General features: G+C 38.8%; 1 protein-coding gene across 2 annotated transcripts; it reads right to left on the bottom strand.

Moving 5' to 3' along the window:
• Positions 1 to 17,655: 17,655 nt before the first annotated feature.
• On the bottom strand, positions 17,656 to 51,997 carry LOC131228170 (uncharacterized). 2 transcript variants are annotated; one of them, XM_058224014.1, is made up of 14 exons: positions 51,427 to 51,997; positions 38,340 to 38,430; positions 38,130 to 38,214; positions 37,830 to 37,914; positions 31,230 to 31,299; positions 30,390 to 30,459; positions 27,703 to 27,748; positions 27,358 to 27,607; positions 27,043 to 27,248; positions 26,526 to 26,600; positions 24,461 to 24,530; positions 19,796 to 19,876; positions 18,381 to 18,460; positions 17,656 to 17,971 (listed from the first exon to the last, which is right to left on the bottom strand). In XM_058224014.1, exons 1-14 carry the CDS (start codon positions 51,558 to 51,560, stop codon positions 17,893 to 17,895), a joined length of 1,422 nt encoding a protein of 473 aa, XP_058079997.1. In that variant the 5' UTR covers positions 51,561 to 51,997; the 3' UTR covers positions 17,656 to 17,892. The 2 variants fall into 2 exon arrangements, with proteins under 2 accessions (XP_058079997.1, XP_058079998.1); XM_058224015.1 differs by having other exon boundaries at positions 37,830 to 37,927; positions 51,427 to 51,483.
• Positions 51,998 to 72,089: the final 20,092 nt, after the last annotated feature.

The following is a 72,089-nucleotide window of genomic DNA, read 5'->3' on the forward strand; positions in this document are numbered from 1 at the left end:
AGAATTTACAAGGACAAGAAGAAAGCATTTCATGACCAACACATTTTGCAAAAATCATTCACGCCTGATCAGAAGGTCCTTTTGTACAATTCTCAATTACATCTCTTTCCGGGTAAGCTTCGATCTCGTTGGACTGGCCCTTACATTATTGTTACTGTTTTTCCTCATGGGGCCGTTGAGATAAGAGATCCCGACAATGGCAAGGAGTTTAAAGTCAATGGCCATCGATTGAAACCATTTGTCGAGAAATTTGATTTAGAGGACATGCCCATGCCCCTGACTACTCCTGTTTACCAGGATCGATCTCCTAGTCTGATGGAGGTATAGGTAGGTTTATCGCTTTCATAGGACTAGGGGAGTTGCTTTATTTGTCTGGCTGAAGACGGTAAACTTAGCGCTCCTGGGAGGCAACCCAGCTCTTCATTTCATTTCTATCATTAGTCAGTTCAATGTTTGTGGGTAACATTGCTGCAAACCCTCACGAGACTACAACTCGTCCACTAGGGGCAACCTAGGGGTTTAAAGGCTTGTTGCATACGCTAAATGCAATCGAGAGCACCTACGAAAGTGGTATAGGTAGGATTTTATTTTTGTTATTTTTGTATTGCCTTCTCTCTCGTGCTGACCGACGCCCATGCTGCGATATCTTTGGAAAGCCTCTTGATTCTTTCATCCAGGTACTATCTTTCCATCACTCCTCTTATATTTTCGTTGTCCCATGTGCATTGCATGCTTATTTCTTTTACATTGAGGACAATGTAGATTTTAGGTTGGGGGTGGGAGATTAGGTTTCCTAATCTGTGTTTTCTTGGTCTTGAGCGAAAATTTTAAATTTTTAAATTTTTTTTTTTGGAATTTCGTATGAATTCAAAGTGATTTTGATGGCCATCTGGGACACTTGGAATTACAAAATACATGATGTTGGTAATTTATGACTCTTGGATTCAGAGTTTGAACTATCAATCCATGATTAGAAGTTTTAAACATTGATTGAATCATAATTTTACATGTCACATCTCGCTTACACATTAAGGTTTCGTTCGATATTGAAGGATTAATTTGGTGATCACTAAGCTTGAAAGGAACCAACCTGAGAATTGAAAGGATTGAGTGAATGGTTTTCACCATAGGTTTGCTCCCTACAGGTGAAGGTTTGATTCCCCAAGGTTGACATTTAGAAACTTTTTTGGCGACTGGTCTTTATCATAGGTTTGCTCCCTATAGGTGTAGATTCGATTCTCCTCCTTGGATTTTCTTTAAAAAAAAAAAAAGAAAAAAAAAAGTTGACATAGTGTGAAAATCATCAAAAGCTGGAAGAATGAATCAAGTTTTGGTTTAGGTGTTGGTTATCATAAATTCTATTGTGGTTACCAATGATATCCTGAAATAAAGAAGTGAATTTTAATAGTGTTAAGCTAAGATTACACTATACACTCATGGAACTCAATATTTAGAATCGTTCTAATTAATGGATTAATATTTGAGCTTGATTTCAGGATAAAGTAATGCCAACATTCATGAATCTGCGAATTCTCATATCTGGATTATTCTGCAAAAATCACTCGAGTTTACGGAAATTGTTCTGTAATTCTCAACTTACTTTTCGCATATTTTGCTCGGGATTAGCAAAATGCTGGTTGGGGGTTGTATTGAGGGTCAAATATTGCATATCGGACCCAGTTATTACCTGGATTTATGAACATGGTACCGTTGAATAGCCCATTTTAATCATGTTTGTGTTACAAGGTGGAATTGCGAGCTGAGACTGGATCAGGATGCTAAAAGCACGGATTTAATGTTTAGAATGCACCAAGGCAAGGGACGAACTCCAGGGGACCAAGATCGATGGAATTACACGCCAGGGATCCGCGAAAATTGAGAAACTGAAGCTCAAGCGGCTTGAAAGTCAGCCAGAATGCAAGATCACTGGGTTTTCATCATCTGTTTGGCTCGAAACTTTATACATGGCTCGAGGACCAAAAACTAACCGTACACGTCAAATTTCAGCCATTGGATCCTCGTGAAAGTAGCTGAACTAACAGATCAATCCATAAAACCTTGATTTGGGGCCCACCCGCTGTCCAGATACGCTTTAACTTCGGCCCCCACGGCTCAAATGAAATGGGAAACAAGATGGATGGTGTGGATTTCTCATAATCATCATACAGTATACATAGTATACTTTTTGCACTAAGACGTGCATGGCAACACAGGGACGTCTCCTCTTCAAAAACAGAACTCTGTTTCTGGTATGAAACAGAGACTGCGAATGATCTCAGTGGGCCATCATCATGGACAAAAAGATCAATCCGAGCCGTCAATCATGCATAGGGGCGCGATATGGTCAGAACCATGTTGATATTATATACCCATGCACCCATACATGCTGGTTTCAACAGTCACAAACGGACAGCCCTGCACTGATTGCAGCGTGATTACTACCTTTGGCCGCATCCATAACATTCCAAAGCCGGACACATCCAGCTGAAATTTCGAGGAGAATCTGGTGAACGGAATGGATTCATCTGGAAATTCCGATAATGGGCCCCACCAAGCTTCAGCGCAGCAAGGCGTGCATATTCACGAGCGTCCGGACGCTGCCCGGTTTCTCCGGTCGTAACGTGATCAAGATCACATTCTGATGCATGATCCGGACCGTCCAAACTTTCGCAATATGAAAATCTGGACGATCCTTTGTCTCAGATTCAGAAAACGCAATACGGTTATGCGTTTTTCCTGCGCAGAACAGAGGTACGCAGTCGGATGTTTTCTTTGGCAAACTGTCCTACATAAATAAGGTCGGTGAACGACCTAGCCACGGACGGCTGCTGCTGTTATAAAAGGAAAAGAGAAGGAGGAGCCGTGGTTGGAAAAGGGAGGTGAGCTCGGCTTGGTTGGAACGAGAAGACAGGAGGTAGAGGCTAGGCTTGAACGTGGAGACAGGGAGGAGAACGGAAAGTTTTCTTCTTTTCTATTTCCTTGGCTATTGTTTTTCCTTGCTTTCTTTTCCTTATGACTCTTAACGTCATTAGCCTAATCATGGTTGGCTAAACCTCTTAGCTAGGGCTAAGAGGTGAAGCCTGTAGCGAGATGGGAGATACTATTTCATGCTTTTAAATTTCTGAACTGAATTTGATTTTAGTTGATTATGGAAGGAATGTTTTTAGTCTTTAATGGTCTGTTGTGACTGAAATTACAATGGATCTGCAATGGCCTTGAATATCTCCTTTTTCCTTTTGATGTATATGACGTCAGGAAGCCCTGTTGTTCACCATCGTCTCCTGGGCATGGTAGGATGATGGTACCCTTTCTAACTTGCATGCACTGTGATTGGTTGGTAATTAGTTTAATCCTGTTGCTTGCTTTGTCTCCTGGGCATGGTTAGATGATGAAATCCATTCTAATTCATATACCTTTCATCTTGTGAAGACTAGATCAAGTAGGTTCAGTTTGATTTCCGTGATTCTTAATGCAGGCAAAAGATCTCCCTGATCCCTACAAGTGGATCCTCTGAATCCCTAGTTTCCTTCCTCTGAATTCCTTAAAGTTTTACATTAATCTCTCACCATTATTCATCAATTTATATTTGATTTAGATTGCATCTTAGGCTAGTTCTATTTCTACCTAGTTTCAGGAAACGTACAAGTTTCAGTCCCTGTGGATTCGACCTCGGTCTTACCGAGTTTATTACTACATCACAACCCAATACTTGGGGAGTGAACATGATCCTAGTTCGGTTAAAACATTGTGTGTGACACAATTGTAGAGCATCACCCCTTACACGATTTTAGATGCATCATAACTTAGTGAGGTACACTAGTACTCCCAATCAGACTATCTAACCCTTAGGATAATCCAAACCATTGGTTAATAAGGCTCACCTTATAGGATTCTTACATTCTCTCACTTGTGCCACATTGATCAATGCCAATTATTAATATTTAAAAATATGTTTTAATTTTAAAGAAACATCCAAAGGGTTAACTAATATAATTATTGGATAATACACAAGCAACGCTATTACAATTTGGTCCATCAAGACCACTAGTATCGGATCGCGATGGCTATCACAACATTTAATTTAAGAAAAATAAGACTAGGCGCAGTCACAAATACTAACAATCTTAATGACATAAATCAGAAATAAGGAAGTGTGGTATAAGGATTACACACGTATGTGATGATATGTGCCTATCCCTAAGAGGTCCTAGAGCTTTCAAATGCTTCTAATGAGACACGTCTTTAGTACTACTTACTCATAACAAATTACATATATTTAGAGAGAAGAAGAAATTAACCTTATATTAGAATCATCAAAACTTTATCAAATAGGATCTCTTCAATGTATATAGAAATAAAAAATGCTCAACTCTCACTAACAGAATGCATCTATGAGATCAATGATTCCCATGAATGTTACACGCTCCTGAAATGGCATGATAAGAAGCCCTTTAATGAGCAGATCTACAATTATCTACTTAGTGTCAATGAACTCCACGGACACGAGACGATTCTAAACTATTTCCTTCACAATAAGATACTTGATGCCGATATGCCTCGACCTTGATGAATGTTTGTTGTTACTAGAAAAGGAAATCACAGTTGAATTATCACAAAAGATTCTCAATGGTTTCGAGATATGATCCAGTACCTATAAACTTGAGAAAAAATGTTGTAACGACAATACCTGATTAGATGCCTCATGACAAGCAAAAAACTCAACTTCCATGATGGATGAGATTGTGGTTGACCGTTTCATACTTTTCTAAGACACGGTCCCACCAACCATCATGAAGATGTAACCGGAGGTGGACTTCTTTATATCAACACATCCAACATAATCTGCGTCTGAGTATCCAACTAACTCTAAATGATCAAATCTTCTGTATGTGAGTCTGAAGTCTTTGTTCTTTTCAGGTAGCCCAGCCAACACCCTCTTTACAGCTATCCAATGCTGCATTCCTGAATTAGATAAATACATGCCCAACATTCCAACTATAAAGGCAATATCTGATCACATGTAGACTTAAGCATACATGATACTCCCTACTACTAACGAGTATAGAAAATTCTTCATTCCATTTTTCTCCAAATCATTCTTAGGACACTATAACTAGCCAAATTTATCATACTTTACAATGGGTGACAGTCCAGGAGCATAATCTTGCATGCAATACTTTTCAAGTACCCTATCAATATAAGCCCTCTGTGACAGGCAAAGCAGTCTGGATGATCTATCACTGCGTATCTCAATGCTGATGACATAAGAGGCGTCACCAAGGTTCTTCATCTTAAACCTTTAAGATAGAAAATTCTTGGTATCGCTCAATATTCTAATGTCATTGCTGGCCAACAAAATGTTATCAACATACAAAAACTAATATGAAAAACTTACTCCCATGATTTTAACATAGATGCATTCATTTGCGGTGTTTTTTTTACAAAACCATATGAGAAAATCACTTCACAAAACTTCAGGAACCACTGTCGTGATGCCTGTTTCAACTCATAGATGGATTTCTTTAATTTACAAACCATACATTCTGAGTCATCGGCTACAAAACCTTTAGGTTGCAACATATATACGTTCTCGTTTACATCTCTATTGAGAAACGCGGTCTTTACATCCATCTTATCCAAATCCATATAAGCCGCAAGAGCTATTATGATCCTAAATGAGTCTTGCTTATACACTGATGAGAAAATCTCCTTAAAATAAATGCCTTCATGTTGGTTAAAACTTTTGGTAACAAGTCTAGATTTATATATTTCAACATTACCGTTGAAGTTTCATTTGGTTTTAAATTCCATTTACAACTAATCATCTTTATTCCCTGGGGTAACTCAACAAGATTCTATAATTTATTGTCCCTCATATATTTCAACCCATTATGGCATCAACAAGAAGGATCAACACTCTGTTTAACTTGTGTAAAGAATTCATGATCTTTTTCCACCCTTATGTCAAACTCGTGCTCCTACAGATATACAATGTAGCCGTCTCGATTCACATGCCTCATTTCTCCTTCAGATCTTCTCAATGGCTCACCCTCTGAAGTGTGATTTTGATTTCTTTCATCAGTGGGTTGTATAAAAGATTCACCGTAGTGATCTACAGTGACTATAGGCTCAACTGCAAGATTCATACCAACAAGGTACGGAATGACAGCGACGGAAGACACAGTCCTTTCTTCCTCAAATACAAAATCCATAATGTACGTGCTCCCACTATTTTCAGTGTCTTCAATGAATCCGGCATTCACAGTCTCAATAATCATGATGGAGTGGAAATGATAGTAGAATCGATAACCTTTTAACATTTCTAAGTATCCTATAAATAAACAACTTATGGTTCTGAGATCGAGCTTTCTTTCATGCATGTTATAAACTTTAATCTCAGCAAGACATCCCCAAATATGTAGATATTGGAGATTTAGCTCTCTCATTCTATAACTCAAAAGGGGTTTTACTTATAGCCTTCTTTGTCATGCCCCAAACTCGGAAACCAGGCTCACAAAATTTTCGATCACTAAATCTGGTGCTGACAGCCTTCGTAGTACCCCATTCTCAGCTTTCAATACTCATATGCCAAATTTTCGATCTTGGGATCCTATAAGGAGGATTTTCAACATGAATTTCTTTGTAGATAAGCATAACCACAAGTTTTCCCAAATCACAAATGCAACATCATCATCACATATCCACTAAAATCAAAAACTTGAGTACAATACATGAAGGGAAAATACAAGATAAATGTCAAAAGCTCCAGAAGCTCTGCCGCACACTCCTGCCTCAGCTCGGCTACGTCATATCGTCACCTGCACGCATCTATCATGCATAAGCTTATAGAAAGCTTAGAGGGTTGTGTACGTGTGTGCGCAAGATAAGTGTCAAGCACACAAATATCAGCGTAAGTGGAATACTGGCAAGGCTATAAGTCATTCAATATTAGAGTACGCAATACAGATCATAGTGAGCCAAATATCAGATATCAAGGATACAATACAATATGTGATTCTGAAGAGCCGCAAAATACCATTAGCCTCATCTAGGCCATATAAATGCAGAAACATAACAACTCAAATGTCATATGCCGCGGATATAATGCAATATGTAGATCCTGGCGATTTTATAATACCATCAACCTTATTCAGGCTATGCAAAACAGAAGCATAGTAAACCAAATGCTATATGCTGAGGATGTAATGCAATATGTGGTATCGCAGGATATGGGGTCCATCACAAGGGACTTCTATCTAAACCAATCTCATACCTAAATTTGGATAGCCAAACTTAATGTGGTAAACTCCTGATCTCAGGTTGGTAGCGTGCCCCAACCGAAATCCTGGTCATTACGAGAATACACATAACAAATTAGTTACGCACCACAAGCCCGAGTAGATAGTAAATGAATGAATAGGTAAAATGCTAAATATGCAACTCCTACTCAATAAGTCCACATATCACTACCATACATCTCTAGGATTATCACCGGGGTCTAGTACACTACGCCAGATTGCCGCCCCATCAAACGCACAACTAGGTAAGTGGAAGAGACCTCACTATCCGCCTACCAATAATGGTCCAACTCGTCAATAGCAGACCCATTTATGAGCTGGTCATACTCGGCCTAACATTGCCTACTCCTTCAGGCGAGTAAGGCTACACCCCCTCCCAACTGACCACTACAGAGTGGGAGATATAGCTTACTGGTATATGGCCCTCATGCACTCATATATATCCACTCAGTCTAGACGTTGAGGCGTCCTCTGGTACTAAGAGGGTTTAGGGAATTTCACTCAAGGACATCTATAACACCTAATGTAGAACCAAATACTTCCACTGTCCCATCTGGCCATCCACAAGATGCATGTGGAGGCCACGGCCTTGATGTTGCTAGGGCGTATGGTGGTCATATTACAAAATGTGAGATGGATAAGTCATACCATCCAGTCATGCATCAAACCTGCACATACCGCATGCTCATGAGGGGCAACTTTGTCTTTCAAGGAGTCTCATAAACAATCAGCCCAATGGCACATGCTATGCTTGATCACTCCTCATAACAAGCATGCGGATGATGCGTATGGGCATGTATAATGAAGTATACCAAGCATGACTATAATCATATACATTATAATGGGTCGGTATAAGACAGCCCATGGCCTATATAGGTCAATGGGTGGTGTGCAATAATCACCTAAAAATGGTGGGCCTCACACATATAATGAGCCTCACACATATAATGGTCCTCATACATATGATGGTCCTCTTACATCACAATTAGGTCTCATACAATCATAATGAGCTTTATAGAATCGCAATGGGCCTCATATAATCACAATAGGCCTCATGTAATCACAATGTGCCTCGTACCATTACAATAGATCTCATACAATCACAATTAACCTTACAATAACCTTATATAATCCTAATGGTGTACTAACATATACTCAGTGCGTATACTAACATAGTCGTAATCAATAATCGACCTATATATGGCGGGGTCCATAGAAGGACAGCAGATTTAATCCACATCATGAGGATCGGTCCTCAACAGTGGATATACCAAATCTAATACCATAGATTCTTCTACCTATGGCCAGAGGTGATGATGCATCCTCCTCATAACAAGGATGGGTCTAGACGGCCTACTCATAGGCCTAAGAGTGGGCTTCTAGGTTTAGGTACTTCTACTAGCATCAATGGGGACCCAAAGTATTGGGATAGCCCAATAAGGTGAAATAGATTATACTAATAATAATAGGGGCCCATCAATCTAAGTTAGCCCATTAAGGGGAAATGAGAATGAGCCTAATACAATCATAATAGGCCTCATACCATCTCAATGGCCTGCATCATGATGTTATACTAGCACGTATTCATAGTCAACATCGATACTCGGCCTATACACAAAGCGGAGTCCATAAATGGACAGCAGATCCATAACATGAGGGTCAATCCCCAACTGTGGATAAGTCAAATCTGGTAGCACGGATCATTCCGTCTATGATGATGATAAACTCTCCTCATATCAAGGTTGGGCCTAGGTGGCCTACCTATGATCTTAAGGATCCGAAATAGGCTTCATTCACCATACTATTATATGGCCCGCTAAATGCCTTAGGGGGCCCAAATAAGTCCTAGATGGACTCCGAGATTAAAAACAACCTTACTAGTAACCAATGAGGGCCCAACATTTTGGGTTATCCCAATACGAATAAATGGACCATGCAAACATCAATGGGGCCCAATGATTTGGGTTGACCCACTTAGAAAATGATGAGAATGGGCCTAACAAGGCCTAAGGGAAGGTCACAATGAGGACATTTAACTATCATTGCCCATCAATGTGGACATCTAACCAACATTGTTCCCAAGGAGTGACCCATATAGAGCCAAACATATACTGGGCCCATGGCCTCACACAAAGGCCTAATATACATCACAATGGGCCTCACTCAAGGGCCACATATACATCACATCGGGTCTCGCCATATGGGTCTCATATACATCACATTGGGCCTCATTATATGGGCCTCATATACATCACATTGGGCCTTATTATATGGGCCTCATATACATCACATCGGGCCTCACACGGGCCACATACATCACATCGGGCCTCACCAAATGGGCCACAAATGCAACACATCGGGCCTCATCATTTGGGCCTCATACATCACATCAGGCCTCACCAAATGGGCCTCAAATACAACACATCGGGCCTCATCATATGGGCCTCAAATACAGCACATCGGGACTCATCATATGGATAGCTAGGATCAAAACTATATCACGTGGGGGCCACGTGAATGGACGGTGTGAATATACAACACATCACAAGGTGGGCCCCACCCATCCAGAAATCAGATGGTGGTGTGGCTGGATATAAAACACATATGTTACGAGGGGTCCACATGTTCCAAGGATGGACAGTGTGGATAAAATAGATCCATCTGTGGGTCCCACAGATGGACAGCTGGATGAAACATACATCAAGGTGGGCCCCACCTATCTCAGCCTATGGACGATGTGGATATACAATATATAAATCAAAGGTGGGCCACATCGTCCAGCAATCTGGATGCTGAGGATAAGGCCCATACATCATGTTCGACCCCTCACAAGACCGTCCAGATGGACGGTGTGTATACAGAATACATGCATCAAGGTGGGTCTCATCCCACACATGCAGCACGTGTGGAATGGGCCCACATGCCTGCTTAACGGATGGACGGTATGGACATAACACATACGTCGTGATGGGGCCACAGAACTTGCTGATGATAATGCAGTAGCAGCAGCATGTTGCATGGGACCCACCGTCCTTGTTTGGACGGTGTGGATCCAGCACATCATCAAGGTGGGTCCACACATGTGGCCCACCTCAGCTTTGAATAAGCTGATATTTGTGATTTCTCTTTGTCCAGGCTTGCTGGATGGTGCCAGCAGTGCTGAACCATCCGGCCAGCTGCTGGACGCTAGCAAGGTGGGCCCCACGGGTGGCTGGCACGGATATAGAATACACACATCATGCGAGGTCCACTAGGGTGGGCCACATGGCCTAGGAATCGGGTCGATATTTGAGTTTTATCTTCATCTAAATGGGCCCGGAAATGGACAGCAATGTGGCCCCAAAAAACTCTGAACGTCCAAAAAATATGGACGGTGCGGATGTCCCATACATGCAATATTAGGTGGGCTACACACACATCACCATAAAAAGAAAAGAGAGAGAGAGAGAGAGAGAGAGGTAAAGACAGTGTGTGTGAGGGAGGAGCTCCGCCACTATGAGCTCCTCTCGGTTTACAACACATACACCAAAATGGGTCCCACCACAAGTGGGCCCTCAAATAAAATCAACGGTGGAAATCCTAAGATCACGCACCGATTGCACTCCTTTTTGGCTCCTTGGAATCCCTAACACATTAGCTTCTTCTTTAATGGAAGATGATGAAAGTTGAAGAGTTGAGATGAGAGATTTGGGGGTAGGAAGTGGGCCACACTTGGCAAATTTTGAAACTTTCCTAGCTTGGACGGTTGCTCTCGTTGGGTTGTTTGGAAAAATGGTAGAGAGAATGAGAGAGGAGAGGGTGTTGTAAGAGGATGTGACATGGAGGGTATGGGCTTTATTGACTTATGGGGGCATGAGGTGGTATGGGGTATGGGTTGCCTTGACTTGTGGTAAGAAAGGGATGGGTTCATTTGACTTGATGATGAGAGAGGTATGGGTGAGTGATGAGTTATACTTTAATTGATTGATATGATGTTTGGGTAGAGATTCTCTCAGAATTCGCAATGCGCGGCGTTTTTATCAAAATAAATGCGAGCCCGCAACTCCTGGCCTGAGTATTGCATCAGTGCGCAAGACGCGGCGTTGGAACTGCGGCGACAGCGTGGCCGTTAGGGTACAAGTCTCGAGTCGAGTTGACTCGGGTTGACAGGGTGCGACTTAAGCTTGTGGACAAACGCTGTCTACAGATTGCGGATCACCAGAATTCAACGAGAAGGATCACAGAAGCTTAAGGAACGGTACAAACTACGATACGGGCCTTACATTGTTGGGGACCTTGTTAAGGATATGAACTCTTGTTTTCATCACATTACCCCACAGAGATTCTGGCAATGTCGAATTACTTATCATACTACGCACCATATCCATAAAGGGGCGATTTTGTCTTTCAGTCACACCATTCTACTTTAAAGTCTCATGCATGGTATACTAGGAGAAAATGCAACAATCTTGTAAGTATCTTATTAAGGGCCCTAGATTATAACCTGATTCGTTATATCTATCATAATATTCACCATCAAGGTCAGACCTATCAACCTTAATCTTCCTATTAAGTTGATTTTCAACTTCAGCCTTATAGATTTTAAAAGGCATCCAGGGCATCTGATTTTTCACTGATAAGATAGAGGCACCTAAAACGATAATAATCATCTATAAAGGTGACCAAAAACGTGCCCATTCCAGGATGTTGCAGGGAATGGTCCATAAATGTTCATGTGTATCACCTCCAAGAGTCCTACACTCCTTTTTTGCACATTTCTTTCTGATTATGGCATGTTTACTCTTAATATAATCAACACATGTTTTATAGTCGAAGAAGTTTAAAGAATGAAGAATCACTTCTCGCACCAGCCTATCCAATCTCTCACAAAAGATATGACATAATCATCTATGCCACAACATGGAGAAATTTTTATAGTCTAGTCTTCGTTTAGATCCTACTTTATTTCCATTAGGACATCTACACTATAGATGTGTGAGGTATTCAACTCTAGTTGGTATATGTTATTCACCATAAAGTCGGTGCCAATAATCTTTTATTCTCAAATTGAAAAGAGTAACCTAATTTATCTAAACAAGAAATTGATATCAAATTACACCTTTTATAAGGCACATAAAATATATCTACTAGATTCAATAAATGACATGACCCTACACTAAGCCTATAGATTCTGACTGCCTCTATGTCAACTTTAATGCCATTGCCTACGTATACTGAGTGTTTCACATCAATTGGTGGCCTGTTTATATCAAGTCCTGCACAGAAGTACATATGTGAATAGTTATTCCCGAATCTATCAACCAAGAATCTACCGATACATCGTTAGATTTGATTCAAAACATACCAGAATAAAATCATTACCCTTTTTTATGAGCCACTGCTTATACTTTTTGAAATATTTCTTCTGATGGCCCAGTTTCTTGCAAAAGAAGCAATTATTGTTTTTAGCCCGCCTGTTGCTTGATCTATTATCAAGTTGATTTTCATGATTTTTAACTGAAGGACCTGAGGATCTCTTATTAGAACCTTGTTTCCTTTTTCTCTTCCCTTTATGTCAATGTCCATGTTCATGCCCTAAAGTTACTAGATTAACATTTTGTGCCTTGCCTAGTATCTTGATCATATTCTCCTCTTGAACACACTGAGAAATAAGTTCGTTCAACATCCATTTATCTTTTAGAGTATTATAATTCCATAAGAAGGTACAGCATTAAGGAGGTAAGTTGTTCATGACCAAGTGAAGCAATTGGTCATCTATAATTTCCAAGCGAAAAGAGCAGACCTTAAATACCACTTCAATCTGCTATACAATGTATTCACGAATATTTCGTTTACATCATAAAGTGAGCAGGTTAATTTATTTAATAAGAAATCCACTTCAGCCTTATCCGATTTCTTGAATCAATTTTCCATTTCGGTAAAGAAAACTTTACCCTTATCTACATTAGGCATGACACCCCGCATTGTCTTAGAAATTTAGTGCTTTATGATTTTGAGACGCATATGATTGGATATAGACCATACCTCGTAACAATTAACCTCTGAATCGGTAGCATTTTCATATGATTTTGTAGGTTCTGGTTTTTCCAAGGCAAGGTCTAACTACAAGCAACCCAAGACAATTTTAATGGACTCCTTCCATTGAACATAATTTGACCTGTTAGGGTAGAAACAAGATACATTTTAGTTGGAATTGTGACTGATTGCAAAACATACTCACATTAGTAAATTGTTTATATAAAACAAATAATGAATAAAACTTAATACCAAGCAAAATTTATCAATTCAATTGATTGAGGCCTTCAATTGAACTATCCAGGATGAAAATGGGCCCGACCATTCGATCCTGGTGAGAATCCGTCACATCATCATCACTCCTCCTGTAGGAGGTAGTCATAATATACAAGTGACTCTCCTGAACATGAAGCTAACTGATGCCAATCATGTAAATCTAAGATTCTCAACACCTACGGATAAGATGGATATTTTATCTTTACATTATTAGCACCATCTATTCCACCCCGTCTATGCCCCTACTAAATGGTGGATCGTCTATGTTTTCGTCACCGTCCACATTGAACGCAAATGCAATTACTTGCAATCCTCTAACTTAATTCTAACATTACAAGTTCAAATCCATGAAAATCTTCACAGGCCAGAGTCATTATGGTGGCTAACACAACCAAATCGAATCCCATGAATTTGGATTTAGTGTTGCCATTTAATCCAGCCCTCAACAAATTATAAACAAAATAATTTGATTTGACCTAGTTGATAGATGGCATTGACCGTCGAAACACGGGGAGAAACAAACAGATATGTTTCTCTCTCCCATTTTCTTATTAAATCAATGGCCCATGTCAACTTTTGGAGCATGGGTAGTGGGCCCACAACTAGGCCTAATCAAATCTTTGTGCATATGATCTGAACGCCACCAATGAGCATCCCAGATCTGGTCTTTAACATTTACTGTATGGACGGCTTAGATCCGATGCTAAAGGTGCACATGATGAAAGGCCCATATGCTTTATTATCCATCTGGTGAATGATCTAGATGGGATACCCACAATGCACACAATGGATGGTTCATATCTAAGGCGTTAAGGGCCCCATATGGGCAAAGGGAGAAGGCCCATTCATAAACGATCCATGGATAGATGCCCACTTGCAAACGTCAAATGAGCCCAAGCCCCATAGATTGGGCCCACAACTAGTGCCTACTGATTATTACGGTCCCTGCGACGTGACCCACAAAGATAGAAAAATGGACCCGATCAAGAGTCTGCGCCTTGTATAGCAATTGGGCCCACTCGTTTACAAAGAGTGAGAAAAGGATCTGCCCTAAAGGGGAAAATCCCTAACCCTAATCCATCTACAGCCCCCGCCCCTTCTCAAGAGATCGAATGATCAGACGATCCCTCTCCAGACTGCAGCAACCCTAACGTCTATAGGATCTGACATCAACACTTCGAAAATAAACGATGGATGAGCAAGCATGGAAGATGACCAGAATCCATGGCTGCTCCTGTTCAAGAAGTCCGGCCACTGTCTGATGTTAAAAACGAAGACAACTGTTTAGAGGGGTAATCAAGGGTGGGAATCCAGCAATAGGGGCCGAAAAACGAGGGAGTCAACAGAGTCGGAGTCGTGATCATTTGCTGCTGGAAAGGAAGATGGGCTTCCAGTCATGGCTGCATGCTCACCGACAATCAAGAAAACCGGATTGACGCCGACAGATCAAATATGAAATTTAATTATCAGTTTATTAAAATTGGGTTTTAGAAAGCCCTTCATTCGAAGTTGTTGTCGGCGTTAATGGCATGCCACACCACCACTATAATGGACAGAAACAAAGGAGGCTTGCGCCTCTGCTAACAGAATCAACCATCAATGGCTGCACTACCTCCATAGGCAACGAGATAAATAAAAAAAAAAGGTGAGAACCCAATGGCTGGAGAATTTTGAAATCCATGGCCTATAAAGGTCTCCTAACATGGTTTCCAACAATTTTCAAATGCCGGATTCCAGCAACCATAAAACTTAATGGGGTTTTAGCCTCTGGAAACTGGAATTGAATGTAGCATGGCCTAGATCTAAGTTTTTGTTTATACGGTGACCAGAACATAGATCTGATCCAGGGATTAAATAACAGATTCAACAATCTGGATAGATCCACCATAGCGGATGCATGGTAGGCTCTGATTCTAAGGGGCTGTTTGATTTTTAATTTATCCGGTAAATATAGGTAAATAAGTAATTATGACTAACTCCACCTCTTTGAAATATAGGCAGTAATTACGGTTTGAAATTCGGTCGATGATAACCATGTGCTTACCTATTTACATGTGGGCCCCATCATGATATATGTGACTTATCCACACCATCCATCCTTTTTAACAGCAGATTTTAAGGCATGAGCCCAAAAATGAAGCAAATCAAAGCTCAAGTGGACCACACCTTAGGGAACAATGATCTTAAAGACATCAACGGTTGAAAGTTGTTTTCTCCCTAGGGCCCACATTGATGTTTATTTGTCATCCAACCTGTTCATAAGGTCACACAGTCATGAATAAAGGGGAAACAAAAATATCAGCTTGATCGAAAACTCCTAGGGTCCTCAAGAAGCTTTCAATGATAGGAGTTCAATTCCCATTGTTTCCTATGATGTGGTCCACTTGAGATTTGGATCTTCCCCATTTTTTGGCTCATGCCCTAAAATTAGATGTCTAAAGGGATGGACGGTGTGGATAAGACACACACATCATGGAGGGCACCAAGATTTAACGGTTTTTTTTTCCCTCCGGTGACATAAGGAGGGTTATAAATGAGGGTGGCTGTCAACATTACGTTGGAAATTCAACCGGAAATACAAAGGTAAATAATTATTGCCCATTTACTTGGAATTATGGCTGTAATTAGAAAATCAAACTGCCCCTGACTGTAAACTGTATGCGAAATTGTAAACGACCGAGCTATGCATCCAATATAAAGATACCAACTGTAAACTGTATGCGAAATTGTAAACGACTGATCTATGCATCGAATATAGAGATACCAACTGTAAACTGTATGCCAAATTGTAAACGCCTGAGCTATGCATCAAATATAAAGATCAAATAAACTAAATAGCATACCTGATTGAGACGTCATTATTGTAGGCTTAATGCCCGTCTTCTGCACCTTACACCCTTATAAAAGCACTGGGATGGGAATGAAAGCTTATGCTGTTATGTAGCATTGGGGACCCAGCTCTGTTTATATAATCTAAAGGGTTGAGGAGTTTGGAATCCATCGAAACTCCTCTCCGTAAGGCTCCACACGAATTTGATAATCCTAATCCCACTAGAACATTGTGTTTGTGACACAATGGTAGGGCACCACCCCTTACACGATTTTAGATACATCACAACTTATTGGGGGTCCACCGGTGCTCCCAATCACACTATCCAACCCTCATGACAATCCAGACAGTTGATCAATAATGCCCTCCTTATAAAATCTTACACTTATATGATGAATGCGATGGGAGATAAAAGGAAAACTAATCGGGAACTGGCAACATATGAATGGAAATGGGGCTTGACAAGCCCACCACTCATGAAGTGGGCCAGACTGTGGACTCCTAATTTCTTAAACGTCCATTTATTTTCATGCACACGCGTGAACTCCTAATTTCTGGGATGAGGCTTGAAGTGGGGTAGGCCTAATTAAAGGATATATATATATATATATATATATATATATATATATATATATATATAGCCCCCAAGGAATCCAGATCCACAAGCCCCATCCACAGGCAGCGCGGCACCACCTGGAAAATCTAGCTACAGTAGCATAACCAAAGCTGAAAATGAGTACAATGAAAGTGAAGTTTATGACAACTATGCGCTTGTAGTGGCAATGTAGTAAAGAGTAACTATAATCATTTGTTGGTTATCTTAACATAAAACCCATCTCGCAAGCCAGTAGTAAAGAGTAGCTATAATCATTTTTATGTTATCTTAACATAAAACCCATCTCACAAGCCAGTGCATCATTACTGTGGGATATCCGAGCCATGAGAAAGGTTGGCCCCAGCAGGAAGATCACCTACTGATAGAATCAGGTCAGTTTACCAATCAAATGGGCCACAAAAAGTACATCGAATCCGACCATCTGCAGGTCAAACTGTCCATCGTTTTCAGTTAGGGTGGCCAGTGTGATTCATTACAAGGTGATCTTCATATTGAGCCCCACCTCACCTCTTACAGAGTTTCAACGTCCAACACGGAAAAACACATTGGCACATGAAACAAGCTGTATGTTGACCTAACCTACATCTGTTTGCAGGTCATCAATGGAGAAACCTGGTATGGACACCAAATTTGTTTTACTGCTGAATGGTGTGTATAATGCCATTCCCTTCACTCTTTCTGTTAAATTCAACAATGAAACAACAGTCTTAACGTTAATGTTAACTCATAGATGTTGAGACCTTGAGTTAGAAAGGAGGGCAGGAGATGATTTTTGAATTTTGTACATAGAGAGGCCTTCTACAGCCCCATTTGTGCTGCTGTGTTAGAAGGAAACCCAAGATGGTAATAGTCGGAGTCTATACATCATATACAGGCAACCGCTCCTCGATGGAGACTCGGCAGATGGGGCATCTTTTACACTTCTCCGAGCAGACACTGTACACATCACCAAGAATTTATTATTATTATTATTATTAAAATGGTTTGATAAAGAAGCTGGAGGTTTGCTAATCCCATACTCATCAATGTTGCATATGAGTGGAAATCCAAACCATCAATCAGCTGGCCCAAAGGTGTGGATGCCCAGGCCCAAAAGTCAGGTTGGTCCACTCATCTCATGGGCCAAAGTGTACTAGGGAAATGGAACATGAAACCAAGTTTTTCTAGATACCATTTATTTCAGACACTGATTAACCCCAGAAAGGCCCACCTCATGGTAAGCTCAGGTGTTCTACAATAGCCCCATGAGGGGCATATTTGGGATGTGGACCACATGGAGATTAGCAAACTTCAAGATTTTTTTATTTTTCTTTTTTTGTTAAGGAGGCTATTAAATAGTCACTACCTGCAAAGAACACGATGCCTACATGGAAGCAGTACCGTGCATATCTCCCCCTCGAAACAAACTCTACACAGGACCTTTTCCTGTCCAATGCACAAAAAAGAAGAAGAAGAAGAAAAACGGTAAGCACAAGCATCAGAAAAGGTACCAAAATCGCAGCAAAAGCAAAATATAGATGTCAAGAACACATTAGAGGAAAGATGTCCATCCGATGAGAATCACAACTTGCATCAAATCAATAAGTACCATGACCCAAATCAATTTAAGTCCCAACTGATTTGACTCTGCACTACAAATGCTCAAAGGCGCCATGTAACAGGGACAGCACTTTTTCAAAATCGTGTTGTGTTAACATACGTATTTGTCTGTTCATCTGATGCTCTTGGACACAGATTAAAAAAGATAAAGCAATTCCTTTAGTTTAGATGATCCATTTTTTGTGATACTCTTTACATGTTTATCATCTTTACAGCCACATGGACCAAAAGACACATTTAGTTTTAGATTATTACCCCAAACACTTCACATGTTTACCTATCAGGTAGGCCACACTTGTATGAAAACAATCAACCATCTAAAATATTCTTTCAATTTTTTTTTTGCTCGTTGGTGATTTTCAGACACATGTTGCCTGCCTGATAGCCGAACAACCTGAATTGATTACTAGATTAATACACAGTAGGTATTAATCTAGCAAACAATTCAAGCTGTTCAGCTATCAGGCAGGCAACATGTGTCTGAAAATCACCAACGAGCTAAAACAAATTACTCAAAGCCAATGGCAGCATGCATGCCTCACTGGTTAAGGATGTTGCTTACCTTAGTTGATGTTGGGGTATGGAATCCCTTCCTCACCTAAATTATTTTTAATTCAACACCCCATCAAAAACAGAGTGACTTGCTTCGAGTCACACTGAGTCGTATCAAGTCAAACAAGCCATATAGTTGACTCGACAAGTCACTCTTGAGTCTAGGACGAGTAAGACCCAGTACCGAGTTTCTCAGCAACCCAGGAGTTTCAAGTCAGCGAGTTTTGGATCTATGGTTCTAATGCTGCCATACCAACAACTCCTTGCTTTGGAGGTGTCATTCCTTGGAAATCAGGGTCGGCATTTCCTGTTCAATCTAATCAGTCGAATAACAAAAAAGGAGACCTTAATGAAGACCCTGAATCACCATCCACAACAAGTTTGTGAAAAACAGGAAGGAAATGAGATACATCCAACGAACAATGCCAATGGACACATTATCTGTCTGGAGCTGATATGCAACAAGTTTCATGTGAAAATTGGAGCCTATGAGTTTTTAACAGAAACACAGCATTTGCATCATCCTCCAAATACACCAGTAGAACATTCTAAGCCAGGAATAAATCTACATCTCACAAGAGGACAAGCAATCGAAGTTATGAAGATTACATTTTGAAGTCTTTCATACTCCTGCTGGGTATATTTTGTGATTTCTGCTTGCTCCCCAAGAGCTGCTTGTAGTCTCCAAACCTGATGGAAAACAGAATTCATGAAATATATACTATTTGAAAATGGTAAGTAGCAGATAATATTTTCAGCACTTTCCGAGGTTTTAAATAGTAGAAAATACTATTGACTCCCTTAATGCAGCCAAATGCCTTGTTATCTAATTAGCAGTGACCATGAATGGATTACAGATGTGAATGCCTCATCATCTAATTAATGACCAAGTTGGCACATGAGTGCCATTCAGCACACATGAATGGTCGACTCGTTGCAATAATGTGCAGCCAACAAGGTATTCAATAACAGTAATGGTGGCCGTAACGGCCAGCCTCATGGCCATTATGATCAGTGTTCAGAGCATCGGTATCGTTACATGTATCAATGACAGGGGACATAGAAACATGTGTAGGTATCCTTGATATTATCACGGATACTCAGAAAAATATTTTTTTCTGAGGAAACATTGGGGAAATATTGAGAAAACGGCGAAATGTTTTTAGTGAAACTTGAGGAGATGTTAAAAGACTCATGTAGGAATTAAAGTATTGCAGAAAACAACTATACATAACAAGTATCTTTTATAGGGACCTAGCCATGCGTTGTGGAAAAAATCAATATAACATAAATATATAAAATTTCTAGTTAATCAAATAGATTGGCCAACGCTCATTAATATATGAATACAAAAATTTTATAGGTAATCAATAGATTGGCTGCCACTCATTAATATATAAAATTTCCACATTAATTAATAGAGAAAAATACATTTTTCAATATAAAAATGAAAAAAAAAAAAAATTAGGATTTCACCACTTCCCCCATTATCCTTCTTCTTTTATTTTTTATTTTATTTTATTGCCACATATCTATGTCAATGCATGAGTATCATACATAGACATGAATTTCCATTGCAGTCCATGCTAACATTTGAAGAAAAAAAAGTTTATATAGATTATTCTTCACTTTTGACTTTCGGCCCATCTTTGTTTTGGGTCCAGATTTCTCCCCAAATCCAAACTTTGATTCAATAAAAACCAAGAGTGATAGAAATCACCTAAGGAACAAATTCTATATATATAAAAAAAATCCCCAAAACAGAAGATTTTTTGGGTTTTTGGAAAATTTTCCAAATTTCTACCAGCTTTCACATATTTATGTTTCCCTGGTATTGGGGACATGGTGCACCGTAATAGCCGTCATAGGGCCGTAATAGCCGTTACATAAAGGTAACAGTAGCAGCCATAATGTAAAGGTAACAGTAGCAACTGTTACACGTTATGGGGTTGTAACGGCCGTAACAGAAAAAATGACCCATAATGGCTTGTTACGCCCCCCACAAAGGGTCGCAATGGTCCATTCGTGACCGATACAAGTTTTTTGAAGTTATTTTTCAATACAAAAAAGGAGACTGTAAAGGCTGTTATGACGGTCGTAACGGCCATTACAAATCGTATCGTAAAGGTAATGGTGGCGGCCATTACGGCCATCATTACCGTTACGGAAGACCTTTATTGGGGATATCATCGATGGTACCACCAATACCATGGAACTTTCATAAGGGATTCTCCTCAAAATATCGTTGATATTCATAGCATCATCAAACATCACCGATGTTAATGAAAATATCGATGATATTTGAAAATTTTTCAACTTCCAACAATTTCGAAATCACTGACCTAATTGATACAGATAATATAAGAGATATTACCACCAATATCACAGATATTTGGAACAACAGTTACAATACTAACCGTTACAGCTCTGTAATGGTCAATTTTTTTTGAAGGAAGAATATGTGTTAGTTAGACAAACTGTTACGGGCCATTTTTCTTAGAACAGGCATTACATCCCCATATCATCATGTGACGGCTCCCATGGTTTGCATTACATATTTTTTACTAACATGTCAGCCAACCTTCCATGTGTGTGCATGACTCATGCTTAGCGATATACTAGGCAATTTCATCTCCATTATCCTACTTTGCTTACTTGCCCTTTGGTTGATGATGATGATGTTGACAATGACGATGATAGTCATGATGATGATGACGACGACAATAACGATCATGATGATGACGACCATGACAATGATGATATTGTTGGAATAATGGGCCACACATGGCATATTTCCATCTGGCAATGCAATGATCGATTTGCATCAATTACATGACTATCAGAGTGAGGCCCACACTATGTTAGGTATACACAGTTTTATGGAGCATGAAGTACCATTTACAACTTTGGATAAAGTTATATTAGAAGTGTTCTACTCCTTGACATAAGGAATAAGGAAACATGGGCAGTGGGAGAGTCTTGCAATGGGTGGGTTCTTCCCATAGCCACTCTATTATAAGGAGTGTCCGGTCCCCAACTTTAAATACTATTTGATGTAAGACAATTAACCACTTGCTCTAAAAGCTCGAACTGATAGAGCATGGCGAATCAATCCATTTATCTCATAGCCTAGGCCCCACATCCCATGGGTTAGGACCTCGGCCGAACCCCCCTCGTGGGCCCCACTTCACATGGGTTCCACTTCACACAAGCCACCCGCCTCACATGAGCCGCCCACCCCGAGTGTGCCCCTGCATCCCACAGGCCACCTTAGCTGAGCCCGGTGTGAAAATGCCAGTGCATTATGTAAGTGTTATATTGTATAAAGCACACCTTTGTCTTAGCCAAAATAGCTTGAGTTATAGCTCACCTTCAAGTGAATCAAGATGGAAAGTTCGCCTTCAAGTACAAGTTATGAAGTTGAAAAGTGCAAGTCGTGAAGTTAGAAAGTTCAAGTTGAAATGAGTTCAAGTTCTACTTCACTTATAGTAGAAGTTCAAGCTCCACCTTCAATATACTTCAAGTTAAAGATCTACTATACTCTATTGAAGACTTAAGAAGAAGAATAAGCATTAAACTTCAATGTCCAGTCTTCTCAGGTATAATTGACCCTAGAAAGACCTTAGACTTGTGTGCTTTCAAAAGATAATCATATATGGGTTTTTATACTTTGGTTAGACCTTAGTTCGAATAGTCTAAGCCGTGACTCGACCAATCTAAGATAATCTTTGACCAATCCAAGTATGAAATCCAAAAAACGGATATTTCTGGTAGTTTCTCGACCAGTCGAGGGCTGCTCGACTCGAAGTCCAGCAACTTAATTTAGGCACCCTCGACCAGTTGAGCAGAGCCTTCGACTAGTCGAATGACAGTTTCATCCAATCGTGCCCAAATTTTGAAATTTGGTTAGATCTTAGACGAGTCGAATGAGATATTAGACAAGTTGAAGCAACAACTTTTCAACCTATAAATAGAGGCCTTCTCTCAATCTGAAATTACTCATCCAAGCTAAGAAAAGCCTCCACTTAGAAAGAAACAAGTCCCCACTATCTTTAAGTTATTACACGGTATTTTAATATTTTCTTTATATAGCTTTTGTTTTGATTCCTTGATCTCTTTTTATGAATCTTATTTTTTAAAAGAGAGTAATTACTCTTTTTGAGATCTCAAGGAATTCAAACAAGTAAGCCTTGGTTTGAATTAATTTAAAATCAATCTATAACCTAGAACATTTGTTTGTGTTACTGGACATTGAACGTTCTACTTCAAGCAAAGCGGTTGTACAGGCTACTTTAAGAGATTCGTCTTCAAGAAGAAGATAAGTATATTTCTATATTCTGTATTTTTGGTTTCTTTGAGATAGCCAGAAAATCTCATATTTGGTTTTGACTGAGATAGCTAGAAAATCTCAGCGTGAGGTTTCTGTTGTGATAGCCCTTCTAAAATCACAACGGTGTAAGGTTTTAAGGTGAACCTATGAAAACCTTATTTTTTAGTGAACACCAATATCACGTGGGTTGTGATTATTGGGAGTGGAGCAGGTGTGGTTGTTTGAGAATAGTTGGTGTACACACCGAACCACTATAACTCCTGGTGTTTGTGGTGAATGTTAACTTATTGCATATGTGGTGAATTATTATAATTTACTTATGCAAATGTGGTGAATGCTTGTAATAGATAGCTCTCTTGTCTCTTACTTGGTTTGAGATCTTGATCCTTACAAACGTTCATGAAATCAGGTTGTCCTACTTAAAACTTTATTTTTGGTGTAAGGTTGTCCTACAAACCAAGTTTGAATCAATTTTTTAATACTAATGCTATTGAGATTTCTAATTTATTCTGATTTATTTATTATTTCAGTACTTTAAGTTTTTATTTGGAATAGTCCTATTCACCTTCACCCTGTTAGCTTGCCTTTTTCAACATTACTATTACATGCATGTTCTCTTCCCATTGGAGTGTGCATAAGCATAGGTGTGGTAAAGGCGGAAGACCAACAGACACCACCTCATCCAGCAGCCTCGACAGATAGCTTAATGACCAATCAAGGTACACAAAACACTTGAATCTCCTAGATTGATGCTAGTGGGGATCATTGGATCCACTGCAAATTACAACAGATGACTGATGTTTTCAATAAAATGGATCTGATAGGTAACAGTCTGTTGCTGAAACTCAAAAACTATGAGGAGAGGATAAGAGGGATGTAAATCTAGTAAATATTCATGAAAACTAACATAAAATAGAGAAAACAAAACAAATAATTTACTGCACCTCCTCTGCAAGATCCTTTTTAGGCATTTTCTTCACTACCTCAGGTGGATAACCACAGAAAGTGTTATATCTGCAAGGCATATGAAAAGACCATATCAGCATTGGCAAAAAAGAGCTTCAATGTGAAGATCTTAAAAAATGTACACCATACAGAATTTGCAAAAATCATGCAAATAAGAACAATAAATTTAAACATTAATATCAGTAAATAGCCTTTTGATAATATCAGGGAGGTGCCTTTGGTATGTAGCAAATCTTATTCAGGAAGCCTCTAGTTGTGCTCATCTGTTACCTTCGCCTTTTTCAATGTTCATTCTAGAATCAAGCAGTGGAGTGGTGCTTCACCTCGGCCATCTTCAATGTTCATTCTAGAGACAAGTAGTTTGCAGTTTTCGCGCAGTCTCTTTCCCAGTTTTTTGTTATGTTTCTTGAGTAAGGGACTTTGTGGGTCTATGTTTGTTTCCTTGCTTCTGTTTCTATCCAGCTTTGGTAGGATGCTGGTTGCTGTTTCTGTGGGTTTTTGAGATGTTTACTTAATAAAATTACCGTTCATCAAAAAATAAATAGCCTTTTTGAAATATGTATATGTATATAGCTGAAGATGAAAGAGAAGCATCAATATTGACCCTTTGCCCATATGTGATTTCCCAGAGGTCTCTCAAAACAGCAACAACAGGCTCTCATGTACTGCATTGTGTCTCATATCAAGTAACAAACGACTTCCCTACAAGAACCTAACACCAAGTCCCAAGGCATATGTGATTCTTTTTCTTTTTTTTTTCTTTTTTTATTCTTTTTTTTTTTTTTTTGGGAGAAAGCAAGGGAGGCATGACTCTCTTATTACTAAACCAGGGTGGAAGCCCGGAAGAATACAGAGAAGGGGAAAACCCCTAGGAAAAAAAGAAGAGCTCACACCACGAGCTCAAGGGGTAAAAATAAAACAAAAGAAAAAAGGAAAAGAAAATAAATGGGGAAAAAAGGACCACCCCGACAGGGGGCAAAATGACCCACAGCCCGGGCCAGGCATCGCAACAAATTAGCCAGCGTAATCCCAGATATACGTGATCTTCAGTCACCCAACAATTGTTTCAAAAATTCAGAAGAGCTATTACAAGAGGAAACCCAATCACCTTAGCTTGGTCATCCCCACACTGATAATTATGCTTTGATGCAAGGCAGTATCTTGATTTTCATCAACCAATTCTTTTCTGGTGTTTTGCGAGCTTTTTAGTATAATTTTGTCATCTCTAAAGAAAAAATAATTCTGGAAGCTTACTTGGTGCCAAATGACATAGAAACTCCACAAAATGCTATCATTGAATGAATTGTCAAGCTATCTTTCCACAGTGCAATGAATCATGTTATTCGAGGAAGAATTTCATATGTGACGACAATTAGAGTTAGTCATAGCTGTTACAAGAAAAATTAGCTGGACCAATATCTATGGGGGATTTTGGGGCTTCTTTGGGGTCTTCAGTGGATATACATGGAGCTTTATGAAGTCCCACATTGCTAGTTGAACTTTCTAACCTTAGATTGTTTGAGTTTTAGTCAAGTTTTAGATTTTATTACTTGTTTGGACCTTGTCATTTTTTTCGTGACGACTTTGGATTGATTTGGTTTGTGTGCTTCCTTCACTTACATTGGCTAAATTTGGTGAATCATTAAGATATTTTTCTCATGTTTATATGATGCAATTTCATTTTCTTGGCGGCTATAAGAATGTCAATTTCGTAAAGTAGGAGATTTCACGGATTATATTATTAGATGGTTCCTTCAGAAAACCTGGTTTTAGTCCACACCATTTTGCTTAGAAGTACGACAAAAAGAGATCCCCAAAAGCCCTTCTTAAGACTTATTTACACAATCAAATAAATCTAAGACACCATTCAGAAAAGAAAAGATCAAATATATCTAAGACATTGTTAGGCAAAATAATAAATTAAAATCAACTGCAAGTTCAACCTTCATTTCAAGTCCAAAGGATTAGTCGATTCATTCAATCACACAATTCATAGAAAAAAGCTAAGCACAAGTATAGGGACAACAATGCTTAGTTACTTACCCAGTTGACCCACCATGGAAAAGACGGGCTTGTTCCTCTTTACTTCCTTCATCAATTGACCACCAACCCAGGAGCCTGAAATTATTAGAGCAGGGCATGTTCAAAATGAGATATTATCTAATGCTCAATTGAGATGGGTCATCTCCAGTATATCACTTATCTAATGATCCTAGCCAACGAAGAAAAGGGACACTCACAACCATCCACATTTAAAGGATGTCAAATCGGACGGATAGGATCATTTGATGTGGTAGATGCCTGGGGTCTCTCCTATCCATCATGGGGCCCACCATATATGAACAATTTGGATCACCACAAGGTGGGCCCAAGTGTACAGCTTGTTGGGCTCAGTAAATGCTAGACCAAAAATTGTATATTTCCTCATTCAAAGTGCACCAAAAACCAATTACTACATAGTATTTGTACCATATTCAATATTTGTACAGGTGAATTTCAATATGCAGGTAGTAGAGTTCACTCCAGTTTGGCATCCAATATAAATGGTAGGGTGTATTACCTTGAACCATGATGCAAAAACCCAAAGCAATCACGTGCTCCTGAAGATATCATAAGGTATCTTCCTGTACCAGCTCCACTACGTAATAAAAGGACAATCTTCTCCACCAATCTTGCCATAGAAAACAAGACTCCAGCACCTTGCAAAAGGAAAAGTGGAGAAAAAAGAAGAGGGACAGGGATATGTCGAGCAGCAGCAGGTGTTCCCTGAAATTAGAAGTATGTGGTCAAGGTGGGGGGATTCAAACATATATCTAACAACAATAGCCACAAATGTAATTCATAGAAAAGTCAAAAATGCCTAACCGCAAGATACCTCTAAGCGCATGCAAAGGAGGACTTGGAAAGAAATCACTGGAATTTTCATAATATGACCTCCAAGATCCTGCAGGCCACACATCCTACCCTGGTCCTGATCCTCCTCTGAGGAAACCACCAGACCACGGTTCCAGTCAAGATATCTGATACTTGTAGAAGATGATCCTGCCTCTCTATCACGAGATTGTCTGTGGATCACTGGATTAAACCACTTTGTGCAAACAAGAAAGGCAAAGCACTCTGCGATGCTGTATGAAGGGAAGATGAAAATTTTAGCAGGCAAGCACTCAGTGGAAATAATCATGAGTAAGACAATGTGACAATAAAAACAAATCATCAGTACCCAAAATTTATAAATAAATCCCACCAACCTAAGGCACCTACATCACCTGCATCATATTATAGAGGCGGTTAGGAAGCACTGCATCATGAGAATATATCAAATTACCATCTCATAGATAGGAAAGGAATAGTAAAACATAGAAGTGTAATACTTAAGAGAGGATTTTCAGTTAAAACATCAAATAACATCCCGCAACCTTTTTAATGAGCATGCAACTAACTTGGACAACGACCTAAGTTGGTATTCAATTACTTGGATCAAAACAGTTGAACATGACAGCATCTGGAAGGCCAATATGTGTATGTAATATAAACACTGAAATAATAAAAAAAAAATCTATTAAAGCATTTATATGTAAAGGGGAAAAAAAAAACAAATAAACAAAGAATCCCATTGATGCAAAAGGCTTTCACATGGAGTTGAACCAAAGACACAGCTACTTGCAGTTCAGATTAATTTGTTGCATTTTAGATCAACCTGAAAGGGGCTGGTTTCCTAGATTGGCACCAAGAACTGCTGCATTTAAGGCTTGGAAGGAAATAAGTGCAAAACTGACTATAGGAAAGGAATCTCCATTACCAGGAAGGTAATTTGTTAAAGATAGGTGTGTTGTTCATAGCAGGAATTGGGGGGTAAAGTTCTGTTATGGGAAGATATCTGAATGGAGGAAGATGTATAGGCCAAACGTTCACTTCTTTGTTCTCTCCTTCCTTAGGAAGGAGTCTTGTCAAGGATTATATGAAATCACTGGGGAGATGTTGTGGTGCAGAATCCCATTTTCCATCACAATCTCAAAGACAGTGAAATTAGCTGCTTTAACAGATCAATGAGAAATTAATAGAAAAAAGATGGCAGGGAAAGAAGGAATTTGAGGGCATCTCTCACCCCTTCTCTTTCTTTATAACATCCTCAGTTGTTATCATCTATAACCAACGCTATCAAAACCATAAAATTTACGATTTGATTCATATGAAGTACACATAAATATGGATTGCATTGCATACCCAAATCGCAAATCCATAACAATCATGCATGAATCATATAATCGTACATGAATTGTATCAAACCACATAATTCCTAAAAAAATGGAATTTATTCTTTTTTAGTCTTCTTTTTTCTTTCTTTCTTGTGTTTTTTAACATTTTTCTTTTAAAACATATTAAAGGCCCTCACCATATAAACCCTTATTCTTATCTTTTGCGAGTAAGGAAACTTGGGATTTTTTATATTTAAAAACCTGAAACAAAGAAATGAAAGTAACTTTATTTTGTTGATCGATGGTATAGAAACCTGTTTTTTCCAATGTAATTCTAGTATTCTACACTCAAAGTAGAAAAGAACATAAATTATCAAGGATTCTTGTCTCCATTGTTTGCTTATTTTGAATGCAAATTGATTTAAAGACAAAAAAAATAAAAATAAAAATAAATAAAAAATAAAAAAATAAAAAAGGGTGTTTTTTTGCCTTTCCCCACTAGACATTATTTTGATTATTGAAGATGGTGAAGAATAGTGATATCACTTGGGCATATTAATAACATTGTCTACAACTAACAAGAGATAAAAAGTCTTATCACACATACACATGAGCACAAACACAAGCACACCTACAGTAATGGCAAGATATAGTTTTGGTGTATTTAAGAACACACACTCTCTCTTACAGTACAATATATTTCATATATCTAGTGCACGTAGTGGAGTGATCCACATGATCCTAACCATAGCATTCCATGTATCGGAGGAAACAGTGTACCATATACCCATTCCTGTACCAATTACTCGAGTGACCCACGATCCAAGCAACCTTGACCCAAGGCAATGAGGTCCCCCCATGAGCAGAAGTTTGGGGCAAAGGCATTTGAATGAGAATTGGAGCCTTTGCATGATGGCTGCGGCTAATAAAATTTGAACTGTGGACGATGTAAAAAGAGGAGGAAGGTTGCTGTGTTGGGGTGAATGCTGTTGAGTCGCCAAGCACAGCTTTTTCCTTTTTCTATTGACACCAAATTATCACTTTGTGTTGTTCTTTCATTCATGTAAGTTTCATGCTTTGCAGGTGTTTAAGAGTACATCTGAATTTCCATGTTCCCTAGTAATCCCTAAATACTTCCACAACTTTTATAATCGAATACCTAAACAGCAGCAGTACGAAATCGTAGAAAGTTGGATCATGCTGCTGGCATCGAGGCTAATATAATATAATATAATATGTCAACCCCAACCATCAAAAGCGCCCTCCCTCATTAGGCTATGGCCCCCAAAAATCATGCCATCCATGAATCAGGTGGGGCCACACGATAGGAAATGGTTGAGGTGGAACACCAACCTTGATTGCATACAGCGCCCACTGTGTTGTGTATATGCCATCTAATCCATGCATGTGGTACATCTGCCCACAGGCACCTACATCTCTCTCTCTCTCTCTCTCTCTCTCTCTCTCTCTCTCTCTCTCTCTCTCTCTATATATATATATATATATATATAAGAGAGAGAGAGAGAGAGAGAAATATGGGGGTAGATACCACTAAACTGACAATAATGAAATAAAAAGAATAGAACTGTGGAAATTTTGAAAAAGTAGCAGACAAAAATAAAGCAGTAAACCATATAAAAGTAAAATGCATAACGAAATGATGTATATCTTCACAATTTAAATTATGATTATCAGGAAAACGTAAATTTACCACATAGCTTCAGAAGTGTGAACGTTGTAGCAGCAACGAAAAACACCATGGAGATTGCAACCCAAAAATGCTAGAGAAGACATTTGTAATTTAGCATTATTAGTGAATTCCGTGAGGTATCTGAACAGACAGAATTACATCAAAAACATTTGGATAACAAAATTCTCTATTGAAAAAAAAAAAGATTTCGATATTAATTACCCGTTTCAAAAATAAAGTTGGCACAGCATGGTTTATTACAATACTGATCATTAATTTTATGTTTTGAATCATAAGAAAAGTAATAATCTTTAGAATTCATGTTTCGAATCTTGTAATTGGAGAAAGAGGATTCATGAAGCTCACCCCAAAACCCCAAAAAGAGGCGATGATGATAACAATGACTGACTGAATTGCTGGCAACTTTACATTGCAGATATTCTTTTCTTCTTCTTCTTCTTCTTCTTCTTCCTTTTTTTGTTTTTTTTTTTTGCAAATACACTCAGTCAGTATTATCTTTCCTTTTTTTTTTTAATTGGATTATTATCTTCAAGATCTAAACAAGAAACATATAGGAAACTTTTTTTAGGCCACAAGTATTGAATCATTACATAGAATCACTTTTTCAAATGAAATAGCAAATAATACTTAATTAAAGCAACATCAGTGGACGGAAACAAATTCTGCAATCTTCTTATTCATTTCAACCAGAATCAACTCTGTGAAATATTTATCATTAAAAGAAGGAAATTATCTGTGTATAATTTTGCTGACACTAACAGTTTGTGATGAAACCATAGTTGACTCAAGAAGGCAGGAGGGGTCCAAGGAGCCCTAAGCTTGTAAGTAAATAGAACTTACAGGAAGTGTCTCCCATATAGCCTCATCACTCATGCTTTCATCATCTCCAGGCATTAGAGCTCTACACATCCTGAATAAGAAAAGAAAAAATCATTCACTAGGACTGAAACATAATTGACTGGACTAAACTCGAAATTGCAAAACTACCAATTAAAGAAATGAGTTTTACAATATAAAATGAGAAGTAAATGCATCATCTATTTAAAGTGTACTTTTGTTACATTCCATAAGAACAGCCCACATCTCAATTCTCATGGTTGTTCTTTCAAACATTTTGGATTTTTGACATCCCAAATAAGGCATACATTTCTCATTAATTAATATTACAGGAAATAACCTCAATGGAAAAGCATAATTTATCACCTCATTAGGCAACAGAACACAATTTGTGACCTGCCACCAAGGTGTTCCATAACTGTAACAGTGTCCGTGACGGCCACCACCGTTACCTTTACGATACGGGGCATAACGGCTGTTACGGCCCCATAATAGCCATTACGGTCTCTCTTTTTTTAATATATTTATTGAAAAAACCCCCAAAAAACTTGTATCTGCCCTTGAATGTTAATTAAAAAGTAGAAAAAATTGTATTTGTCCAATAATAGACCATTATGGGGCTATTATGGCCTTTATAGGGGACATAAAGTGCCGTTAACAGCAATTACGGGTCATTTTTTCCATAACGGCTGTTACGGCCATTACAACCCCGTAACGTGTAACGGTTGCCACCGTTACCTTTATGTAACTGCCTTTACAGCCCCGAAACAGCCTCTACGGCACACCATGCCTGCCACCCTTTGGGTGCTTTTAGATGCCTTCATACACGTAGCCATCACTTCAGCCAAAATCTTACATAATTCACTTATCAGGAAAATAGGTCTGAAGTGCATATCAATACCAGCATTGCTAATTATCGGAGCTGAAGAAACAGGCACCAAATTTATGGGGGGCCACATTCTAGTAATAAGATGAAATCCAACATTGGCACAACAACTATGAGGTCAAACTGTCCTAAAATCGTAAGAAAAGAAAGGTGCGGAGATGCCATCATCCCATATTTGTTGCCTACATCAATCTATCCACAATCTGAAGTAATTGTTGCTGATGTCTTAAATCTGGAAAATAAAAAATAAAAAAGGTGTCTGTCTATGCCATCGAAGTGCAATTGAAGGTCCCATCGAAGTGCCATCGAGCAACTATCGGTCCCATCGAGAAAATTCGGAAAATCCGTATTTTGTTGCTAGAACGTTTTGGTGTTTCTACTCGATATCATCAAAGGTGTTCGATGCCATCAACAGATTGTCGATGCCATCGAAGTCCCATCAAAGGTGCCATCGAGCGCACGAGCAGAATTTCGTAAGTGCGGGATTTGTTTCCTATTCCAAATGTGATGCGATTCTATACTATATATAGTGGGTGTAATCGGGATTTGGGAAGCAAGAGAGGTGTTGTAGGTTTTCTTAATTCGTTCCAAAGGGTTTCAAGGGCATAGATTGGCTCGTGAGGAAGATTCAAGTCGTGTTCGAATCGGTAATCTCTATCTCTTGTAGTTTCTACTTTCATAGAGCATCATTGTCACTTTGTGCTGTGGTTTTTTTCCCACAAGGGTTTTCCCATGTAAAATTTGGTTTGTTTGTGTTTGAACTTAATTGTGCGATTGGAGTACTTTGCTTGATTCATCTCTATGTGCTTCCGAGGTTCCCCAACAGTAATCACCACAAGGACGGTTGCAAAGGTTCAGCTCTAGTGCAGAAAGTAAACAGAAATCAGATCTAGATCTGAAATTTCATCGTCTAGATTTGATTTTTTATTTTTTCTTTTTCTTTTTTCAACCACTCATGGAAGCTGAAACTGTCGGAAAGAAATATAGTAGAATTGCTCTACCTGTCAAAGGCATCACGCCCCAATGATCCTCTTGGCATCGCATGAGAAAAGAAAATGCCATAGCAGAAGAAAACATCTTTCTTTTTATTCATAGTACTAACAAAATTTTACGAATGCCATGGCTATGACATATAGCCCTTTAAAGTCTTTAGTGAAGAAGGGGAAAAAAAAAAAAAGGAAACAGCTAAAGAAATCAAAGAAATGAACACTCCAAACTTTCTAAAACTGCCTATGCACCAGTTACAGTTTGAATAGAATGCCAAAGTAAATCCAACAAGCATGCTTATTTCCCAAATCAGCCATACTGTGTGTATTGGCTTGGAAGTCATATAAGAGATGCCAAAAATAGCACCCGGCTGACTGTTTGCTTTTAAAAATGGAAAATTCTTGAGGGAAAAACCACATATGCAATGGTTTTAGAAATCGGTATCAAATCGGCTGATATGGGCCTATATCGGAACGTGCTGGAAAAATGACCTGTATCAGCACCAATACAACGAATCCATATCGGTTAGACCGATACAAGCTTGAATACCCCCAGCCAAACCCCTTTTTTACACTTTTTCACCTTTCTCATTTCAAAATTTTTGAAGTGAGGGATTGTTCTAGGCCCATTTCTGACTAGATCTATGGCAGTTTTGAAGATCAAAACAAGGTTTTTTGTATTGAATTGAAGACTGAAGGACGGTTACCCAATTTGGGGGAAAAAAAAGGGTGAAAAAGTTTTTTTTCTTACTAGAATCAAGTCGAATCAATATGATAACCCCAATCATGCTTGATTTGATTTTGCTTTGAGGTATTAAAAAAAAAAAAACATTTTATGCTGGAATTTCTGAAATTTTCATAAATTTTGTTTTATGACTTCTTTCAACTAATTGTTGTAATGATGCATGAAGAGTCTTTTAATGCTATTGATCTACAGATTTCGCACATGCATGGGTTAAATAATATTTTTCAAGATTTTTTTTTTTTGTATTTTCAGGTTAATTTTCTGAATTTTTTATTTTTTTCGAAAATAATTTAGGGAAATTAATCAAATGATAGATCTAGGTAAATCTATTTTCATTTTAAACATGGATCTACCATTTGCTGCTGGACTTAAATTATTTTTGTATTTTCAAACCATTTTGGCTTTTTTTTGTGCATTTTTCAAGATTTTTCTTTTTCTTCTTCAAAAATTTCTTCATGAGAATGATAGATTTATGCTGTTTAAACATAGAAGTTAGAACTAAGTTCTTTGAATACAGATTTACATTTATAAGCTGTAATTTTATGTTTGATGTATTTTTGCCATTTTTTTGGCAATTTTCAATTTTTACATTTTTTTCGAAATTTGATTGGGGAAATGAAAAGGTATTGTTGTGTAAATATAGATTTACGTTGTTTGGACATAGATCTACTATCTAGCGCTGTAATTTTGTTTTTTTTTAATGTATTTTCAACCATTTCATAGTTTTTGTATTTTTTTCGGAAATAAATTTAGGGAAATTGACATATGGATGAAATGGTAGATGAATACATTCATTTTCAATATATGTGTTTCACTATTATGATTTGAATAATTTGATAGTCCAATAGTTGGTAGATAATCGTATTAGTAAATATATGATAACAATTTATGACATATGTCAACAATTTATACCCCAAAGACCGAACATCATAGCTTACGGTAGATCAACCCGATATACAACATGCTTACTAAAAAATAGTCCGATAGACAATGTTGTCATATGCGATCGCATATGCCATTTTGGGGGCATAGATCGCATATGCCATAGTGGCATATGCGATTTTATGACTAATAGGCATTATCATTGTTGTCAAATGCGATCGCATATGCACATACTGTGGATCGAATCACATATGTCATGATGGCATATGCGATCCATATGCGATCCTGACAAGTATGCCATGGCATACTTTTATATGTGACCAATACGCGATCACATATGCGAGTATGCAATCGCATATTTCCTAATAGTCAAAGTGGAAGCAATTTTTTTTATTTTTTTATTTTTTCAATTTGGAGAACTTTTGCCTTAAATAGGCACTCATATCCCCTTCATTTTCACTATTCTTTACTCTAAAGCTCTAAATCTCTTACTCTCTCTCTTATTCTAATCTCTCTACAATTATTTCAAGTATGTTTATTTTTTGTATTTTATAAGTTGTGCTTGCTTTTTGTAAATTAAGGTGTAAGTTATGACGTGTAAGTTGTTTCAAGTTATCCATTTATCAGTAAAATTTCTTTGTTTGAAGTTTATAATAATTAGTTCTCTTTTAATGTAGCTTGATTGTTTTGTTAAAATTTATATAATATAATATAAGTAATTAAATATATAACTTAATGAAACACTCAAACTATAATAAAATAAGTAAAAATAACCCAATCCAATCATGTGCACTAAGTAGGCAAGTTTTTCCTATTTTTTAAGATTTTTTTCATTTTTTTCCTTTTTTATTATTTTACAAAAAAAAATATGCCATGGCATATGCGATTGTGCGATCGCATATGCGAATGTTGATTGCATACGCGATTCGACAACATTGGGCATTATGTCATGGCATATGCGATTATGCAATGATTTAAGGGATGACATATGCGATTATGCGATGGCATATGCAATTATGCGATGGCATATGCGATTATGCGATGGCATGTGCGATGATTTAAACAATGGCATATGTGATTGCTTATACGATTATGCGATTGAATATGCAATTATGCCATCACTGATGTGATGAAAAAATGTAATTTTTTTGGAAGGTTGTGCAATGGCATATGCAACTATGCAATCACATATGCACACAGGCCCCTTGGGTCGCATATAATCACTTATGCTATTTGACCTTTTTTTCCTATTTTTCTAATTATATCTCTTTTTTTCCCATTTTTCTAATACTATTCCGTATTCTTTTGGCTAAAAAACTTTGTATCCTATACAGGCTGATACAGGGTTGATAACGATACACAACACTATATTGTATTGGTTTTTGGCCAGGCCAATATGCCGGCCAATACCAATATTCAGATCTATGAAATATGCTTAATGTAAATTGTAACCTGTGGAATCACAATCTGATTGGATCAATGGGTCCAATAATCCAATGAACAAACAATTCAAACCATTCAAACTAGAAGACTAGAAATCTAGACCCAATATGAACCATCTAGATCATTCATCTAGCAATCTAGCCATCAGGTGATTATCTAGAGAAACATCTCGCCCATCCTTGGCTTACATAATCATGAGAATAATTGATTGATTGCATGGATGCATCTAGCTCTTTTTTTTTGCTAGTTACAGGCTTGCTTGAAGTAAAGTTTATCCCTCCATGTTTGTTCATCCCAGAGGGGCCTAATTCTTCTGTAATAATATTATAATCATTGACAACAATTTGTCACTTATTGATTCCTTGCTGCCCACACTCTCCTAGAGGTTAACATGATATAGATGTTCTTTATTTTCTAGGTATTAAAGGCCACTGGAAATGAACAGGGATTATTTTGTCTCAGTCCAAGTATGCTCTGGAGTGACATCCTCTCAAAGAGAAAGATGACCAAGTGAAAACCTCTTTCAATTGCTGTCATCATTAGGACCAAACTTTCACCTACGAACGGAGCTCCTTTGGATGATGCCTCTCACTATCCAAAGGTAAATTCATGGATGGAGAGCAAGCTCACCCTCTCATCACCAGAGTTGCTCAATGTGACGAGCCCTAAGTGATAAAAGTCCTCTGTATTTAGTATTTCTCTGTGTAAAGGGCATTTTAGACTTTTTATAAGAGGTTGTATTAAAAGACCAAAGCCATCCCTCTTGAGATTGCAAAGGGTCAATTACCTATTAGAATGAATGCAATCTACTTCCAAGTCCCACTCTGTTAAAGAACCTTACATTAAACCACTTAGACATTCCAATTGAAGCTTCACAAACTATGAGGTGTTTGCACTAGTCAAGAGAGAAGTTTCTACAAGTGAGCCAAGAGAGTTTCAGTGTACCAACTACGACATGAAAACAAAAAGGAAAAGGCAAATTCAGACAAAATCAAGAAACAGGTGTTAGTCGAAGCGGGAGACAACTATCACAATGCACCAAGAGAATCGAATTAGAAGGACAACATCAACTTAAGGAGGACATTTTATGATTGGTGGAACTATCAAAGACTAATAAGATTTCTCATTTGTGGTTTAAAATGTGTCAATTATATGGCTAGATTCTATAGTGATTTAGATTACTGTGTGTTTACTTATGATGGTTTGGTTTTATATTATGTGCTTGCATGATTTAAGATTAAAAACAGCTTGCTTTAGTAGTTTCCTTTCCATATTAATTATGGTGCATGACAATGGGGTTCTGACAATTATTTTTTCCTCTTTCGCCAATCACTTCTCCTTTTTTCTTTTTTCTTTTTTTCTTGGAGAAGTAATGTCTTCCCTATTCACAGGGTAAGATGTAGAGAAATAGTTAAAATCAATTTCTTGATCCATAACTTCCATGTTTGGAAATTTATGAAATACTTCCATCAAGCCGTCATCAATGCAACAAGGCAGTCAGTTGCCTAGGTTACTTTAACCATTTATACTACTATAGTAGGCAGGTCACAATTCATGTCAAATATTAGGAAATGAAAGATAAACAAACCTTCACCGAGTATCTAAGACCAAAAAAAAAAAAAAAAGTGAAATGAGGACAATTATAATGATAATAAAAATACCTGAAATTGTCGACCAAAATGATTACTTCAAATGCCAACAGCGGAAGGAAGACAATCTTCAAGTTTACGGCTTGATAGCCGTGAACTGCAAAGAAAACCTAAAAATGAGGCATGAAGGTACAATAAAACCATTCAGTTCCTTGAGACGACTAATAAGATAATGGCCTAGTATAGGAATGCATGACCCCTAACGTAGAGGAATGCATTTAATAGAACATGAGTAATGATCTCATTATGGTTAAACGGGATCATCAAGGAGATCTAAAATAACATTTAATATTTTGAAGGTTATGAATCTACCGTATATGCTTTCGAGATGTATACACAAGAGTAGTTCAAATGCAACGAGCAATGGTGTGGCAACAACAGCATGACAGGGAGCCCACTGTCCAAGTATGACACGCAAACAAGATCCATGATCAGAAGGTATTTATTCCACTGAAGGGTCATGAAGAGTTGTTACAAAATAATAATAATAATCTGGTTGTGCTACAAAATGTTAAATCATACATGGCGATCATGGGGTAATGATGGAGCAGGTAAAGAGAATCTGCCTCGTGCAACGACTATGTGAAATAGCCATAGCGGGGAAAAAATGATCCTGCATGATTAAAAAAACAAAGTTACAGCTATTCAACTATTAAAAGAACAGAGAAGAGCTTTTTAATCCCAAGTTGCCATCATTTCAAGCTTTCACTTGGAAATATAGGCAGTAACTCAAAGTTCAAATGAAGACAGCTATAAACAGAAATCTTTAATCCATTTCCGGGATAGATGGATACTCACATAATGTGAATTGTAGATGTCTACACTGACAATTAAAATAAATATACCAGTTTGTGCATGTGTATGTTGACATTTTATTTTATTCTTTTCAAAGATGTTGATGCATGACCAAAAGTGAGTGTTCATGTGACAAAAGTGCTTGTGAGTGTGAATTTCACTGTCAAAACCTCGAGCTTAGCTGTCCAATTTGCATGCAGTAGCGAAAACAAATCTACTTGAGATGATCTCTTTTTTTCTACTTTTTTTTTTTTGAAAGGCAACCAAATTTTATTTGAGAAGCCAAGAAAGCATCAACGAAGGAGATGAGTGGTCAACAGAGAGGAGCCATGTGATCACTTCCTCTTCAGTAAGCCCAAACACATTAACTGGATTCAAAGCAAGAGATTCACCAACCAAAGAAAATATTAACATTTTGTGGTATGCCACTAATATAAATGTCCCCTAAATGAGTACAACCACCCCTAATGGGAAGAAATTTGGAATCCAATTTCCATATAAATTTACTTTTATTGCAAAAGTCAGTTCCTATAATGGTAGATTACACACAAATTTGGTTATGTATGTCAACCAGTGCAACTAAGGGCCTGTTTGATTTTCCTAATTATGTTGTAAATGGCTACAAGTGGATCATCATTATTTCTCACCATTGTTTGGTTGGAGGAATTGAAGCCTCGAAAAATGTGTGAATTCCATGTGTTTCTGTACACTAAAAAACTGTGGAGCCTATTGTGATGAATATGTCATATCCATGACATCCATCTATTCCACAAGCTCATTTTTGAGAGTAAAAAAATGAGGCAAATCCAAAACTCAAGTGGACCACACCACATGAAATAATGAAACTAACGGACCTCAACCGTTGAAAGCTAAAACTGTCATAGGGCCCACAATGATGTTTATTTGTCATTCAACCTGTTCATAAGGTCATACAAACATGGATAAAGGGAAAACATAAAAATCAACTAGATCCAAAACTTTGTGACCCCCAAGAAGGTATCAATGGTGGGTCTTCAATTTCCACTGTTTACTGTGGTATGGTTCACTTGAGCTTTAGATTTGCCTAATTTTTGGGCTTGTGCCCTAAAATGAGTTGGCGGAATGGATGAACGGCATGGATATGACATATACATCATAGTGGGCCCCACAGTTGCGCCCAAAATGTTTTCCAACCTCCATTTTGCACCAAAACATTGGACTTGTCAACATCAACCTTGGGGTAAGAGCTGTAATTACAAGGGTAAGTAATGACCATTTTACAATGTATTTACATTGTAATTTGAAATTCAAACAGACCCTAAAGGTGCTAGGCACGCATCAAGCGCAAGTACCCTAGAACCTCCAATGTGTTAAGCAATGCCTATGCGCACACTTAGAGAAGCTAGGGGCAAATCTTTTATTTAATGTACCGATGCTTTTTCTCAAGCAGACATGTCTTATGGCATCTGTTGTAGGCGGCAAGGTAGTTATTGCAGAAGGGTCAAATGTCCAAATGACAGTCTGTAGCAGGGGAGAGGAACTGTCTACACCGAACAATGTGTCCTAAAGTGAGAGTGGACGGCGTAGTATTTATTATTGCTCATGGGATAGGTGTTGACTCTCGTGTCATTTCGAGGAAGAGAGAGAAGAGGCGCTCACCACAAGTCCAAAGGAGTCATTTACTAGAAAGGGATGGAAGGAGAGGAAGACGTGGCGGAGCTAGTGGCTTTGGGGTTAACATGTCACCAACCGGTGCAAGGTGTGTCTCTCGTGCGGCATGTTCTTCAATGGAGTCTCATGTTCGGGTCTCTTAAAGGATACCACGTGCAAGTCGGTTCATCTCCTTAACTCTACTAGATGGGTATTTTGCCAATGCAACTCATCGAGTTGTCTTTGGAGCCAAATTGTGTTCACGAAACAATGTGTCCTGAAGCAAGAGCGGGTAGCGTAGCAATTATTGCTCATGGGATACATGCCAACTCCATTGTCATTTCCAGGAAGAGTGAGAAGGCACTCACCACGTGTCTAAAGGAGTCACCGATGGAAAGGGATGCAAGGAGAGGGAGACACATGACGGGGCTAGTGGTTCCAAGGTTGACATGTCACTAACCCAAGTGCAAGGTGTTCTGTAACCTTTACGATACGGGTCGTAAGTAACGGCTGTTACGTCCCTCGTAACGGCCGTTATGGTCTCTTTTTTATTGAAAAAAAATTCCGAAAAACTTGTATCTACTCCACAATGTTGATTAAAAAGTATGGAAAACATGTATTTGCCCCATAACAGATAATTACAGGGTTGCTATGGCCTTTGTAGGGACGTAACGTGCAGTTAACAGCAATTACGGGTCATTTTTTTCCATAACGGTTGTTATGGCCGTTACGACCTCGTAACGTGTAACGGTTACCACCGTTAACTTTATGTAATGGCCTTTACGGCACACCATGCGCATGTGAGGTAAGTCTCCTGTGTGGCATATTTTTCGATAGAGTCTCATGTGCCAGGTCTTAAAGGATACCACATCGAGTCAGTTCATAAAGATCTTCTCTCAATAACTTAAGCTTTCCCTTAATCCGTGCGATCGAGGTGAAGGCCCTTGACAAACTAGTTCCCCCAGGAGGAGAAAAAAAGTAGCAGTGGATGCCTTGGGGAAGGATAAGGCACTGGGCCTAGATGGTTTCCCTCTTGTTGTTCTTCCAAGTCTTTTGGGACTTGGTGAAACGGGATGTGATTGGCTTCATCGTCGACTTCTTCAACAGTAGCAAGTTTCCATTGGAGATGGGTACTTCTTTTATTGCCCACGTGCCAAAGAAAGGGGGAGCAGAGAGCTTCAAGGACTTTAGGCCCATAACCTTGGTAGGTGCCCCCTACAAAATTTTGGCAAAGATACTGTGGCCTCTAGACTCCAGTCAATCATAAGGCACATCATCTCCAAGGTTTAGAGTACTTTGGTGGAAGGGCGCCAAATTCTAGATGGTACATCAATTGCCCATGAGTGCAGCGATACCCATCACAAGGAGGGGAAAAAAGGGATCGTTTATAAGCTCAACATTGAGAAGGCATATGATCCTATTAAGTGGGATTTTTTAGATTATATGTTGGGTTGGATTAAATGCGGCGCGAAATGGAGATGGATTCAAGGCTGTGTCAAGTTGGCTAGTTTCTATATTCTAATCAACAAGTTGCCCAGTGGGTTTTTGAAGTCTTCAAGGGGTCTCCAAAAAGGAGACCCATTATCACCCTTCCTGTTCGTGTTAGTTGTGGATGCCCTGAGCAAGATGCTAGGCAAGGGGTTGGAAGCAACTTTTGTGAGCAAGTTCAAGGCAGATAGAGGCGAATTTCAAATATCCTATCTTCAGTTCACCGATGACACTCTTTTATTCTATGATGTTATTGCTACGGAGGTGAACAATCTCTGAATGATCATGCGCTGCTTCAAGGTGGTGTCAGGTTTGAAGGTGAACACCCTCAAAAAGATGTTAGGTATTGGCATTTCTGAGGAAACTCAGGAGCTTGCAAAGGTGTTTGGATGCAAGGAAAGATCATTTTTGTTAACTTGTTTGGGGCTTCCTCTTTGCATTAGAAAACTGAGAAAGCATCGATGGGGCAAGGTGATCAAAAAAGTGGAAAGGAAGTTGTCAACTGGAAATAACATCATCTTTCTCTAGGGGAGAAGACTGATGCTAATCAAGACGGCACTTATGAACTTGCTAGTATACTTCTTATCTCTCTTTAGGAGCCCGAATGAAGTTCTGAACAAGCTAGATGGGTTGCACCGTGACTTCTTATAGCAAGGAGCTAACGAAAGAAGAAGCTCCACCTGATGAAGTGGATGGAGGTGTGTAAGGCACACCATTAAGAGGGTGCTAGAATTAAAAAGTTGGAAGAAGTGAACGACATGCTCATGGGCAAATAGCTTTGGAGGTTTAGTACGAAGGAAAGCGAGTTACAGAAGGGGGTAATCTCAAGGAAATACGATGTTGAGGGTTGGTGGACTAAGGACTCTTCCTTCCGCACTTCTTTATAAATAATTTCTTTTTCTTTTTTTTTAAAAGGGACTCTTCCTTCTACAAGTCATCAGCCTTACGGAAAAATATTTATAGACTGAGGGCTAAGTTATAAGGAAGTGATAGGCTTTTCGCTGAGTAATGGCAGTAAGGTCAAATTTTGGGTGGGTGATAGAGCTCTTCAAGAAAACCATCTGAGGCTAGTGAGGTTGTCTATGGTGGAGGAGGTTTTTGTTGCCATGTGCTTCTCGTATTTGAGTCAAGGAGTGGTTTGGACCCCCCATCCTCGAAATCTAACGGAAGAGGACAAGGCTGAGTTCATTGATCTATCAAAGCATCTCTCAGGCATTTATCCCCCTATTATGTCTTCTGACACCATGGTTGGCTCGTGGACAAGTCAGGCCAATTTTCAAGTCGATCCTTATATGGATTGCTCTGTCAGTCCTCTTCAAGTGACATTGAGGCACATACTTCCCCACCAGTTCTAAGCAGTTCCTACCAATGTTTTTGCCTGAGCATGGATGGTGGGAAGAGGAAGGCGCTTATAATGGATAATTTGTGAAAAAGGAAAATGATAATCACCAATGTGGGCATTATGTGTTTGCGGGATGAGAGGTCAATTGACAACCTCTTCATTCATTGCCCTTTTGCATGCAAATTCTACAGCAATGTTTTGGGGTCCTTTAGCATCCTTTGGATGATACCAAAGTCAATTGACGATTTCTTGCTTGCTTGGCACTGGCAATGCTGTCAAAATTGTTATCATATCGCAAATCGTAAGAGGGGTTGAATCGTATTGAATGGGAAATCATATCGTAAATCGTAAGAATTTTACTGATATATATATATAAAAGACATATGAAAAGATATATTTAAATCATAAAAGATTTACATATCATGACATTATCATTTTAGAAAATGCATATGGTATACATATCATGATAGTAAAGGATTATACATATCATGATAGTAAAGGATTCTTGTCTTTTTCCTTTGTTTTCTTTTGTTGTCTTTCAAAAAATTTACCCAAAAAATTATACAAAGAGTCCTTAAATATTTTGTTTCGTACCTTTCTTGAGTGTAGCATGATGTTACAAAAAATGAAATTTGATTCCATTGTGAATCAAAAGATATCTTGATTTCTTTATTTTAGGTTTTTGAATACCAAAATCCTAAAAAGAAAAAATAGGATATTTTTAATAGGAGAGAGCCTTTTTCATATTTTATAAGCAAAAGGGTATAAAGAAAAGGGAAAATTGAATAAAAAAATAAAAATAAATTTATTTTGTAAGTATTTTTTGGACCTATTTATGCAGTCTACAATTATCTTACGATTCGTACAATTTGATATGATTATCGTACGATTCGATATGATTCATGCGATAATTGTACGATTATTTAGGATTTGCGATTTGGGTGTACGATTTGAATCGTACACCCATACAGTATGATATGAATCATATGATTCATATGATAAATCATATGATTCATATGATTTTGATAACACTGGGGGGAGAAATGGCATTGTTAGCTGGTCTTTGGACATTATAAGGGGAAAGGAACAATTGATGCTTCTGCAACCTAAGTGGGGATGTGGCAAAAGTAGTTAGGATGATAAATTAAATGTAGTGGATTGAGTGTCAAATTCTTTAGCTACAAGTGAATACCATCTTTCTTCTATTTCTTGGGCTGAGTTGCAATTGTTTTGGCCTTTTTGGCCTCAATAAAATTGTTATCCACAAAAAACTTTTATTATTATTTTTTTATCGAAAGGTACTTTATACAACAAATGATATAGATAAATATTGACTTTTAATAGCTTTAGCGCTAAAACTAATTTAACACAATGAAATAAAATTAATACTGAAGTTATTCCATATCTTAGAAATTTTAGATAGTGTGTGGCACCAATGGAAGCTCAAATTGCTTTTGAGAAATCCAATGTAGTGATCTTATAAATCTAAAAGATGAAAGAAGAAAAGAAACTAATGGAAGAAAAGAAACTAAGAAAAAGAAGATATCATAAGTCTATGAAAAATCCAAGAATTTTTGAGGAGATAAATGAGGAAGAAATGTGTAAAGGGAGTTTATATGATATCTCTTAGGCTTATCCACCCTAAATAGATGTAAAGAAGTCCAAAACGCCTTTCTTTGAGGACCCATACCTCATATTGTTTTTCTAGATAGCACATAGGGGCAAGCCTTGGACAATCGCACTTAGTCGCTAGGCACACACCAAAGGATGTTGCCTCGCCTGGTGCAGGTGGTGTAGGTGGCCCAAACACCATAGACAGGTGCCTAGCTTGCCTTAGACCTCATTGGTGTCAATTAAACGAAAAACTCAAGGGGGAGAAAAATAACAGTTAGCTCCAAGGTGTTCCGTATCCGTTATGATACACCTGTAAAGGCCGATACGTATAGGTAACGTCTATGACCGTTACACGATACAGATGTGAAATGGGGCAGTTGATTTTTTGGGACCATATCGGCCGTTACAGTGCCCGTAAAGGCCATTAAGGGGCATGATGACTGTTACCCCCATAACGGTCGAAAAAAGGCCACTTATTTTTCTATTTAAATCCATTTTCTCCCCTTTTTTTTTTACTTTTCTCATTCCAAAAACCCCCCTAGATCATTTTACAATAGATTTCGACCACTCTTACTATAGTATTTAATATTAAAATCGTAGGTTGAAGTAATTTGAGCGAATAAAAGCTCCGATGGCTTTTTAAAAAAAACAAAAAAATTGAAAAAGTAGTATTTATGTAATTTTTCTTATTTCTAGATTTAATGCTTGAATGTGATGTGTAAACATTAGATACATATAATCATGTTCACAAATTCACCAGACAGCCTGATACAACACTCTCACCAAAGAGTGGACAATTACACTACCATAAAAATGTTCAAAAAAAAAAAAAAAAACATTAGGTACATATAATCATGTTCACAAATTCACCAAACAGCCCGATACAACACTCTCACCAAAGAGTGGACAGTTATACTACCATAAACATGTTCAAAAAAAAAAAAAAAAGAATACATATTTGGAATTTTTATATTATTCTTGATTTTCTAAATATTTTTTCAAAATTTCGGATAAAAGAAAATTTTCAACCGTTACGGTGGTCGTAACGGTCGTTACACCCCCGTATCGGCCATTACAGCCAATACCCATATCGGTAATAGTGGCGACCGTTACGGCCACCATTACCGATATGGAATACCTTGGTTGGGTCCTCATTAAACAATATACTACTACACTTGCAGCAAGTTCCTTACAAGGTGTCCCATATCGGTATCGGTTGGCGTAACGGTGACCTCCAAAACCGATACGGATACGGGGGCGTAACGGTGATACGGGGGCGTAACGGCCCGTAACGGCGCAAAAATTTTTTTTTTGCCAAAAAAATATGAAAAAATATGGATTAAATCCGGAATATTCTAAGCATTCCAAATATGTATTCATTTATAAATTGGAACATGTTTATGGTGGTGTAACGGTCCACTCTTTAGTGAGAAGTTGTATCGGACTGTCTGATGAATTTATGAACCAGATAACCTGAATTTGACTACAAAATTCATATATTTAATTTTCTAACTATCTACTATCAATGATAGATATATTAGAATGAATGTAATATGAAAATATCTTACATTTAGGTGTTTGCAATTATTTTTGAGGGTCAAAATTCATGCGTAAATAGAAAAAAAATATAAAATGGCACCCCAAATATGTAAAATGCACATTAACATGTTCTACTATGATTAACACATCATATGGCATCATTAAAACAGCAAAAGAATCATTAAAAAATGATTTTTCGAATTTTCAAAAAAAGGGCCGAAATAAATGCGTAAATAGAAAAAAATAAAAATAAAAATATAAAATGGCACCCCAAATATGTAAAATGCACATTAACATGTTCTACTATGATTAACACATCATATGGCATCATTAAAACAGCAAAAGAATCATTAAAAAATGATTTTTCGAATTTTCAAAAAAAGGGCCGAAATAAATGCGTAAATAGAAAAAATATTAAAAAAATATAAAATGGCACCCCAAATCTGTAAAATGCATATTAACATGTTCTACTATGATTAATACATCATATGGCATCATTAAAACAGCAAAAGAATCATTAAAAATGATTTTTCGAATTTTCAAAAAAGGGCCAAAATAAATGCGTAAATAGAAAAAAATATAAAAAATATATAAAATGGAACCCCAAATCTGTAAAATGCACATTAACATGTTCTACTATGATTAACACATCATATGACATCATTAAAACAGCAAAAGAATCATTTAAAAATGGTTTTTCGAATTTTCAAAAAAAGGGCCAAAATAAATGCGTAAATAGAAAAAAATATTAAAAAAATATAAAATGGCACTCCAAATCTGTAAAATGCACATTAACATGTTCTACTATGATTAATACATCAAATGGCATGATTAAAACAGCAAAACAACCATTAAAAACCGATTTTTCGAATTTTAAAAAAAGGGGCCAAAATTCATGCGTAAATAGAAAAAAAATTAAAAAATTATTAAATGGCACCCCAAATCTGTAAAATGCACATTAACATGTTCTACTATGATTAACACATCATATGACATGATTAAAACAGCAAAATATATTAAAAAAAGTATAAATACCTATTTTTGACGAATTTTTGAAAAATGGCCCACCGAGCTTTGATTCAAAAAAATCTATAATATAATGTGTTTTTCTATCAAATACCTAGCTAAGGTTGGTCGAAATTAGTAGTAGAGGGAGTTAGAAACAGTTTGGAAGCAAGAGGTTTCAAAAAAACAGCAAAAACAGAGCTAAAAAAAAAAAAAGTTACCGTTTCGGGCCCGTTACGGGCCCGTAACGGCCCGTTACGCCCGTATCGGCCGATACGGGTACAAAAAATCGAATCGGCCGTTTCGGCCCCGAAACGGGTAACGGTTCGCACCGTTACCGTTACGTATCGGCCGATACGGCCGATACGTAACCGATTTGGCATACCATGGTTCCTTAACAACCTCTAACTCCATACTAGACAAGAAGTTAGCATTAACGTCTAAAATTCCACGGCCTCTTAAGTTATTAGGATGGTGACTATGCACAAATCAAGTGATCACTTGTATAGGGCCCGAACACATTCTATCTAAACAGATGACACATATAGTAGACAAACCTACATGATAACCATGCTAATGCTACACAAAAGGCAAGTCAATAGTGCAAGCGCATTGGCATGGAAATGCCAACGACAAGACTAACTGATCCCTAGCCATCTATTTTTAGCACCGTAAGTTCAAGTTCTCTACCAAAGGTGAACACAGATGATGATCACAAATCTTGGGTAAGAGGGATGTGTTGTAGTGAGACATGAAATGACCCTTGCCTAACCCATGCCAGTTGCAGTGACGCAAATGAAAAAACTCGATATGTGTTGTGTAGTAAAGGGTAAAAATGGGCCAGTTAGTTCGTTAGGTCACTTTTGAAGGGAGTCCTAGACTAAACCCATCTAATAATCGGATCTAGATTTTAGCTCAAGATCTGATCATTAGCATATAGGTCGGGTTCAAGGCAAGTAATAAGAGGGTCTCGGTTGGGTTTTGACCAAGTGGATTTAGATAGGCCCATTTTGATCTAGGTCGGGTTCAAGTCAAATCAGATGTGTCTAGGTCAGGATAGGACTAAGAGGATTGAAATCTAACATATTTAGTTAGGTTTACGGTAGGTTTATGCTGTCATCTCTAATTCTCTATTTAAGACTAGCTATTAAGCATCAAACTACATGTTTTCATTAGGTAGGATTTTACATTTTATTCAATTGCCTCATTGAGGAGACTTCAACAGCCGTCTTTAGATAAAATTCGAGTGAGGTCTGAGTTAGGTCTATTTTGGGTGGTCCAAGTCCAACCCATTTAACTGTCGGGTCCATCTTAGGTTGGCTCAGGTCAACTTTGCGAGCTCCAAACCCAACTAACTTGGTAGTCAAGACAGTGTTTTGGAGCTAGAACTAACCCAGTGAGCCAATTTTATTACTAGGTATGGGTCCAATGACTCCCGAATCAACCTGACCCATTTGCACCCTTATGGGCAATAATATCATCCCCAATAAGGAATTGTCCAACTAAAACTAGTCCACCTATTGTATAGTCCAGACTTTGAACCTTGTGCATGAGTCCTTTGTCAACAAACACAACGTCAAACAACAAGATGGCAAATGCTACACATGCAATACCAATGATGTCATCAGTTGATCCCTAAGAGCACCTTTACAATACACCCACTTTTAACATAAAGCCCACTTTAAATTACCCTTAGGGCCTGTTTGAATTTTCTGGCTCAACTGTAATTACCTTGTAAATGAATAATCATTGTTTACCAAGGTAATTACCGCATCTTTCCCCATGCTGACTTGACGGGTTACTTTTTGAACACTTAAATCGAGAAATTTGCAAAATAAATGTGGGGACCACTATAATGTGTGAGGCTTATCCACACCACCCATTCATTATGCCAGGTAAATTTAGAGCATGAGCCCAAAAATGAGGCAAATCCAAAGCTCAAGTGGACCACACCACATGAAATTGTGGGAATCGAACGTCTACCATTAAAAACTTCTAAGTGGCCTTAGAAGTTTTAGATCAAGCTGATATTTGTGTTTTTCCCTTATCCATGTTTGTGTGACTCTATGAACGGGTTAGATGGTGAATAAACCTTAATGTGGACCCAATGAAAGAACCAACTTTCAATGGTGGACAAATTAAAGCCATTGTTTCCTTTCATGTGGGCCAATTGAGCATTGGATCTTCCTCATTTTTCAGTTCATGCCCTAAAATGTTCTAATAAAACAGATGGATAATGCAGATATATCATATACATTATGGTGGGGCCCACAGATTGAAGTCAACATTTTTGGACCAGTTTTTTAGGCGGAATTACTCACCCATTTTCAAACAAGTGAAAAGGTAATAATCACGTATTTACCAGGAATTTACATGCATCATGGGAAAATCAAACAGGCCCTTATAGAACTATGCCATGCCATGTAAGCATGAATACACGCGCCTACGCATAGAGACACATTAAACTGCAATATGCATAGGACTCAAATTCACCATTGAACACAAGAACAACAAATCTCTTATACCCACAAACAAAAAGGCATAACCTTAACCGTGGGCCCATTTAGGAGCTTATAAATGGAGGTAAATGGGAAATGGAATTGGAGGTAAATGAATTAGAAGTAAATGGCTTACTCAATTGTATTTGGATGGGGGTAGATGAAATGCATTTGAAATCTAAATATTTTTGTTTGGATGGAGTAAATGGGAGGAATTGGAATGCATTTGAATTTTTCAATATATTCAAAGGAATATATGTGATCCCAAATCAACTTTAATATCATAAATTAGTGTACATATGCGATATCTAATAGAATGATTGTAAATTTGTAATAAGCTCATTGAAATATATACTTTAGCTTAAAATGAGGAAATTTCAAGCCTCGGGTAAGCCACAAACGTGAGAATCACAAACAAGCAACTTGCCAACATTTTTTAATTGTACATTTAGATGGCCAACCTTTGGATGGTTATATCATTCTATCGGTGTGATTTTAGTGATGTAGCCAATAATTGGATTATTTTGGAATATCATCAGCATGCCACACGTATGGCAGACATGTATCTAATGGAACCTTTGTTTACTCATGGGACTCTCCAAGGGAGCTCAAAAAGGTATTTTACCCTATTTAGTTCCAAATCCTCTCTCATAGAGAAGATTTCATTTACATGACCATTTACTCCCATTTCACTTCATTTACATGCATTTACTCCCATCTAAACACACCTCAAATTCCATTTACCTCCATTTACTCACAATTCCCCCCATTACCTCCATTTACTCCCATCCAATTGGCCCCAGCATGTATACAACTCAGGCCAGACAATCGGATCTCCATGCTTGACCTAGCGCAAGCTTGGGTTGGGCCGACTCCTAGGCCTGGTGGGTCAAGGTCATTGGTCCATTGGGTCAATTGTAGAGATTTTTCCATACATGCCTCCACATGTGCCAACATGGCACACAGGTTGAAGATCCATTCCATGCATCAGATCAAATTGCGGTCTTTCTAGATGGCCAGCATATCTGTGTGAGAGAGAGATCCAAGCTATCCATTAGGCTGTGGTCCCATCATGTCAATGCCATGGTCCAAAAACCAGGCCCATCCATGCATCAGGTCAGCTATAATTTACAAAACAAATGTGTGGCCGCCCACTTTTCCTAAGCTGCCCACATGTTTCAACATGGTCAAACACAGCTCTGTTGAATTGGATAATCTCAAACATTACCTTCTACAAACATGCATGGAGTGATTGGCTATGTGTGTATGCATATCGATTGGATGAGATCAGTATACATATAGAAATAGCATACAGGCCGAGCTGATGCTAGGGATTTTCTTAACCTCTTGAGATGGCAGGATGCATGGAACTCAAATTCCCCATTGAACACAATCCATGAAAGCAACAACAAATCTAAACCGTCCAAGCAAAGCCTCGCAATAAAACAACAAAAATCTCAACCAATCAAACACGACAATCGGCCCACCGCTGGGAAAAGCCAGTGGATCCCTTGGTTCAACAAACACAACATCAATTACATCAATTACTGCGTTTCTGCCACCTACCTCAAATTAACAAAGGACTTAAAATAAATTTAGGTCGCAACATCGACTATGTTCCAATTCCAACAAAACAAAAAAAAAAAAGGAAATTTCTACCTAATTTCGAGTAAGGAAAAGAGCACGAAAGAGCACTAACCACCACGAGTACGAGACAGCTCGATCGAGCTTGAGCACGAGCAGAAGAGTGAAGGAGAAGAGCAAGCCATGGGCAGCAAGCGCCTGTACAGACTTCGCTACCCGCTGCCACGTCATCGCTCTCCGACGAAGCATAACCGCCGAACAAGAGGACGGCCGAAGCCCTCTCTCTCTCTCTCTCTGATATTCAGATGTTTTTTAATCTGTCCGACGCGAAGGAGGATCAGTTGGGAACAGAGGTGGGAGCGTCCTCCTGAAACGGAGAGGATGGAAAGTGGAAGGAGTTATTCACTTCTTTGACAACAGGCGGCATTAAAGAAGATGGGAATCTTCAAAATCTGGTGCGCTGCTTTTGCTAAAATGCGCACCACGGCCCTCTTCTTCCCCGTTAAACGCCTTCTAGATTTTCCGAAGGATTTAAATAATAAGAACCTCCCTCTCTACTTCCCTTGCACGTCAACCGAAGAGGGTCGATTCTTTCCTTTTTCTTGACCGAAGCGGGTGCGATGTTAGATGGACGCACACGTGCGGATATGAAACTTGTGTGCAGCCCTTGAGCCGTGAATCATATGGACCCCAGCTGACCTTCTCATCAGATAGACACATTCCTTTAGTAAAGGAATGGATGGTTTTGAAAAACTTAAGGAGGTCATACATCCGTTGTGGTAGTTGGGCAATTTAGTAATTTGAATGGAATAAGTTCATATGTCAGACAATTTTCAGAGTGGGTCCCACATTATACACGGCTCGGATTTTACATATACATGTTAGGTTTGCATGCAATCCACGCGGTATGTTGCGTGTGAAGAAGCTGCGATTAGTGATAGCAGTCCTCCGTTTACACGGTTTAAGAGATGGAACCAAAAGGCGATTTGCGCGAGGATAGATTGAAAAAGTACTTGACCGTACATCTGCTAAGCTGTAGTGTCTGTATGAGATCTCGTCCATCCATAAAAGGGGGTCCTCTCCTGGAATGTCATTTCAGAGAAAAATCATGAATTTATACTCATAAATACAATTACAATTTAATGCAATGTATAGACCGTTGGCCATTTTATAACCAGTTAGTTTCTCAAACACGTGGCCCACTTGGTAAGCATACTGGATTCATTTTTGTTCCTGAGACTTTTTGCGTAGGTCCCTCCAGATAAATAGCTTCAAACTCACACACGTGAAGCCAGTTTGGCACATGTGCTGCGAATTGCCTCTACTCGCGTAAACCGCTTTAGCATTTCCCGTGGTTTTAGTGGGAAAGACATAAGGACGAATATGCCCCCGACTTTCCCCTTCAATGACGAGAATCTCCTGTGCTTTATCTTCGCTTATTAAGAGGATTAAACTTTCATGGACCGTGTGATTTTTACACTATTTTTTATATAGTGGTGACTCGTAACTAAACATATGGATTGTATACTCGTAAGCAATCCAGGCCGTCATGGCTATATTAGCACCCAGATAATATTGTATCCGCTCACATCATTTAAAACCTTTTAATCTTGTGACCCACCGTGATGTAATATGCCAAATAATATGCAGAGGAGATTCTCGTAGCCAAAACAGTGGTGAACAAGCACAAAGGCTCTGTGCTTACTTTATGGAAAGAGGTGCCGAATGCTCGATTGAGGAAACGACGGGCCAAGGTAGCACAGGGACGAGGCTTCGGTGGATCCCCAGATACACTGCGGTCGGTGAATTCCTGACAGTAGGGCCCATCGTAATGTGTTTTTCTTATATCCACGCCGTCCATCCGTTTATCAAGATCATTTTCGGATAATAAATCAAAAGTTTTGGTACATCCAAATCTCAAGTGGACCATACCACAGGAAACATGGTGATTTAATGCCCACCGGTAGATCTTTCTTGGGCACCGGAATGTTTATTTTCCATCCAAACTATTTATTAGATAAGGACCTGGATGAAACGATCATATAAATATCAGCTTGATCGAAAACATTTGTGGCCCAGGGAAGTTTTTAATATTCAATTACCATTGTTTCCTGTGGTGTAGTCGACCTGAGATTTGGTTCAGCAGAATTTTTTAGTTTATGTCATATAAGTATCTTAAAAAACAGATGAACAGCGTGGATATGATAAATATATATTAATGTAGGCCCCACAGTAAGGGATGTACTGACCTCTGTTGAACCCCAGATTCACCGAAGCCGCCTCCGCCACCCAGGCCGTTGATTTTGAGGGGCACATCGTAAAATGGTCCACTCCCTACAGAAGCTGATGGCGTCCTGCGGCTCCTGCCCTGGCAGGACCGGGGCCCACCGTGATGTCTGGGTTTTGCCCATGCGGTGCATCCATTTTCCTAAATCGCTTTAACGTATAAGCTTAAAAATTGCGGCAGATTCAAGGCGTGGGTATTCAACGCCCATCTTTAAAATTTTCTTGGGAGCGGCCGAAGTTTCGATATAGTTTATATTTCTCTTTCGTGGACATCTTCGCAGTGGACTCTAAAAATGGCTCAACGGGGCGTGTCATTATCATCACCACTGCTTAAGGCTTGATCCACTATTTTTTGGCGCATGCCCTGGCACGATTTGAAAAAAATAGATGAGCGGCTGGATATAACCCATACATCAAGATAGGGGCTCCACGTATCCCCTGCCCTGTGAGAAACGGCGGGACGCAATCCGCTTCCACCGGACGCGGTTTGGGTGAATTGCTATGGGTGCGTTTGGTGCAGGGTCATCATTTGGAGAGGATGAGAAAGCCTTGGGTGGGGTGGGATGGAATTATATTGAGCCCTGTTCTTTAATTCTGAAGTCTAAAGCCTGAATCTGAAATCTGAAATCTAAAGTCAAAAAACCTTATTTGGCAATTATGGCTAAAGTTTGAAAATACCTTAATTTAAAATTTGAAGCCAAAAAACTTGTTTGGTAATTATGGTTGAAGTCTGAAAATTGAGTACTGAATTTGTAACAATCTATTTGTTAACAAATATCTGAAATGCCCGAAATATGTTAATTTGACACATTTGCCCATATTTTCTGTTTGGAAATATTTCACATTATAAAGAAATTATTTTTTATTAAATGAAAATAAAATTATTCTATTTAATTCAAATAAACTACGGTATGATGCCATAAAACCTTTCGTGTGAGTGTAAGCAGCATCAACCAGATAATATTTATCTACATAAAAACAAATAACATTTTAGCAAAATTTCAAGTTATAATTTTACCAAGGTATATGAAATATATATATATATATATCTACATAAAAACAAATGACATTTTAGCAAAATTTCAAGTTATAATTTTACCAAAGTATATGAAATATATATATATATATATATATATATATATTAAATATTACCAGGAGGAGGTAACAGAAATTTTTTTGTTGAATCAAGCTCAACATCCATAAGGACCCTTGAATCATGTATCACCCCTTCCCATCCAGCTATGATATATGTAAAAATCATATTAAAGTCACATATGGCCATAACATTATGAGCACATTTACCCCTTCCTCTTCCTCTATAAGGTATTTGTTTATCTGTCGGGATACATGAAGGAAACAATGTTGAATGAGCTTTGTCCATTGAAAACTTTTTGAGGGCTATAAAAGTTTTGAATCAAGTCGATTTTTGTTTTTTCACTTCATTTGGGCATGTATGACCTAATCAACATATTGGATGTCAAATAAACAGCACAATGGGCCCTAGGAGGATTTTAATGGTGGATATCCAATCACTATTGTTTTCCTGTGGTGGGGTCCACCTGAGATTTATATCCATCTTATTTTTGGGATAGAAAAAAAAAAGATATATAATAATGGATGAAACACATCCATCATGGGGCCACACAACACTGACCATCACCCACCAGGCTGGGGAGTAGCCAATCCGTTTCCGCATCACACACCAGCTATATCGCTGGTGTAGATACGTGTCGTGCGCAAGACGCTCTTCGAGGTCCCAATTGTAGGAATCAAAGGGGATCAAAGTTACATGGGCCCCACAATAATGTATTTATAATATCCACACCATTCATAAAATTTTTAAGATTATTTTAGAGCATTTTCCAAAAAAATGAATCATATCCAAAACTCAAATGGACCACACCAAAAATAGCAGCGGGATAATGATTTTCACCGTTAAAAAATTTGCAGGCCCACTGTAACGTTTATTTTGCACCTAATCTATTCATAGGGTCAAAATTATCTGAATAAAAAGGAAAAACAAATTTCATATTGATCCGAAACTTTTGTGACCCTAAAAGGGTTTCAATGGTAGACGTTCAATCCCCTACTGCTTTTTGCAGTGTGGTCCAATTTATCTTTAGATCTATTTTATTTTTTGGCTTAAGTCTTACGACGAGCTCGCAAGATGAATGGACGGTTTGGATATAACAAATACATCATGATGCGACCCACATAACTTGTTGACGTCAATACACCAGCTAATCCACTTCCAATCCCGTCCCCTTACTCGGAGATGGATTGGCTACTCCACCTGACACCAACCGGCTGGTGGTTGGTCCTCTGTGGGCCCCACTATGATGTATGTGTTTCATCCATTTCGTTCATCCATTTTTACAGATAATTTTAGGGCTTTTTACAAAAAATTATAGGGATATGAATCTTAAGAGGGCTACACCATAGGAAAAAAATGAATGGATATCCACCATTAAAATCCTTCTAAGGACCACTGTACTGTTTATTTGACATCCAATCTGTTGATTAGTTCATAAAGACCCAGATGAAGGGAAACAATAAATATTAATCTTATCCAAAACTTTTATGGCCCCTAAAACGTTTTTAATGGTCAATGTTCATTCAACACTGTTTCTTGTAATGTGGTCCACTTGAGATTGATATATAGTTGATTTTTTCTTTCTTTCCATAAAATGATATATAAAAATAGATGGACGGTAGGGATGAAACACATACATCATGGTGGGGCCCACAGAGCACCGACCACCAGCCATTGGCCAGTGGCAGTGGGAGTAGCCAATCCGTTCCCGTCTTCTGTCTAGGACGAGGGACGCGGATTTCCTGCGCTGGAAAACTGGGTGGGGCCCAACGTGATATTTTTAAGAAATCCACTTCATACATCCGTTTTCTGAGCTCATTTTAGAATTGAGAAGGATCCAAACTCAAGTGGGGCGCACTAGAGTAAAAGGTGGGTAGGAAAATTCCTACCGATGAAAACTTTCTGAGGTAGAAAGTGATGTTTACATGACATCCATACCATTAATAACGTCATTCCTACTTAGATGAACTGGAAAAACAAATATTAGCCTGATTCAAAACTTCTGTGGCCCACAAATATTTCAATGGTGCATGTTCAATACTCACATTTTAGGTCCACTTGAGTATTAGTTATGGCTCATTTTTGGCCTGTTATCCTAAAAATATCTCGGAAAACGGATGACTGGGGTGGATTTCTCAAAAACATCACGTTGGGCCCCACCCAGGTTTCAGCGCAGGAACCTCATGCGAAAGGCTTTCGCAGGAAATCTGCGTCCAGCGCCGAGTTGTACGAGGACGCGGATTGTGTACTGCCCCCGCCTGTCCCTAGCTCCGAACGGGCAGTTCTGTGGGCGGGCCCACCGTGATGTATCTGTACATCCAAACCATCAATCCCTTTTCTCATATTATTTTAAGGCATGAACACAAAAATGATGCAGATCCAATGCTCAAGTGGACCACACCAAAAATAGCAGCGGGATAATGTTTTGCACCGTTAAAAAATTCATGTATACATCCATCGTTGAAACCTTTCTAAGGGCCACTGTGATGTTTTTTTACCATCCAACCTATTCATTAGGTCATGTATACATGGATGAAGTGAAAACACAAATATCAGCTTGATCTCAAACTTCTCCAGCTCTCAAGAAGTTTTTAACGGTGGACGTTCAATCCCCACCTTATGGTCCAATTAATCATTGGACCTGCTTCTTTTATTGGATCACACCTTAAATTATCTAAAAAAGTTGATGGACGGTGTGGATCAAACACATAAATCATGGTGGGGCATAAAGAAGTTTCACAGGTTAAAGGTTGATTTTGCATTGCACAAACAATTTAAAAGAAAAAATTTCCCTAGTAACTTGAAAAGGGGTACTTTTGGAAGTAAAAAAATTTTGTTTAATGAAAAATCACGGAGCACATTCCGCGTTCACCATTAAGCCAGACTCCTATCACGGAAAGAATTCAGTGAAAAACCACTTAGCGCTTTCCGTCTTCCACGTTAATAACGCATTAACAAACACCACTAAACACGAAAAATTTTCCCCATTCCGTGTTAAGTGCAAAATTCAGTGTTAACAAACACAGCCTTAGTCACATGGAATTGCATGTGGTCACATGCAAGATTTTCTTAGATTTTGAAATCCACTACACAAGTGAGCCCCACATTCATGTATGCATTTATCCATGCCGTCCATCCATATATCCCATCTACACATGACATTCTGGTTATACAAGTGTACAAGTGAACGACATTCATTGTGAATTTGGTCAATTAATTACAATTCCTTAGTCCACCAAATATGATTTTATGTTTTCCCATAACAAAAATTTTATCACAAACATGGGATTGGATGGCTACAATACTACAGTATTTCCCACATGCAATCATTGTGCAATAATAATGTTAAACTCATCTAATACAATTCAATTCAATACCATTCAATTCTATTGACCAAACATGCCCTTTAATCTACAAGCGGATCCCTAACTATGGGGCCACGATGTATGTTCCTTACATGTATACCATTCATCCAATTTCAAATATCATTTTAGGTCATTATTCCAAAAAATGAAGCAAATCTAAATCTTAGGTGGACCATACCACTGGAAACGGTATGATTAAATCCCCACCATGAAAAACTTCATGAGAGCCATCAAAATGTTTAATTTCCATCTAACCCCTTAATAATGTCACCAAGACATGGATGAAGATACCGCACAAATATCAGTTTGATTCAAAACATTTGTAGCTCATGAGAAGTTTTTAATAGTCGATTACCACTGTTTCTTATATTATGTTACACCTGAGATTTGGATCTTCTTCATTTTTGGGATCATGCCCTAAAATGAGTTTTCAAGAAGTATAAACGGTGTGGATATATAACACATACATCGCAGTAAGCCCCATGGTCGGGGATCCCACCCACACCCACCTGGGTGGATTTGGGTATCGCACTGAAGCTGCGCCCGCTTCCATTCCCCCACCATCTCTGTTGTTAAATTATCCTATCCATGCAATGAAAATGAACAATTACAGCCACTGATCCACATCTACTAGGAAATTTTTTTGGATTATTTCCCATCCAATGGGCGCCCACAAGATAAACGATTTGGATTACCATAAGGTGGGCCATGTGTATGGTTGTTAAGCTGAACGTAAGATTGATGCGGATGTATGTTTCATGTATGTAGAAGAATCTTACTCTACTTTTTCAAAGTAATAATAAATACATTGCAAATTTGTGATAATTACTTATTAAGATAACTACCTCATCATCACCGAAGATTGATTTGACTCCTATGTTTTTTCAACACTAAAATTAAGGTTGCTTACAAATAGATATAGGGCCCATTCATAATATATGTGAATTATTCACACTGTCCATCCATTATGCCAATTGAATTTGGAGGATGAGTTAAAAAATGAGGCAGATTGAAAGTTCAAGTGGACCACACCATGGGAAAAAGGGAATTAAATACTCACCATTAAAAACTTCTTGAAGCCACTATTTACTTTGGTGTAGACCACTTGAACGTTGGATTTATCTTATTTTTTGGCTCATATTTCAAAATGTTGAGGTAAAATGAATGGATGGAACAAATATAATATACACATCACAGTGAGGTCTAGAAATTTAAACTATCACTAAACCCCCGATAAATTTTCAAACGGGTGAAATGTTAATAATTATCCATTTACAAAGTATTTACACTTGCTTAAAAAAATCAAATGGACATATAAAACTTCATAAGTGTCGCCCACTTTAGCATAAATGTGAAATGCAACCCACATATCATGGTTGCCTCCTCAAATGTTTTCCACATAGACTAATAAATCAGGCGGCCAATACAAACCTATGACTAAAATTGCGTCTAGTCGCCACCTTAGTTTTTGTAATGGCCTGACTCTTAGGCGTCCATTCATCCCAGTGGGGCGCACCTTATAAATAGATTGAATGGCATATACAAAACAGTGGTCCCCACACACAATCCATATGGTAAAACTTTTGGAACTGTCTCTCAAACTATTGCTTGTGATCTTCGATCGGTCTGATTTCACGTATGCGGGGAACTTGAAGGGCGAACGTTATAGGGATTGATGGGAGCCACATATGACCGCGGTGGGCCTCATACACATGTAGTTGTAGAATATCTAGGACAGAGGAAGCCGCCCTTTTTTATAATTATATTATCATATGACTTTGAATTTTTTGCATAAAGCGACTATCGTAGTAAAACTGTGCCTAATAGAAATGAAACATAATAGAAGGTTGCCGGCTCCTGTCCCTGCTATCGTCTCTATCTCCGAGTGGAAGACTTTAGGTGTTTGCCCACTCATCCCTTCGTGTCTTCGCCACCTCTCCACCAAAACTCCACCGGATGCGCACTACCACGGAAGCAGATTGGCTGGTGTACCTCACGCCAGCTATATAGCTGCCCTATTGACATCAAAAAGTTCTGTGGGTCTGATCATGAGGTATGTGTTATATCCAAACCGTCCATCCATTTGGTGAGCTCGTTTGAAGGCTTGAGATGAAAAATAAGACAGATATAACTATCAAGTGGACCACACTGAAAAAAGTAATAGGGATTGAAGGTCTACCATTGAAAGCCTTTTTGGGGTCACATAAGTTTTGGATCAATATGAAATTTGCTTTTCATCTTAATTCAGGTCTTTGTGACCTTATGAATAGATTGGATGGAAAATAAACATTATGGTGGACCCTACCAATTGTTTAACAGTGAAAATCATTATCTCCACTGCTATTTGTGGTTCGGTCCAGAGATCTTTAGATATGATTCATTTTTTGGATAATGCTCTAAAATGATCTCTAAAAATAGATGAACGGTGTAGATATAATAAATACATCACTGTGGGGCCATGTAACTTTGATCTCCTATGAACCGTTCATACAACTCGGGGCTTGAGGAGCGTCAGCGCTCGTCTTCGCACGACTCGTACCTATAGCAGCTGGTGTGTGGTACACCAGCCAATCCGCTTCCCACTACCCTTACCCGTACCTGGCTAGTAACGGACAACGGCTCTGATGGCCCACCTTGATTTATGGGCTTTATCCACACCGTCTATCTATTTTTCTATATTATTCTAGGGTACAAGTTCAAAAATAAGGTAGATCCCAGGCTCAAGTGGACCACCCCACAGGAAGCAGAAGTGATAATAACATCCACCATTGAAACCATGATGGTTAACCGCCATCTAACCGTCAGATAGGGCTGTATGAAGGTATAAAAACCTAACATGAGCTTGATCCAAAACTTACGTGGCCCATTCAATGGCAAATTTTTAATCCCACTGTGTGGTCTACTTAAGCTTTTTGGAATTACTTCATTTTAGGCTTGTATCTGAAATAATATGAAAAAAATGGATGAACGGTGTATATAAAAGAAATACATCACGGTCCCTCATATCCCTTTTTTCATCGCTAGCTAGGTATCAAGGACGCGGATTGCATACTACCCCCGCCCGTCCCTAGCTCCGAACGGGCAGTTGTGTGGGCGGGCCCACCGTGATGTATCTGTACATCCAAGCCCTCAATCCCTTTTCTCAGATTATTTTAAGGCATGAACACAAAAAATGAGGCAAATCCAACGGTCAAATGGACGACCGCCAAATAATAAGCTTGGTTGCGGTAAAATGCATAAAGCATTTAAATGTCATTTGCATTAAATGCAAGAGTCATCTGTGGTTTGGTCCATTTAATCATTGGATTTGCTTCATTTTGATTTGATGCCTTAAAATAATCTAAGAAAAGGGATAGACGGCTTGGATGTACAGATACATCATGGTGGACCCACCCACAGAATTGCCCGTTCAGAGCTAGGGACGGGTGGGGGTAGTACGCAATCCTTGTCCGGGACCCAAGGGGTGGTACCCGTGTGATACTGACAAGTTGAGTAGCGAGTTGGCTATTGAAGTTATGTTATCAAGTTCTATGGGCCCTACTATAATGTATGTGTTGTATCCACATCGTCCATCCATTTTGAGATATCATTTTAGGGCATGAGCTAAAGAAATAGGCAGATGAAAATCTGTAGTGGACTCATCACAGAAAACAATGGGGAGAGTGATTCCCACCGTTGAAGCTATCCTAATGCCTACCACAATGTTTATTTGAAATCCAACCGGTTCAAAAGTAAAAAAAGACATGAAATAAGGGAAAACACAACTATAAGCTTGATCTAAAACTTTCTTGGCCTTTAGAAGTTTTTAATGGTGGGCGTCACTGTCCCCACTGTTTTATGTGCTGGGGTCCACTGGAGCTTTAGATTTAACTCATTCTTTGGATATTGCCCTAAAATGATCTCTCTAAATGGATGGAATGTGTGGATACAAAACATATATCATGGTGGGGCCATGGAACTTGGTGATGTCACTTCAGCAGCGAGTTTCGCTGCTCAACCTGTCAGTAACTAATCGCCGCCCGTAGTACCCAATCCACACATGGCTCCCACCATTCAATAGTAACAGTTTAGGCAATGGATCGACTTGCCATGTGTTTGTGTAGTACAATTTTTCAGTTTGCATGAGTGGGGCCAGTTGATTACTCTGTTTTCGATTGTATGCATGTGGGCATGTTAGCATTGAAATTGCGTATCAATTCAAATCAAACAATTATGACGTTAAGTGCTAAGATACACAAACACATAGTGTATGATTAAAATCAGATGAGATCGGTCGCATATTTAGCCACTCGCTCAATATGTAAAGGATTAGGAGATATTCAGAGGATAAGGTTCGTCCTCTAATGATAGGTTACACCTTTACCTTTCGTATAAAGGAAATTTTTAGCATAGATAAATGAAAATAAAGAAGGGATGGAGAATAGTTGCAAAACACATTTTTCGAGTAAATAACTGAATCTAGTGTGAGAGTATAGACTCAAATTATAGTTAAAGTTATCACCTACTTGGTTAATGCTATATATTAGACAACAGAATGTTAAAAAGGTAAAATATTACACAGAAATATAACTCACTTGGCAAGAAATAAAAAAATTACACCATGAAATGTAAGAAAAATTGGTAACTTAAAGTAAAATTGAAAGATAACGTTTGGTTGATTTGGTTGGTATAAGATTGTTCTTTCCGCTGAATTCCTTTGCTACTTATAGCTTTAATCCGACCATTTGGATCCTTCCTACATTCTTACAATTGCTATGATTGTTCAACAATCCATGACCTTCCAGAGACTTCCTTCCCACTTGTCCTGTAACCACTCCAGGCTTCCTTACTGACTCAACCGCATTCCACTTGATGTATTCCAGTTATGCTATCAAGAAATCCTCTCCGTACATCTTTGCACATCTTCAAAAATATAATGTGCATCTATACAGATCGCACATGATTCGCTCTAATTGGTTCTCATGAGGAATGGTGACCATGGGGATGAACATTACCCTTAGAGCTAGGCACGAACCGACTCGACTCGCCTGACTCAACTCGTTCGGACCTGACTTGACCCGAACTGAATGGGTGAGTCAGTCTGAACCAAGTAGGCTTTGCCCAATCCGAACTCAAACTAAGTCGAGTTTGAGTTACCTAATGACTCGACTCAACTCGATCCGTCAGACTCTACCCGATCCGAAACCCGACTCGACTTGGGTTGTCGGGTATATATATATATATATATATATATATATATAAAACTATATCCTCTATACCTTACCCGCCACATGCCTCGATCCGAAAAAACTGAACCCTTCCTGTCTAGCACCCATCAGCCATCCCGCCCCATCTAGCAGGTGGTAACAACCCTCCAGCCTCCTCCTCTTCCTCCTCCTCTCTCTCTCTCTCTCTCTCTCTCTCTCTCTCCACCGTCGGCAAGCGGCAACCAACGGCCCATCGGGTGCGTCTAATTGTTTTTGAAAGTTCTTTTATTAAATGTTAAGAGAATGGCGGGCAAGAGTTGTTCGATCATATGATTCTATCCTAACCATTGTTCTGTTACGATTTACCCTCGATGGACCATGACCCAGATGGAAGCGGTTACATACTGAGTAAACATCACTATGAGGCTCAGAAAAGTTTCAATAGTGGAAATCATTATTCCTAATGTTTCTTGTGGTATGATCTAGTTGAGCTCTAGATATGAGTAAATTTTAGGCTCAACCCCTTAAATGATTTGAAAAAACATATGGACGGCGTGGATAAACCACATACCTATGGTTGGTGTCCATTTCCATCATTTCATGTGGTGTGGCCCACCTGAGTAGTAAACCTAGTTGATTTTTAATAACCCAACCCGATGACCTGATCAACCTCGATGCGAACTCGATCCACTCGGTATTTCTGACCGAGTCGGACTTGGTTCAGATCAGTTTAACCTGGACTCAAACTTGAATTGAGTCAGGAATGCTGGACTTGGTATCGAGTCGGATTGAGTTCGAGTCAGGCCTTTTTTAGGACCGGATCGAGTCGGGTCAGCCCTAACTCGGTCCGACTCGACTTGATGCCCAACTCTAATTACTCCCCATGTCACTTAACCTTTGGAAAAAGTTGAAAGCAACGTGCAACCCCTCATTCATGCAATATTTATTATTCACATGTAGCAGCAAACCAATAATCGCCCTCGACCAATTCATCAAACATGTCGTCGATAACCACCCCTTTTTCGAAACTAGTGCTAAACCCTATAACAACACGTGCCCCTTGCATAGTTTCCAACAAAAATCAATGATGCCTAATTAATGCTTCCTTGCCTCGGCCAATATAAGCGTCGTTTCAATATTTTTTCATTCTTGCACTCTCCTTCTCATTTCCTAAAGTAACTTCAAACTTTAACCCTTTTCTTAATCGATGGTTGCGTCCTCATCTTCCCTTCCATCATTCCAGCAAGACGATCTCGTCACTGTGATGGATGCTCTCTTTGAAAAATTCATCAACTAAACAGTCTTCAAATCGCCTATCAGGGATTATTACTTTATGGGTCCTACATTCTCCCCAACAATGGGCGTTGATGAAGTCAGTATGATGGATGCCTTATTTCCCATCCGTCCCAGTGAAACTCCGTCAATTCAGTCCAAAAACATCCTTGATCCTTCTAATGCTCTAAAGAACCCTCAATCATTGTCAAGACCTCTTTCAGAATGAGATACTTGGTTTGCTCATGTCTCCTCTCAATATTAGGCAACATGAAGAGAATTAGGCATTTATGAATGCATCAAGCTTTCCATCTACAACTATCCTTCGGATCTCGTTATTCTCATTGCGACTTCAACATTCTAGAGCTCTTATACCAACACATTCTTCTTTGGTTGCAGCCCTATGAGCTCGACCATCTTCGACATCACGGCTTTAACCCAACTTTGTCCTTTTGGTGAAGTCATAAGTCATTTACCAAGGTTTCGCACAGAAAGAAATCAAATGTTTCTTGAATAAAGCCGGTAAAACTTATTCTCATTTTTTTGCAGGCTTACTGTAAGCACAATGGACTGGTCAATTACAAGGAACACACGACCTTCCTTCTGCTCTATATTTGTCGTGATCTACTCTGCGTGAGTGCCTTACAAAACACAAATGAATACATTTATCTAGTCGTGGTAGTTTCTCGAGGTTGAATACTTGACCTGGCACCTTTTGTACTCGACCACCTGTATAGGAGTATTTACGAAGTCACCACTAAAGGTCTATTTCCTGGAGGAGGACTGTTGTGGCTTCTCCAGATGTGGATTTATGAATATTTCTATCATTCTCTTGTACGCGATCTCATTCGCTCCAAAGCTGTTTATTTTTCTTACAGTGAACGCATCATCAACTCCCCTTAATCAATCCAATCATTCTCTACATATATGAGTAATTTATTCTTTCATCTAAATAGAAGCAAGCGAATCATTCGTTCATTCTGTTTCATGATGGAGAATATGGCCCTGGCTGGCTCACTGGCCGATTCGAACAAAAGGACGACCAAGAGGCATTCCAGACACACCTTGCTTGGAAAAGCTATCTCATGTGCAGGGACCTTCCCTACAAAGGTACGATCGACACCAACATAAATGCTAAGGTTGGGATTGCATAGTATTGCCCGAACTTGCTTGCTCGGTAGTTCGGTTTAGTCCAATGTATCCCTTATCCATTCACGCAGAAAACATGTAACCAACTCCCTTTCGGTAAGCCGGTCACCGACATCTTTGAACTCTACCAGTCTTTCCATTCTTCTTTTCAAGAAGCTAGGTTAGCTCTTGATCTTCCTTGCTATCCAAACCAACCACAGGCAATGGATACTTTTGCCATTTGGTGAGAGAGTCATTATAAAAAAAAAGTTAATGAATAAGTCACAAGAAGAGATTACAACTTAACTTTCTTTTAAGATTGAGCTTAAAGGAAAGAAAAGAGCAGCACCACCATCAGCCGGTACACTGATCCAAAGGACAAATAAGCTGAAGACCAAATAGGCCACTACATTTGTTAGTGCACTCATTTTTGCATCGTGGTTTGTCAATCACATGAGTTGTTGTGTCATAAAGTTGGTTGAGCCTTTAAAAAGTGAAGACCGAAGACACATCGGAGCAGAAGAATCAAGGTAGCAAGAACAGGTAAATAGGTGGCCTTGGTGACCTTAACCCTAACTCAAAACAAATCATATACCTCTAGATGATCTTGACCTAATAGGAATAATTAATTCATCATCCCTTAGCTTTAGAAAACCAAGAAAAACATGATAAACAAAGCTAGAAGAAGTGCAAAATTGATGTGCAAAAGATAAACTGAAACAACAATTTTTTATGAGACTTCGATGGCATTGAGCTGCCATTGAAGCGCCTTTAATGCAATCGAACCCCTTCGATGACATCGAAGGGTTGATGTTCGATGAAATCGAAGCAATCAATGACATCAAAAAATGGTCCAGATATGTCCAGCAAGAAAACATCATATTGTTTGGATTTTCTCGATGACATTGAAGGCTTGATGTTCGATGACATCGAAGACCTTCGTTGACATCAAAAAATGGTCTACATGTGTCCAACAGGAAAACATTATATTGTCTAGATTTTCTCAATGACATTGAAGGCTTGATCTCTTCGATGACATTGAAGGCCTTCGATGACATCAACAGAGCCGTTTCCTACCCATTTTTTGACCGTTGGAGCTCGAACTTTTTATAAAAGTCAGTTGGTTTTTGGGCATTTTGATGGGGTTTTGGAGAAATAGAAGGTAAGGTGTTTCCATATGCATATCCCTTATTCATTGCTTTTATTCCATCGAGTTCTAAGCCATCTCCTTTGATATTATAACTCTAATGAGGATTCCAACCTCAACATTGAGATGTGTTTGAACTCCTCCATTTCCTATATCTTGTACTTATGCAATCTTGGTAAACCATTGTCCAAATCATTTAGGAGACCTACCTAGTTGAATCCCCTAGGATAAACAACTACCCATTAGTTATATGATATTCAATCCACTCCCATCACCTTGGTCATTTTAAAGAAGCATCAAATGCAAGGAGATTGATCGTGGAGCTGAAGCCTTAACGAAGCAGCGACAACATGATCGGGGGAGCAACGGGGAGCTGATTGAAGCACGGGAGAGCGGAGATCAAGCAACCCAAGAGGAGCATCAAAAGGAACTTAACTTGACAAGTGTTATGTGTAGGAATCCATTGTTGTGCTCTTTCCTTGTGTAGGTTGTAGTGCAAGAGTTTGTGTTCAAACTCACCTAGGTTCTTTCATGGGACCTTGGCTCTCCCGTAGGGCCTAAATTTGTGGTTCTTGTGTAGGACCTAGGTTGTTGGTTATCGAAGAAAAAAATCAACTTGAGTCCTTGTGTAGGCCTCCGGTGGGAGAATACGTGTCGGGTTTAAGATTAGGACCCTTGCTCTTATGTAAGGCGTAAATCTTAGGTTTGAGATTAGGACCTTGGATCTTGTATAGGGCCTAAATTGTTGGGTGCTTCGGTAGGACCCTTGCTCTTATGTAGGGCATAAGCTTTAGAGTCCTTGTAGCACCCCGAACTTTTCAATACCTGAATATTGAAAGTTCTCAAGTATTACCATAGAATTTAACCTATTATGTACATGTATACTGTACCGATCTAGCTAACCTAACCTTACATCAATTTTCAAATGCGAATCTGACCATCGGGAATAGTCTCCATTCACAGATCAAGTTATCTGACCGTTAATTTTAAAACAAGACCAACCATCAAATGATTTGACGTATGTACCTTCCCTTAAATAAATTGGTGAATAACTCTTTACACATAATGATTCAAATGTAAGTTTTTTGTAAGAAATATTTAGAAAGGTGCATACAAACATGTAGAACCATTAGATTTCACAAAACTCTTAGATGAGCAATAATTACAAAAATGCCATTAACCTAGACTTTGAATTCTAGATCACAAGGTTCTCGCAATCCGTTTGATGAGAAACCTTATACCACACCTATATATCATGAATTAACTGTACATATTAAATTTCAACCCTTATATCAGTTGAGATCCATATTAAAACAAAAATTCACTTGATATGGACCACCTAAGGATAGTGATTGCCTGATACTTTAAGAGGGGTCGTACCTATAATGGACAAAACGAATAGATGGAGTAGATTTCTCTTAAAACATCACCATGGACACCACACAGAGGGTGCACATGTACAGAGTGCATGCATCTGCGGAGCACCATGGGATAAAACCGGTCAAACCCGGTTTGACCGGGCTAATCCCGAAGAGAAACTAATCTCTGCTCTATTTTTCTCGCTTACGATGTTTTAACATGAAACTACTCCACTACGAATATGTGGTGGGCCACCATCATGGACAGATAAGAGATTAGGACTGTCCATTGGCCACCACCCCAGAATCCGACTGAGGTGGGCCATGCTCAGGGAGAGACTGAGAGCAGCACGCTGTTCCAACAACACTGCAAACAGTCGGTTGGAATTCGATCTTTCGTCGCGTAACAAACCATCCAACCGCAAGAAGATGGTCTGAACCTTCTTTCCAAATAGGAAAGAAGAGAAGGAAAGAGAGATCATCCGTAGTCCCGCTGGTTTTCATGACATCTTTGTCAACTCTCATAGCTATTCCGCCGGTTTTCACACGATGGTGCGAAAAGATTCTCCTCGTAGTAGATCCTCAAAACCCAGCTTTACCACAAATTTGACAGACCAGGAAGCACCGGATAGCAAATCCAATCCACCTAGAGATGCCCAAATCGGAAAGCAGTGGATCGAGACCGAACGACCATCAATATCAGAACCAATTCCCCTATCCGATCAGGGATCTAAACCATGCATCCATAGACCATCTGATGATCCGTTCAAGATCATTGCTTGATGGGCCATCGTAAGACCATAAAAGGAAAGAAAGAACTTCAAGATAATTAAGAGAAACAAAGAGAATCAAAACCTAAAGAACGCAGTAGGTGTGTTGCCGTTCCGCACTCCACCACTAGAACGTGCAAAGAAGAACGCTGTTACAGAGACCAAAAGAAGTTCAAGCAGGAAGTTTTTTCCATCCAAGGTTTTCGGCCACGATAGATCTATCAGATTTGGACCATTCGATCCCCATAAAAAAGAGTTGCAACTCAAATTCGGAATCCCGGAGGAGTCAAGGAAACTGAGTAGGATGCAAACAACATCTGTGTAAGTACCACCTCGCAGGGCACCTTCAATGTGCAGGCGGTAGACTTCCAACTTATAAATCCTATTTTTCCCAATGTCAGAGAGGCACACAATCAAGCTGGAGGACGTATTGACAAGAAAGAGAAATGGGGGAGAGAAGGAGAGCCTCTCTGCTGCCGAGCCAATATGGTGTAATTGCCAAATTCGGCATCCAGGCCACAACACTACATCTCGAGTCTTGCCAGGTCAAGATGAATCAAACTATCATGTTACACTCTGCAGTCCTCTGTAAGGTTAAATTTTATCTAGTTTAAGACTAGAATAGCATACTTCTTTCTAGAACGATTCAAACCGTGTTGAATTAGAATGAGAATTCATGAAACAGAGGATTGGTCGGGCCAAGAAAAATCATTGAACAAGGTAAGCCACTGTCCATGCTCCATCTAAATTTAAGACTTCTGAAGTCAGGATAATAGTAAGATTAGATCTTATAATAACTCTATCCTAAGTTTGGTCTTAGTCATATAACCTATTTAGGGTTACGATCTAACCATATGATCCATGTAATCATGATTAGAATTCAACCCTAAAGTGCACACACAAAATTCTAAGGACAAGAGAGGGTGATCAAATTTTAAGGTGAGGGTTTTATGCTTTATGCTTACCTTAATTTAAGTTGGCATGATTTGATTGCTTTTTTTAAACATGTTTATATGTTATTATGATTCTCTCCCTTCAATCATATAATTTTACCACCATCAATTTTCTATCCTTTAAAAATTATGGTATGACTTTGATTACATGTGATCTTTATAAATTTATTTGGGGTGATGGATACAAGCCTTGCCTTTACCTTATTAATCTTGTTGAGTTAGCCATTGCTACTCTCCTTATTATTGAGTTGGCCATCACCACTATCCTCTTTGTTGAGTTAGACATTGCTACTCTCCTCTATATCTTGTTAGCTTTGTGCTATTTACCTTCAAGGCTTGGGGATGTGTCTTAATATTCTAAAACTTTCATGAGTCAATTTACATTCTCTTAATGTAAGTGATGTGTTGAAGGTATCACAACTAGTAATTCAATTATTGTATCAAAAACATAATGCGCTCTGGGTAGAGACCCTCTTGGTCGATACATAATTCCATGGATTTTTGGGTAGTAGTGCACAAATCGATGTAAGTAATTCGCAATGCATGTTACATCACTTCTAGGATTAGATGTCACAAATAATCGTTCCATGAACAAATCATGTCACATAATTCATCCGACTCATGTGTTGTACTTCCTTGAGGTGTTCACGTAAATTCATAGTAGCGTTAGATATGCCGGTGAATCTCCATAGTGTGAGAATGCAAGGCAATTCAGGTTTTCTATGAATCGTATTTTATATTATAATGATCACTATGTATGATGAGCTGCACACACTTTGTTAGGCATGCATCTCATGTAGGTTGATTGTGCATGCTGATACCCCTCATAGTAGTGGAGTACGAGCCATATCAGAACTCTTATATTACTTTTATTAATCTCTTAAATTATCGTTAATCTTAAAGGATAACCATTACTATGAGTAGGGCGTTGACCTTCTCTATCACGTCCCAAATTCAGAAACTGGGCTAAAAAAATTTCGATCACCGAATCCGGCGTCGATAGCCTCCGTAATACCCCATTCTCGGCTCCCAGCGCTCATACGCCAGATTCCGATCCTAGGATCCTATAAGGAGGATATTTCAGAATAAAATTTCATAAAGAGAAACATAACCACAAGCATAACCCATAACAATAACAAGAAACATCACCACATATCCACTATAATAAAAAACTTTTAAGTACAAGGCATGAATACAATATAGATAACAAAAACTCCAGAAGCTCTGCCGCATGCTCCTGCCTTAGCTCGACTGCGTCCTAGCGTCACTTGCACGCATCTATCATGCATAAGCTTATAGAAAGCTTAGAGGGTGATGTAAGTGTGTGCACAATATAAACATGATCAGAATACAATATCAGAGTAATGCGGAAACATGTTGGCAAGTCCATGAATACCATCAGCCTTATCAGGCTTTGCGACACAAAAACATAATAAGCTAATGACATATCTAGGCCATGCAATGCAGAATCATGGTATCCCAAATGTCATATGCTAAGGGTGCAATGTAATATACAATTGCAAAGGAAATAACAAAGCTGGAGCGTGCAGTCGGGATGATAGTATGTGATATCGCCAGCTGTGGGGTTCATCACAAGGGACTTTTATCTAAACCAGTCATATACCTAAATTTAGATAGCTAGACTCAATGTAGTAAACTCCTGATCTCAGGTTGGTCGCACGCTCCAATCGAAATCATTGCCATTACGAAGGTACACATAATGATTTGGTTGCACACCACCAGCCCGAGTAAATAGTGGATGAATGAATGAATGAGTTAAATGTTGAGTATGCAACTCCTGCATAGTAGCCGCCAGCACAGTAGCCTGCCAACCACTGGTAGCTCGCCTAGGCCCTTAGGCCCCGCCCACATTAACGTCCGCCCACGCGTGCCCGCCCATGTGTGTAACATTGACGGGGTGTCATAATATCAGTATTGTACATCTCAAGGATTATCCCGGGGTCTAGTACAATGCTGTTAGCCACACCAAGGCTATGCGGTGCAAGGCATGAATGTTGTCCTCCATACCAAGGCTATGCGATGCAAGGTATGAATGCTATCAGGCATACCAAGGCTATACGATGTAAGGCCTACATGGTCAATGTTATATGTAAGATGCAACGCAATCATACTAGTCCTCCTCTGAGACCACATATTAGTAAAACTCATCTATGGAATATCACTGGAGTCTAGTACACTCCACACTGGCTGCCGCCTCCC

This window comes from Magnolia sinica, chromosome 15 (assembly GCF_029962835.1).
Source record: "Magnolia sinica isolate HGM2019 chromosome 15, MsV1, whole genome shotgun sequence".
In the NCBI taxonomy this organism is placed as follows: domain Eukaryota; kingdom Viridiplantae; phylum Streptophyta; class Magnoliopsida; order Magnoliales; family Magnoliaceae; genus Magnolia; species Magnolia sinica.

Coding starts and splice junctions, on each gene's coding strand:
- LOC131228170 (XM_058224014.1), bottom strand. CDS start 51,560: ATGCTTCGTCGGAGAGCGATGACGTGGCAGCGGGTAGCGAAGTCTGTA. Junction 27,608..27,702: donor GATTTATTTATAAATTTTGG/GTACTGATGATT, acceptor CCCTTCATACAG/CATCGCAGAGTGCTTTGCCT. Junction 24,531..26,525: donor TTCCATGGTGGGTCAACTGG/GTAAGTAACTAA, acceptor TATGCCTTGCAG/ATATAACACTTTCTGTGGTT.